General features: G+C 41.2%; 2 protein-coding genes across 2 annotated transcripts; one reads left to right on the top strand and one right to left on the bottom strand.

The window, feature by feature from the left end:
• Nucleotides 1–4,186: 4,186 nt before the first annotated feature.
• Nucleotides 4,187–16,278, top strand: MTRF1 (mitochondrial translation release factor 1; the record flags this gene model as incomplete). The annotated part of the gene is given in 10 exon segments (XM_082014488.1): nt 4,187–4,622; nt 8,524–8,589; nt 8,592–8,626; nt 9,457–9,538; nt 9,770–9,877; nt 9,965–10,137; nt 11,312–11,429; nt 12,637–12,773; nt 14,233–14,331; nt 15,574–16,278. Coding segments are annotated over 10 exon segments (1,377 nt in total). The 3' UTR covers nt 15,697–16,278.
• A 7,963-nt stretch (nt 16,279–24,241) lies between these two features.
• On the bottom strand, nt 24,242–44,054 carry WBP4 (WW domain binding protein 4). The gene is made up of 10 exons (XM_082010315.1): nt 43,979–44,054; nt 37,580–37,652; nt 36,022–36,084; nt 35,800–35,923; nt 34,710–34,931; nt 33,768–33,823; nt 30,618–30,684; nt 28,482–28,642; nt 27,210–27,451; nt 24,242–24,684 (listed from the first exon to the last, which is right to left on the bottom strand). Coding segments are annotated over exons 1-10 (1,218 nt in total). The 5' UTR covers nt 43,981–44,054; the 3' UTR covers nt 24,242–24,476.
• Between the last annotated feature and the right edge of the window lie 16,894 nt (nt 44,055–60,948).

The raw sequence follows: 60,948 nt of genomic DNA, 5'->3' as shown, positions 1-60,948 counted from the left end.
CTATGCTTTTAAAATCAATTTTTGAGTGAGTGAGCTACTTTCAGTTTTCATGTTGTTGTTAGCTTCTTGGTTGTCCTCCCATAGATGACCTTCCCAAGATTTTTAAGTATCAAATTACATATTTAGAGTCCCAGTGCAAGGATAATTCTATTACTTCATTTCACTGAGGTCTTAAGTATTAGTGGAAGAAGAGTGAGGGGTGGTGGGGACGAAGTCTGGACGATGGCACCTCTCATGGCACAGTGCTGCAGGCTCAGGCCTGGGGAAGCGCCTTTGAGGTTTCAGGGTGCTGTTCACTGTGGCCCTTCTGTAGACTGGATCCCCTCTGGGGTGGGTCCTATTCTCTGGGAGAGCCTTTTAATCTGTCTGCCTGCCTTCTGTCCCAGGGGATGGAACAGAGCCAGGATCAGTCCTTGGATCTAAACAAGCGGTTGATGAGGTTTGATCCAAATCCTCCCTATCAGTCTCATTTTCAGTCTTTTGCAATATTTACATCACCAAACCCTGCTGGTGTTATATGTGCCAAGTACCAAACGTTTACCTTTTTTTAGTCCTGTTGAATGACAGTAGCTGGGAAGAAAGAACCTCAGAACCCAGTGGGTTTTAAAGCAGTTGCAGCAGAGTTAGATTTGCTCAAATATAAAAGAGGTGGGGAAAGTTACTGGAATAAAGCAAACTTCAGAAGAAAGAATGACATTTCAGTCCAAGTGGTGCACCTAAGGGAAACGTAAAGCAGTCTCAAGCAGTAGAATTTTTCATCTTAGATGTTTGAATACATTTCCCTCCTATAGCATATATAGTAAAGAGTAAATAAATTGAATCTTTGGGTGATTCTAGGTATAAAAAACCCAGTGTTACTTAAGTCTTTTAAAAATGCAAATATAATCCATTTAATATTATCTATTAAAATGTGCATATACATAGTATGTTTTAAAGCATACTGTATTAGGAAGCTGCAGCCTATTAGCGTAATGGTAATCTGAATTGTTATATTTAGTCCTATTTTATAACTGATGTTTGTCCTTAGTAGCACAGTAATAATTCATTTTAAATATAATTGAATAGGGAGCTTTGACATAAAGTGGAACGTAACGTTGTTTTATGCAAACTTCTCTGAAATTAACCTTTGAATAACCAGATTTGAAATGATGTGTATTTTCAACCCATGCTTTGGGAAAACACATGGAGAAGTGCATGTAACCTAACAGCTTACAACTCGGAAACAGAAGTGAGCATTCCCATTTGCTGCGACCCTTGCCGTTTCTCCCAAAGCGTTTGCTGAAGTCAGAGCGCGTTATTGTGCAGCTGTGAGGAAGACGCTGAAAACAATGACCTATTTTTAAGGTCGCGTTCCCCTTTTTTTTTATTTCGAGGCTTGCGTTTCACAAAGTAAAGCAAGGTTGACTGATGGCGTTGCTCAAGCGATGCTGGCAGAGTTCTGGCGGCGGTACCCCCGCGGCTCCGCGGGCTGGCCGTGCTGCGGGAGAGCTGCCGGCCACGCAGGCCTGAGCCGAGGCACGCCGGGAGTCGTGTTTTTCGGCAGGCATGCTGGGACTGGGAGTTCTTCCGCTGTACTTCCTGTCTGCCATGGCCCTGTGTTTCGAGGTAGGATCCGTCCGGCGTCGATGTGTGCGGGCGGTGAGTGCCAAAGCTCCTCGATGGGTGCTGGGGAGCGGGACCACCCCCCGCGCCCCTCGCAGCCGCCCTCCGCCGCCGCGCGACCTCCGGCTGCTCCTGCCCGCTCCGCAGCCCTGCCTTCCCCGTCCACCCGTAACCCCCGCAGTGGGGGAGGGCTGCCAGCGGGGCTTCGTGCACGGCTTTCCGGGGGTTTGCTCGGGGTAGAGGTGGGGGGCAGAGGTGTACGGAAGGTGGCCGCCGAGGCACGGCCGTGAGCTGTTCCTGCGCATTGAAACACATCCCCCTTCCGTGTACCTGCATGTTGTGCGTCTGAATTCACGGGCGCGGAGTTAATGGCAGCTTTGATTGTTAGAAATTACTTTTAAAACCTCTCACTGTGTTCACAATATTGATAACTCTTTCCTGTCTGGAAATTACAATGTTGTTGTTGTTTTAATAAGACAATTACAGTTGTCGCTTTGGCTTATTGGTTTTGATTTGTGATGTGCACGGGGTAATTCTGTCACATTAAAAAGTTCTTAGAATCTGGTTTGGAAAGCAGTTAATAGGTCATCTACAGCTCGTAGCTCTGTAGAAGTTTTATGTGTGCTTATTTCTGCACAAATGTAATGCGGCAACGTCTCTCTGAAAAGGAGATACCTTTTTTATTTAACATGGCAAAGTTATTTTGAAATTTCTGACTTCCTTGCAGGTCTGTGTCATACCATTACTTAGGTTTTTAGGCATTTTAAACTGATAATTTTATTTCTGAGAGCTCAGGCGGAACAATACTACAAATCTGTTACTATTTGACCACATAATTTCTTAATGACACCAGTAAAAAATTCATTATGTGTTTATAATTAACATATTTAATTAAGTAATTAATTAAAATATTAATTTTTAAAATGAGTTAATGATGATTAGAACTTGACTAAGTGACAGTGGGCCGTGCTGATCTGGGGCAATTCCAGTATCACCAGCAGATTTAGGTTTTTTGGAATTGAGCCTACCTGTACCCCTAAGCAACTAAGTCCGGGGTTGTAGATGATGAGCCAGATTTGTGCCTTTTGCTGTGTTCCTGGTGAAGGGAACATGATCCTGGCTGGTTTTAGTCACTAGAGCAATCCATGAGGGGTATCGCTGGCTTTCTGTACATTAAAGCAGTCCTGAGGTTGCTGCTGTGAGTTCGATAGCACCTGCTGGCTGGGGGATCTGGGGAAGGTGCAGAAGCAGAATTAAGGTCCTTCCCTCCTCCTGTGGGCAGTAAAACAGACATCCAGCCAAGCAAGACACAACACAGTACTTCTGGTTTTACTGCATATTGCTGTTTCTTCAGTTTGAACAAATGGATGAAAGTAAATAGGTGAGGCTAATCGGTGAGTTGAGTGGTTAGAATGTCATAGTAATTTGTTAATAAAATGCCTGAAGGTGCACGGAAGGTCTTGTCACTGATGAGTAAAAAATAATCGCGTCAGAAAACTGAAGTGTATGTTTCAAGGGGATCCTGTTGCAAAAGTTTCATGCTCTCATTTTCTCTGAATCCACTTTTTTGTAAAAATCAGTAGACAGATGGGATTGTGGCACTGGCAGAGATACTAAGGAGTGCTTCTTTATTTGTTAGATCTTCTCTGTGTGAGTAGTCCTAGAATAGGAATTATTTCAATTTAGTCCTCTTGGTAGACCCTTGCACTCCAATATAAATTTTTAGAGCACACTAAGGATTCATAACATAGTTTGCAATGTAGATGATACAAAATGGAGAGGAAAAGGTGTTTCCTAGAGTGACAGTGATGCTAAGGGGAGCCTGTGTCCTGCAAAACTGTAGGCCAAGTGTCTCAGAAAAATACGGGGGTTGTATTTCAGAGTACCAACTTCTTTCTTACTTTTTGGAGGGAAAATATTTATGTCACTTATATGTAAATATATCATGGGAAGGAGTACACAGGGGACGTAAAGCACTGTTCCTGTGTCTTCCACAGTACGTATATGGGTGAGTAATTCCTTGCGAATTGCAAGTCCTATTGACTAACCTGTTGCAAGGTCAGGTTGATGTTACTAATGTCTTCCTGCCAAAGTATGGTAGTGGGTATAGTTTTGCAGATAATTCTGGACATTTCATACATTCTCTATATAGAATTCTGTACCTCTAGATCTGTCTTCTCTCAGCAACATTTTTCTTTTGCCAGTAAGGCATGAAATGGATGGATTTTTCCAGTGAGACATACGGCAAAATGAAGCTGTTGTCTGTAAAGCTGCATCTACAGTAGCTTTTCCACAGCATAAATAAATTGTTTGAGAAGGTGAGGGAAGACGCCTTTTCTAACCCGCAGTACAAAGTGCTGATAAGAATTTCTGGTTCAAACTAGGGCTAAAACAGGAATAGTTTTGTCCATGACGGTTGCATTTGTGGTGGTATAATCAAGAACAGGATTTGGGCTTGATACGGTTATTGTGCTTGTTTGTTTTGTTTTGTTTTTTAACAAAATGCTCTCATTTTCTTAGATAATAACACTGGTCCATGTGCTATCTACTTTTAATTTCAGGTGGTGGAAAAATAAGAAACAAAATGAAACCTTTCCAAAGTGCTTGTCTTTTCAAGAGTCTGCTTGCCAGTTGCTATTGTCACGGTCAGCTTCAGAGCTGTCTTCTCCCTCCTGTTGTAAAGAAGATAGGTTATGTGGTGGGACTGCACAACTGTGGATTTTGGAGGCCAAAATCTTTATTGGACACAGCTAGATTCACTCCGTCTTTTAACAGTCAGCATAGGAAAAAACATCAGGATTCTCAAGCATTGTGGAAGCATGAGGCTGTGCAGAAGTATCTGGAGACTCTAAGCAAGGAATACCAGCAGGTTAGTCGTCTGTTAAGTGCTGACTCAATAAATGACTTTGAGGAAAGAACCCTGAGGCGGAGATATGCCGACCTGTCCCCCATTGCAGCTGCATTTCAGGAAATCAAGGAGGCTGAGAGAGAAGTTCAGGAGTTAGAAGCTATGTGCAGAGGTAAGAACTCATCTGCTTGCTTCTTTGAAAACAGTAGCTTTGCTTGCGATAAACTTCATTGCCCAGCCTTTGAGGAAACCTTCTAAGTAAGTTAAACCAGCCCTGGAACACCCCCTGGTCCCATGCTCCTGGGAGCATGCACACTGTTAGGCCTTTCTGCACCCAGCCACATCCTTCCATTTTTCATCTCACCTCACTTCAGTTTGAGGTCTTAATACAGCCAACTGGGGAGAGTGGGGCTCGTCTGGAACCTCAGGGCTATCCATCTAGCAGAAACAGTTTGGAAATGTTTGGTTTAAGGTTGTATTTTGGTAGAACCGAGAGCAGTGTGATCTGAAGAAAAGAAAATCAGCAAGCCTAATGCATTTGATAGATGCAGGCTTCACCCATGTTATTTAAAATGTGATTCCATCTAGTCAGTTCATGGATACTTACTGAGCAAAGTGTATAAACTTTCCTTAGGCTCTGAATTGTCAGCATCCAATTTAAATGGCAAAAGCTTTCTTCGAAAATATTTGAGGAGTGCTCTAAGGAATCAAAACTGATGGTTGTCTAAGAAGCTGTTGCTTTTCAATACTCTGCTACAGTAGAAGTTGTGGTAAAAAAGAATGAAAAATTGTCGCTGTTTCTGATACCATTCAGGAATAAGAAGGTATACAGGGAGTAAAAGAATTTACAAAATAAGTAACAGTGCAATATTTTGAGAAAAAAAAAATGTTAGAAGTCTGAGAAGAGGTCCACACAGTAGGAAAGAAAAAAATGTCATCCACTGGGCTACACAGATAGATATTAAGCCAAGAGAGGGAAACATTGCCCTGGAGAGAATGAGGCTTACATTAAAGAAGGGAAGCAAGGGAAAAGCAAAGAACAGGAGAAATGGGTAGCCAGCGGTGTAAATGGAGGAGGGTGCAAGTTCATGGTACCTTTCAGAGAGAACCAAGGGGTGTTGACAAAACAGTAAAAGCCATATTGAAATAAAGCTGGTAAAAATGTATCTTGTTTACAAGGGTGGAAAACATTTGTATTCTTTCATTTTAGCAATAAATAGATGTTTGCTTTTGGAAAAAATGGTGGTTATTGAAAAAGTTTTAATCCCCAACCCTCTCAAGTCTCTTCACTGGAGAACGAGGAAAAGGAATGAAGGTGAGGAGGGACAAAAATTTAACACTGAAAAAGAAATGTTCTTGGAAGAATTAGAAAGTAATAAGAAAACACTGGAAAATTCATACTTCAACTTAAAAAGGCTATGTTTGGATCAAGTAAATATAATGAAAAATTTTTCTAATTCCGTAAATTATTATGTGGATGAATGGAGTGGCTTCTAGTTGAAAGAAGGGAAAAGAAAAGAATGACAGAAAATTGCAGCCAAGAAGTTAATTAAATGGAGCCACATTATTTTATCTGTACTGTTTGTTGTGTGGCCAAGTTAAAACACAGATGTTCCCTTCATTTGACTGCTCTTTGTTTTCTGTTTAGCTCCCTAACTGGTCCTCTTCACTGTAGTACCTGAATTCCTCACAATTGCTACAGGATTTTATATTTGCAACACTCAGTGAAAGCAGAAAAAATACTAATTCCCGGTTTGCCACTGGTGATGTGAGTCACGGGGTAGATTAAGTGAATTCTTAAAGGTCAGGTTTGCAGAGAGGTTGGAATGGGACATCAATCCTTTGAACTTTAAGCTTGGTGGTCACCAGCAGACCATTCTTTTACCTCTGCTGACAGTAGTTAATTTGATACTGTTTATTTAACTAGTCCATAATGGTGCTTTTTGGAGCAGCTAGAAGCCTTTGATCAGTGTCCAGTTTGGGTTGGAGACGTGACATACTGGTAGGGAAATTTATACAGTTCTTGCCTTATGTACAGGAGATGCCAGGTTCAAGTGTTGATCTTTCAACTTTTATTTAAAGAAAAAAAAACCCAGAGCGTAAACTAAAAACTGTGATATGGAGGACCTGCTGCTGTCCTTGCCCAGTATACAAAGCTGATTCAACATCTCAGCCCATTTAGTTCTTAAGACTCGCTGCTGGGGCCACCAGTCAATGTGCGTGTGTGTTGGCTGCTGTGAACGGGAACCAGATGCCCAGAGGTGTGGAACCCGCAGTCCTTGCGCCTGCCTTTGGGATACCCAGTTCCTGCTGAAGAATCCAGAGCTCAGGCAACTGGTCATGCAAGGCGAGGAGATGCATTCAGTTGTTGTGTCCAGTTTTATGCTGCATCTGAGGCAAACGTATGGTTTCTGTGCTGGCCACAAGGCATAAGACTTTCTCCTCCTCTTTATTGCTTTCTTCCCTCACTCTTGATCCCAGCTGTTCAAAGCTGTCTTCCGCCATTTGTGCTGGTAATTGTCCAAGTGTAAATTAAATCTGGTTCAATTTGGCATGATAAAATACATGTGTTCATTTAACCAGACTTGGGTGGGTTTTTTCTTTCAGTGGGTTGAACTGGTTTACTTTCTGATGAGATGAGTTACAGAGCCACTCCTCAGCTGGTAGAACAGTAGGAAGAAAGATGAAAAGGAAAGGGTGCTTCCTGTTTTGGCAGTGGCAGGTTTTCCACTTGACTCCAGCTGTCTTCCAAGTTTCTACTTAGTGTGTAATCTAATGCTAACTGATCAGCATCTTTAATTATTGTAAACTGGAGCCTCCACAGCAGAAAAGGTTTGGACCTTCTGCTAGCTTTACCAGACAGTGTTTCCTAGTTTAGCAGAAAGCTCTAAAATGTGGGAAGGGGCAATCTGATTACAGAGTCATTGAGTAATTTAGTTTGAAGAGGATCTCTGAAGGTCATTTGGTCTGATGTCCTGCTCAAGGCAGGACCAGTTAGAGCAGGTTGCCCAGGGCCTTGTCCAGTTGAGTTTGGAACATATCCAAAGATAGAGATCCTACAACCTCTCTGAGCCCCTGTTTCAGTGTCTGACCACCCTTAGGGTGGAAACAGTTTTCCTAGTATCTAATCAGAATTTCTCGTATTCCAGTTTATGTCTCCTTTTATATCACTATATGCAGAGACTGTTTCCATCTTTTTGATGCCTCTCTGTTAGGCAGTTGTACAGGACAATAAAACCTCCCCTCCCCCTGCTTTTCTTAAGGAACACAGTTTTCTCAGCCTCTTTTCATACATCCTTTGCTCCAGCCCTTGACCATCTTGGTGGTTCTCAACTAGACTCACTCCAGTATTTCCATGCCTTTCTTGTGCTGAGGAGCTCAAAACTGGACACAATTCTCTAGGTTGTGGTCTCACATGCACAAGAGAGGGGAAGGGAATCTCCTTAAGCAAAGCGTTGAAGGCTCTCCCACATCTGGTGACTTGCATCCATAACTCCCACATCTCAGTGATCTATTGACTAGAAGGAGACAGAAGGTTAGAAACCTCATTATTATCATCATACAATTATTTGTAGTGCTCACCATAATGAGTTGCCTACACGTTGTTGAATATATGGGTGTTTCCGGGCAAGTCAAGAAACAAAAAATTCTGCTGCATGAAAAAGTGGAATAAGGGAAACTGAGGCACTTCTCTGCAAGCACGTTTTTGATGTATTTTTCCTATCTGTGGATTTGCCCCTGGACTGTGGATCTGTGTGACATAAACACCAGTATAAGTGAGAGTGAGTAACTGCCAGGTGGGACTGGCATCCATTTGATGCAGACTTTGAGCCATAATGTAGAGATTGAGAGGTAAGATATCTGCTACTCCTTCCAGCACAGCTGAAAAATATAATCATTTTAGTTAGCAATATGAATCCTGGCTTGGGCTGCTTTTATTTGATATTTTCATGCTGGCAAAATGCAACTGCAAGCTTTTATGTGCTACAATGCATGTCTTTGGACGGCTGTATTCTAATTTGCTCTAAGCTAGGTGAGATTGCCTAACATCTATTCCTGTTGTTGGAATTTAGAGCTAGACAGCAGAGATGAGAAACAACTTCTAGAGCTTGCCTTAGAAGAGAAGGAAACCCTGGATAAGAAAATCAGCATGTTGTGCAGAAAGGTGAGCCTGAGGTAAAATTATACAGCTTTGTAAATAAAGATGTCAGAAAAATGTTCCTTTGTGATCTTACCAATAGACTCTTGACACTTGGGTTTGAAACTGAAGTCCAGCTTCTGTATTCTCCCTGAAAAGAAGTGGTAGCATTAATTGTTAGTAAGCTTCTTACTGATAATTTTGTTCTAGAAGCTTGTTATTTTAATTATTTTTGTGTGCTTGCTTGTCTGTCTGCAGATGCTGAAGGTGATTAAAAAATGGTGAGTCTGTGCTATTGAGACCTGACTTGACATCCTAGTAACTGTTTGTGGCAGCACAGCATGCATTCTTGAAAGATTTCTGATTGGAACTTGCAGTCTTTCATTTTCTTTTCAGATGACATCATCCCATGAGTGAGGAAATTAATTATAAGCAGAGAAGCTGAAATGATTCAGTGGAGAGCTCTATGTTTGGGCTCATTTCTATGTTCAGATTGAAATAATACGAAATGGGACTTTCTGAAAACTAAGTTTAATGTGAAGATTGGCTGGGTTATAGCTAATAACGTTGTGTTCATAGGTAGTTGGGGCTGGAGTGGATGATTTGGCACTTGACTTCACAGGATTGAATTTTCAGCTAGCTTTCCTCTGGATGCACCAGCATATCCCGTTTCCACACTGACTGCACTGAGTTGCAATGGCCATTGGACAGTTTTTAGTCATACTTACTAGTTTTCCAAAAGAAATCAGTGATTATGTGCGCTCAGGCTGTGGCAATTGTGACAGATGGCTATAAATTTGATTAAGAGGAGATACAGAGTCATGAAGGAGATAATGACATTCTTTTTTTTTTTTTTTTCCCTTTTCAGCTTTTCCAGCTTCTTGTGCCAAAGGAAAAATATGATAGAAGTCATGTCATATTAGAAGTGACAGCTGGCAGAACAACTGGAGGTCAGCAAAGTCCCCACTGTAAAGATTACTTCAAACCTCCATCCAAGTTTATTAAACCTCTTATGGATTATTCTTAATGCCTTTTTATACTTTAATGGTATAAAGTAATACTTTCTAAAGAAGAGTATTAATCTGTCTAATGACTGTGGCTAGAGTTGCAGCTAAATCTAAAAACTGTTGCCTGCCATTTTGTGAACTGCTATTTATGTCATAGCGCCTTTATATTTTTAGGAGACATCTGCCAACAGTTCACTAAAGAAATGTTTGAGATGTACCAAAACTATGCAGAATATAAACGTTGGACCTTTGACATTGTGAACTATACGCCGGCTGAGATAGGTACAGTAGTTCTTCAGACATTCCATCAAGACAATGACATTAAAAGCAGTGTTTCTGTGCTGTATTTGTCACACACTGTCTCTCTAGGTGGGCTGCATCATGCCGCTGCTCATATTTCGGGAGATGATGTCTACAGGCATCTGAAATATGAAGGAGGGACTCATCGAGTCCAGCGAATCCCTGAGATGGGCCTATCATCAAGAATGCAGCGTATTCACACTGGGACAATGTCAGTTATTGTCCTCCCTCAGCCAGAGGAGGTAAACTAATGTTAATCAGGGTGGTAAGTCAGAGTATTCCTGCTCGCCCGTTTTGGCATTGGAGTAGGTGCTATTTAAAACCATGTTACTGTTCTGGGATCTTATTGATACCCAAGTGCTTTCTGCAATTCCCAGCAAGTGAACCACAAGTTCTCTGACTCTGGAAGGCGATAGTCCTTGGCTCTTGTACCGTACATGTTTAAGTGGGTCATCAGAAGCAACTTTGCAGAGATCTGCTATTGCCTGAAATGTTGTGTAAATTCAATGAGTATTCCAGCCCCAACACGCACAAAGGTGGCTGCTGTGAGTAAGCCAATCTTAAATTGCATCATGTATTAAGACAGGGAATATATCCAAGAAGATATTCAGTGTTGCATAGTAATGTGATTCTGCAGGCCCTTTTGATTTTTTTTTTTTTTGTTTCCTTTAAATTATTGCTGTCCTTCTCTTAACAGGGACAGACTGCTTTCAGTTTGAATGAGTGTGTTGCCTAGTCTGAGATCTCACTGATGTGGACAGTTCTCACTTAAACCAGAAATTTACACACAAAATAAACAAAACCAGATCCCGTATGCTTTCCCTGCACATTCTCCTGTTTCCTTGTAATGCTTTCCTTGCAACATTGATCAGATCTGAATGTTCCTTTCCCATTCACTGAGCTCAGACTATGGTCCAGGTCATCGTGGACTTGTATTTCCAATGCTGCAATCCTTACTTGGATCTGGGTACACCCATTTTTTCCTCAGTTACATGTTTTTAAGCACTGTTGCAAGAATTGTTTAGGCTTGACTCATGAACAAGATCCTTGTGCTGCTGTTTAGAAGTAGTTTTTTATCGTTTGCTTATTTCTTAGTCTCACTGCAAAAGATAGTGGTTTTACAAAAAGTTGTTGATTATGTTTTCTTGCACACACACACATCCCCCCTGTTTTGTGAAGGATCTGAAGCGAGAGTTTCAAAAAATAAGTGAAATATTTAAAGCATCACTTGCTTTGCAGAGATATTTGACACTGCATTTTTTTAAAGTATAGTAATAATAGCTGTTACTCAGGAACAGTTGTAAGGGAGCAATTTTTTGAGAAGTGATTTTTCTTTTTTTTTTTTTTACACTCAGTATCGTTGACATTCAGATATTTTTAGAATGAGCAGAAAGTAGTGATTTTCTTTGATTCTAGGTTGATGTTAAAGTGGATCCCAAAGATTTGCGTATAGATACGTTCAGGGCCAAAGGAGCAGGAGGGCAACATGTTAACAAAACTGATAGCGCTGTGAGAATTGTACACCTTCCCACAGGTGAGTCTGTATTTCGTGTTTCTAACCACCCATCATTTCATCCCTATCCTGAAGAGAAAGCTTGTGGTCCTGCAAGTTGTCTTTTAGAGTGAGTTTGCAGTGTTGGGCCTTATACCAAAAGAAGGAAGTAGCCACTTCTGGTTCTGCCCCTATTCTACCAAGGTAACGTGAGAAAAGGCATATGTACCAGTGGCACAATGGTCAGCGAGTTGCTGTTTTGCCAGTTGTGTTTTCAGGGGGAGTGTTTAACGAATACAGTGTCTTTGAAGGATGAAAGAACAAATGGAGGGTGACAGGGATGGGATGGAAGAGGTAAATAATTAGTGCTGTGTGCTCTGTACCTTCAGGAATAATGACCATTGGCAACCAAGGATGCGCTTTGCCTAGCTGGAACCTGTGTAGTTACATGACTGAGAAAAAAGGAGGCTTGAAGATCTTCATTCAGTACTAGATAATGCTATCGTATGTTGAATAGGAAGGAAAATATATACTGATGGAAAGGTAGTGTATAGACAGGTCCACTCTGTCTTTCTTGGGATTTGTTTTTATTGAAATTCAGTAAGCTGCTGTCTGTCTGTCCAGATGCAGAATCTCTTTAGGCACAGGAAATTCCAGTAGTAACCTGAAAACAGCTGTTTCCGATATGCCTTTTTATTTCAGAAATCAAATGAGAAGTAAAAATAAGTACTAAATTTCTTTTAAAGACCTTTGGTTTACATTATTTCATTATTCATAGTTAAGTTCAACACTCACCAGTATTGTTTAGATACCCTTCTTTGCTTGAATAATGAATTTTCCAGCCTCCAAGAGCTTATCTAGACTGAGACTCTGAAAACTTGTGTTAGACTGTTTTAAACGTGCTTCCATAGAGTGTGCAAATTGCATTTTTAACATGTGATAGCTAATTGGAGTGAACCCATTTTCTGGAGGCAATGTCAGAAACTTGTTTGCTTCATGACATTTTAGAATAGCCCTGACTTCTCTGTAGCACTGAACAAATCCCCTGGTACAGCTGTGAAGAGTTTAAAAACATACTAATGGTTCCAGCCGGTGTGTTAAAATGACTTTTTACCCTACAGCTGAAAGGCCCTACAAAGCAGCACTCTAGAAGGTTTCATTTGCCTAATGTGTTAGAATTAATTTAGCTTGTTTGTTCTTTGTTATAAATGGGCTTTTGATCTGAGCTCTCTTGACTCCCTCTGTAAAGGACTAGCAGTTGAGTGCCAGCAGGAGCGATCACAGCAGATGAACAAGGAAATAGCTCTGCAGACGCTGCGAGCTAAGCTGTACCAGCAGATCATTGAAAAACAACTAAGTCAAGAGCAGAGTGCCAGAAAACTGCAGGTGAGAAGATGTGATTGCTGAAATTTGGAGAGGGTGCTATGTTGTAGATTTGTTTCTGATCTTTTTGAGTGACGGTGACAGGGCAAGTGAGTGCGTGCGTCTAACCCGCTGTGCCTACAAAGGAGAATCTAGTATTGTAAAATGGTAAGTCTGGTTTTTACTTATCCCAGTTGAATGCTGTTGTACACTTGTCAGGCAATGAAAAAAAGACATCAAGTGCACCTGGCAAGAAAAATGTCAAAAGACTAGCTGGAATTATCCAAAAGGCAACACTCAACATCATGCACTGAATCCCCCTATTAAGGCCAGGGTTACACAAATAAAGCATCAGTAAAAAGTTATTTTCCATGAAAACTAGGCTCAGAAGTTCTCAAAGTTGTATTTTAACCTGTTTCTAAAACAGAGTATTTGATAAGACCATACAGAGCTTTTGAAAGAAACAAGTATATAAACAGTCCTGCCACTGTGCAGTTAGGTAGAAGGCTATTTGATACTGGTTTAGGTAACCTTTTAAGGAAGAAATAGCTTCCATAAAAGAGTTACCTCAAGTTATGCTGCAGAGTGTGCTTTTCTCTTAAAATGTGTTATCCTTCTTTTCCCATTCGTTGAGTATTTTCCCATTTGTGGTGCAAACTTCAACAGTGATTGACAGGAATAAAAATACATCAGAATTACGGAATTATTCAGTACTCCAAAGTTTCCAGTTTAACTATTTAATAAATAATTTCAAGTTACATTTAAGTGTATCATTCAATAAATTCCTCATTTTGAAATATACATGTTGGGTGCAGATGAAATGTTAAAAAAAGCCCATTGAAGCAGACACACATTTCTCTAAGCAGTTTTTAGCATTTAATACTCCATTTTATTGAAGTGTTTAACCACACAAGAACGCTACATTTGGTTTTCTGTTTTAAAACTTATAGAATTGCTTGCATTCTTGCACTTTACCACTAGAGGACTACTATTCATATTCTTAATTTACTCCTCTTCCAGTGCTAGTTTCTGACAGCCAAGTGTTAGTGGAACTCCTTTGCCACACGTCGATTGTGCTGCTTCTGTTATTAACGATGCCTACTTTCATTATTTTTTGTAGGAGCTACAGTCCTCGAAAAAAGAAAAACACTCTTACATTTGTGGACTAAGGACTCATATAGACATATCTCTTGCCTTACGTGACTTTTGAGAGTTTACGTAATTCAGCTACAGACCTGGAACAGAAGTGTACTGGAGGATGTAAAAACTTGATCTGTGATACAGAATCACAAATAATACAATTTAGTAATGCCCCAATATTTAAAAAAAACCCATATGCTAAACCAGTGCCCACTAGGTTTGTAGTTGGAACAGGCTGATCCATTAAAATTTATTCTAGGTATGCTGTTTTAAAGTAGTATTTGATTATTTTTTTAAACACAGTATAATGGAATTTTTTTTTTTTTTTTCTGCTTTGCTACAGTTGGGAACAAGAGCCCAGTCAGAGAGAATTCGTACTTATAACTTCACCCAGGACAGAGTCACTGACCACAGGATCTCGTATGATGCGCGCAATATCAAGGTAATGGTTGCTTGTGAGAGTATTTAAAATAAGATACTTATGTGTACTAGTACTTAGTGAAAACCATTTAATATATATGAGGAAATCAGATAGCCAGTTGTGCTCTGACAGAATGCCGTAGATGTAGAAAGCTTAAAACTTTCTTTCCTGCCTTGTTGTGGACTAGCATTAAAGATGACTGGCACAGGATATAACTCGCTGGCCTATTCTCTGTGCATTTTTCTCCTACTATATGAGTGAAAAATGATCAAGCATGTAGTCCTCAGCGTACTCTGTGAGTTCCTCACCCAAACTAGGCGAGTGACATTTGAGATTCTTGAAGCTTGGTAAAAACTTTTCCTTTATATTTGCCTTGCAGGCCACAGCTAAAAGAAATGGAAACCGATTGCTATCATTTTAAGATTACTTGAGGTCTTATTTCTGAGTAAATCTCTTCATATGGCTCGAATCTTATTTATTGTTTTTACGGGGAAACAAATACCTAATAATGCATTTTTGTGTATTAAATTTACGAAAATGTTTTGAAATTTAGGACAAAGTTTAGAGTGACCCTTCAGTATTTTGGCTTAGGTATCCAGTTTACTCTAAGTGCTGTTACGTAAGGAGCAATGCTTTTCGAACTGTACCCACAGGTGTCCTGGCAACTTCAGAGAACACAGGGCGTGCTGAATATGGCATGGTTCATATTCAGTGGTGTGGGGAGTAGGTACACAAATACCATGGTGGAGCAGAATGCGAAGAAGTTCCACGATTGCATAAAAATGACTTCTGTTAGTTGAGCTTTTCAGTTACTTAGCACTGGGAACTAGTTAACTTTTCTGGAGTGAAACTGGAACTATAAACTGCCTAACAGAAGTTAGTTGGACTTTGCTTGCAAAATGAACTAGTTCTTGGCACGAAAAAGAGCATTTCAATGAGGTTCTTCAATCCTGGATTGTTTTTGCTAGAGGATTTTCACGTAAACACATGGGTTACGTGAAAGCACAGCAGGAAGGCACCGGTAGCTCCTCTTGTTGCTGGAATCAATGTGCTTTTCAGCAGCAGCCAGCCGAAGTCCCGCTGCTGTGCACCATGCCATGTTGCTTTCACACAGGGGAGCCGCAAAGATAAGCAAGTGGCTTCACCAAGATAAGACTCCAGGCAAAGTGCATTCCAGGAGCATCCCGTTTGAGTAGTCGGTGTTTCAGAATAATACTGATACACAGTCACTAATGCTTTTGTCTGTTTTTATTTTTTTCATAGGAAATTCTAAATGGGAAAGAAGCACTGGATAAGCTAATCAGCAGACTACTGGAGTTTGCAGAGATAGAGGCTGTCACCGAATATCTAGAAAATTTGCAGGCTTTGGAAGGAGGAGGCAGCTGAAGACCTTGTGTAGAGTTAAAGCAGAAGTGTTGTGTCCAGTAGCAAAATAAAACATGCATTCGTTAGGTGATGGATTAAAATCTATGCCTCTGTTTTTCAGTGTGTGATACTACTCTTTTTTTTTTTTTATATATTTTGGTGCAAATGGGTCGAGTTTATTACAGCAGGCCTAGCAGAAAAGAACAAGTTTGGAGTACTGTGTGCACATACCTTCCACCATGGCAGCGTGGCAGTACTCCTCTTTACTGTATAGCAGCTGGAAGGATAGGGAATCGTGGTGATGGGGCAGAAGAAATACACATAGTGCATGTTTTGTTTTAGGGGTGAAAGATGTTCCTCTCCAGGTGGAAGAACCTAAGCTCCCCAAACATAGTCTAGAGTCTGTGCTCATGGATACTACTTATTTTTATTCATTGATTGGGTGAGCTTCCTAAATGTAGTCCCTTTAAAAATAACTCTGTACTATGATGCTTTACTTTTTAGAGCGAATATAGAAAAGCAAAGGGAATGATCTCGGGCAAGGGGCCAGAATCTTGAGAGCGAACCCTGTCAGCTTCCTTCCAGCCGTTCTCGGGTCAGCTTAGGGTGGGTCGGGACCGTGTGCTGCAGCGGCGTGTGAAGGTACGTGTTCCAGTTTCAAATTAAGTTGATGAGATTCTGGAAGATGTTCAGCAGGATAACAGGCAGCTTCCTGCTTCTCAGCGGAGAAAACGTATTCATAGCGTAGATGCACTTTAGCAAATCGGGTAGCTCTGGAATTCAGTTTCTGCCTTGATGTCTTTGGGAATGTGTGCCTGTCCCTGAGGGCGATCCGAGTATCCGTAGAGCATGCTCGGCTTTCATAGGACTTGTGCTCGTGTTTTCCCCTAAGCACACGTTGTGCAGTGTGCTGAGGGGCACGTGTGCGTAGGCAGGCAGCAGTCGGTGCGCAGCGTTTCAGGAATACCAACGTGTTTCACCTTGCACAAAAATAAGGCAAGTGCTCTGCTGAACTGGGTCGACTTGCTAGATCAAGGTGTTCTCTCTTTATCCTGCTCTTCCCAGGTTATGCTATAAAGCTGCTCTGTACAATCTTTTGCAGGTGAATAATCAGTTCATTGTTAACGATTTAAATTGCGCCTTTATTTGGTTGATTTGTATTTGCATATTTATTTTGTAATTATCGATGATACCCGGCATTTTCTCAGTTCTGTATTTTAAGAAAAATAATTATTTCAATACTGAGTTCTTCTAATTGTGCAGTTTTTACTACTGTATGTATAACAAACAACAGTTTTAACTTTATTCAGCTATATTAAGACAGACAGAATTTGTACCAGGAAGAAAGCAGGAAACCTATACTCAGTTTCTCAATTCTGGAATTATTTTTCAGTTCTTTTGCATGTTTGCACACATTCTTTTGCATATTCTTATCAGCAAGCTTTGTCTTGACAACTTTTGACTTGCTTCCAACACTTTTAATTATGAAAACTTTAAGTTTGGTGTGGGGTTTTTTTTGTTTCCCTTTTTTTTTTTTAATTTATAGTTCTATAAGTCAATCAGGAAACATATTACCATGCTATTTAAGAGTCATTTGCACACTTGAACTTTGACTTCTTGCAGTAAGCAGTTCAGAAAAAAGACCCCTCCAGGAAGACAGGCAACGCAGCTTGTCCTTAGGCAGTGCTGACAGACTGGCAATAACTACTGTGATCAGCTGTAGGAGGAGAGTATCCAGTTAACGTGCTTCTCCAGTTACCATGTTCACTTTCGTGATGCAACCCAATTTATTTTATTAATTACATATCTTGAACAAACTTAGGAACAAAGTACACATTTTAAATAATCGGATTCTACTTCTAGGATTAGTTAATGCCTGTGAGGTTCTTTATGATGCAAAACTATTGAAACACTTTTTAAAAAATGAGCCTCATTTATTTTACTGGAAGAAAGATGGTCACGTTTTGACTGCAGGACCTTAGGGATATTTGCAATTAATTAATTTTCTGTGGCCCTTCTTTGTTGCTGGTTTTGTGCAGAGTGATGAGAAAGGGGAAAGCAGAAAGCAGCTCCCCTCTACTACTAAATTTTGGGTGTCCCCAATGCAGGCATTGAAATTTAGCAGCTAAAGCCCTTCTGCCAACCTGGTCCAGTGTGTTCTGAAGGATCTTTGATTAATCTTACCCTGCAATTGCTCGTATCTGTGTATGACAGCAGAATATGGCTATGCTCATGGAGAATTTGATAGAGCAGACCCACTTCTACAGGAGGCCATTGCCTGCAACGCTCTGCTTTACTAAAACCAGATATGTTTGCTTCTCCTCATTGAGGAAACATCATCTGAAGCTGTGTTTTCTCCTAACTTACGAGATTATTTGAAGCCATATTTTATTCTAAGTTCTTCCACCCCAGTCCTTCTGTGGGATGTAAGAGCTGAGAGGTTGTGATGGGGTTTGGCTGTGGGCTGGCGTGCCTCGAAGGAGGGATGTGGGGTATAACGATGTCATCTCCGAGGCATTTTCAGGATGGAATACTCTGAACTTGGGCTTTTCGCTGCCTACTGGCTTTCAGCAGTGAAACCACTAGCAGGAAAAATGACAGTAACAAAGTACGGGGAGGAAAAGAAAAGGGAAAGTGGCTCCTTGGAAGGCAGCGCACAGCCCCTGGGGACAGCACTGCTGGTCATGGGAGAGGAGAGCAAGAACAGGTTCCTCTGGTAGGGACGGCCTTCTGCAGCCTCCTACTCCGTTGTCAAACAGCGTTACAACAATCAGAACAAAATACCACCTGGCTTCCCCCGACGATCATCGCTGTATGTAACTGAGACCTTACGTGTGGATGCGACGTCGCAGCTGGCGCAAGGCACCAGCTTCATCTCTCTTCAGCTCCTGGTGATTGACATGAAACATAGTTCCTGGATCTCCTTCATTTCCCTGCCAAGGTCTCGAGTGGCAGCGCCTCTCCCAGCAAAGAAGGAAGCCAGACAGAGCCTGGAAGTGGCCCTTTTTACGACAGCTTGTCCCCTGCGTAAGAACAGCAGCCCTGGTACCCGACCCCAATTACTTTCATTGAATCATCAACAGAACGCACAAGGGAATGTCTCAGAAATATGGGAACTACAAACGAATTTATTCACTCGAAGCAGCAAGCTGCTTGTTCTCATTTAGCTAAAAGGAAGAAATAACCAAATGCCATCAGCACTGAAACGTATTTCCTAGTCTGGCAGAACTGTTTGCCTGGATCATAACATTTTTTTTCTAGCTTCTTAGTACAGCCGAATAGTTTTTTCATCTTCTGTGAAAAAAAGTTGCCAAAAGATCACATTGACAAAAATATTTTTTTCAGTAAAAGGAATGTTATGAAATAATTTACATGCATTCCCCAACTGTCAAAAGTGTGTATCTTTAACTCTCAGGGCACTGCTCATCATTCTTAAGGCCAGTAAATATGAATACTACTGAGTCACCATCTGTTACCATCAGAAAATTTATACATTCAGCTATATTCTGAATGTTACTAAATAGTAACTATAGGAAACCTTACTTGAACTCTGTTCAGAACTTAAAAATTAAGAATTTTAACCCAGGTCATTTCTTACTCCTAACTGATGTACAGAATAAAACAATTTCCAGTAACTGCTTAATGCGCTACTAGAAGGCACCCAGACACTGTGCTGGTGACCACAAAATAAAAGTACTTCTTTTAAGAAGCATTTCCATATTTACATACCTATTTTGGTTTATATTTACCCTGGGCCCCATTTTTAACAGAACATGCACCCATAAATCTCTCAGGTTGTCCCAAAACCCTTGAATAGATGAACAACGGTAATACAGATCGTTCAAATGAAAGCTTTATTTGGTATTTTCATATAAACTCCAAGAGCTTGCAGTATTTTCTAATTTACAACTGAGAAGCTGTTAAAAAGAAACCAGCTGTTTGTTTAACTTTACAGACAATACTTATAAACTAAAAAAGCGCTTTTCAATCACCTCACTGTTCTTCACTGTATCTCCAGTTAAGCACATCATGAAAATCTGCCGTCTTGAGCCCAGGGCCTGTACAAAGCTTTCTGATGGTTTTTAACACAGACTATTTCTGCTTTTACAAGGAAAATGAAATCTGCATTTGCTGACATTCTCTGGGAATCCTCTTGGGCAAATTTTCAGCTTATTATTTGCAACACTTTTTGCTTTGTACAGGAATTTTTATTCAAGCTCTATCCTGAAACATTTCACAAAGCTAGACTTGTTAATCACACAAACGGTTAACATGATTTCTAAGTTAAGTAGTTTAGCAGGTAGAGGGTAAGAGGACTTAAGAGGTAGACTCGAGAGACTGAGGAGATATGGCCGACAAAACAACCCAAGGGTTGCTGCAGCAGATAGCAGGAGGTACACAGACAGCTTTTGTACCAACAAGCGGAAGGATTTAAGGGCTGCAAACCCCATCGGAGGAATAGAATGAAATCTGTCTCGGGGAAAAAGAATTACCAAGAAAATCAAAACAGCACATGTAATTGGTCTTGAAATAGCTTGCGTGTTGTTTGAAAAGAGGTACGGTTGTACTTCTTCAGGGCATGAGGCAAACAGGCAGCAGAAGAGCTACAATGAGCTGTGATCTGGAGATATGGTGGCCTACGTAAGACCAGGTGAAGCTTTCCGCAGAGCTCAGTAGAGCAGGGGATAAGCCGAAGGGGGACGCTAGGGACGCGGCACAGCGGTGATAGAGATATTTGCATATATAGGAATGCTGGAGGAAGACACCAATAATAAGAAAAGTACTAAACAGAGGAGGCACAACTCAAAAAGCAAATCAAAGAAACCAAGCAGCATGAAATATTTTTTTACTCCCTTTCTGAGATGCCAAAATATGCACTGAAATAACATCTTTGGGGGGTGGGGAAAATGTTTTTATACATGCACAGGTTAGTGAAGTTAACTCAAATTCATGTAATGACCAGCCCTCCCATCTTCTAAATCTGAATATTGGGCTTGGATGATGCTGCAGCACAGATCTGGTCTACACGGGTCAAACAAAAACCCCGAACTTTATCCTATTGGGAAAGTCTGGAAATTCCCAAGCGAAGGCTTAAAATTTGCTTTCACCTCAATAGGAAAATGGATTATTCTATAACCTGGGTCAAATTAAGCAGGTCTCTGCACAGCTCCTGGCATAACAAATGCCCAGTAAAATAATCTTTTTTAATATATGCAATGTTTGCTTCTAAAAGCATCACCAACTTCAGGCAGGCCCTACCACACACACCAAAGACCTGTACTGCAAAGCTCTTTCTAAATAGACAAGACCAGGTGAAAGATGAGGCAAGGAAACAGAAATACAGAGCCCTGAATTGATTTGCTCAAAATCCCACACAAGAAATTGTCATCAGACATTTCAGTGACTCCCCCTTTCTCTCCAACTCTCCTTCTCGTATTGCTAATAATGTCTACGACAGCCTCTAAAACCAAGGATGTAGTCCTTGCTCAAGGAGCTTGCGATAAAAGCAGGAGAGCAGATAAAAACATGCTGCATGACAGAAAATGGATTAGTCAGAAAACAAAACACTCTTCTTCTGAAACAGTAGAAGGAACATTCCTTTGTCAAAAGCCAGCGCAGCCCAAGGAAGGATTAGCAAATGAGGAGCCTAACTGTGGTAATACCTAGAGGATTCCTATGGTGAATTCCAAAGGCAGAAGATTTTGCAGGGAGACGTACATACGGGTGAGAGATCTGTGCAGAACCGATGTCCTGGAAAAGCAGTGTCTGCCTTAAATCTCACACAAGACAAGATTTTTGTACTGAAGATAAAATATTTGGTTTAGAGACACAATTAAGGAAATCGAATGACAGCACGGTGCGAAATTAAACAGTGGCTTTGGATATATCAAGTTTGATTCGACTGGCTCTTATTATAATCTACACTTAAGGACAAAGAATAAACTGATCTCAAACTGACTTTCAGAGGTAGTGAGGAGTAAAGCGTTGTACTTCTTTGTGAAATGTGGGCTTTAGAAGTCACATCAGGAAAAGCAAGCGTATGGTATTTAAACCAACTTCACGAGCAGTGAACAAAGACGACATTTCATCTTTTTTCCTAATGTAAATACTCGTTTTGGTTTGTCTGTTTAACACGGTACTTGACAAAGATCTTTGGTTCATATTACAACTAACAGCAGCTCCTGAAGGAAACAAGTTTTGAATGCTTTTATTTTCAGATGTTTTTAAACATCCGCTCAAGCAATTTAGTTACAGGTATCTTAAATCACTGCCTATGACCACTTCAATGTGACAAAACCTTTCTAAGGAAAGACACACTCACTGAAAGAGGAAAGATGTCCTCTTCAGAGGATAGTAGAAGTGGAGCCTACCAAAAAAACTATACTACTGTATAAAACTGTACTAATAAACAATAATTTTACAGAGATCATAAAGAAATTAATATACTTTAGGCTTAGAGTAACAGAAGCAGGATGAGTCCAGCAGCACAAAACAAATTTTGAAGAAAAAAAAATTGTGCTTTAAAGGAAAGCACGGTCAGCTGTTAACTCAGCAGTTGGAAATGGCAAAGGAATAGAAAGGACTAGTTGTACTGGTAAATCACAGGGCACCCATGTCAGGCAGCATGATGTAGTCATGTGAAAGGCAAATGTGGTTTAAGGACGTATCAAAGAGTTATTTCCAATACGCTAAGGAGGTATTAGTGACATCACACGTGGCCTTAATCTTGCTTTAACATAGAATCTAGGCAAACTCAGGCTGGAATGGATGAAGAGAAGTGCCGGTGGAGCACTGAAGGTTCTGTCACACAGGGATGCTTTATGTGATTCTGAAGAGAAAAGACACGATGGATTCAAGAGGAAGAAAAAATACTTAGATGAAAGGCAATACTGGCGTAAATTGGGAGGAAATGAGTGAGATACACTGGTCACAAACACACACAGGCTTCAAGTTAGAGCAGACTCCTAGCTGCTGGAGAAGTGTTCAAATATGAGTAAGAACAAAACCTGAAAAATCTGTTTTTTTAACAAACCTGACAATCTCTCCTGGGCAGAAAGGATATTTCTGTTTCTAGCCTTGCATGTGAGGTCTTTCATGAGGAGTACATGTTGTACATTCCTGCATCTATGACTGTGAGAGCATCCAGCACACATCCTGTGCCTCTAAATGACAATCCAGGGCTAGATATTACAGGAGACTTTCACATTTCTCAAAACAAACATCAGAAGAAATACAACCACCCTGATGAAGCCAAAGAAACACATGGGATTAAGTACAGCACTTAATTCTCTTCTATGCGCAAAGAAGACATCACAGAATAGAAGAAAGCACTTCACCTTCCTCTGTAATACATGATAAACCAGGTCCCCTGTCTTGCACTCCTTTCTCTGCTGACCTAGCAGGTTAACAGTCATTTTCTCAATGAAGTTCAAGTTCAGCAGTTACCAACTCAATTTTGCTGTAGCTGGACTCTGACAACTGTCTTAACTGCACCCTCTGTTTTTGTCTGGGACTCTCCTGAACAAAACACTGTAAGCTTTAGGAACAGAGACATATTTTTAATGGATTCATGATTTGAACCTTTATGGTCCACTGTTTAATACCTAGAGAAGCAATGAGCGTAGCTGTATTCTTATGCAGACAATGAATCTTGATGATGCTAAATGCAGACCAATCCCACCAAGTGAAGAAATCAAATCTACAATCCTTAAGAATTGCCATCTTGGACAGTATAGCCATCGGCTCTACTTATCCATTGGCTCTACTTATCCATCTTTTGTCTTCCTCTCCTATGGTACTGAGAACAATGAAGCTTCAATACACTTAGCCCCTCTCAGCTTAATGAACATTGCAACTATTCAATGCACTCCTCTTATCAACAGACAAAACCTGTCAACCTCAGAAAGGGTGCTGCATGCTGTAGCAGGGCCAGGTCTTTGGAATCTTTTTTCAGGAAAATATCAGGCAATTGTTTTTTTACAGGGAAAGAGACAGAAAGAAAACAAGACCAAAGAAAGAAAACTTGATGTGTAAAAAGAAGGAAAAATTCAGGTAGAGACAAAACCAAAGCAAAATACAACAGGAAGACACCACAGAAATATCTACTCCAACAGAGGTGCCCCTCATGCTGTTATTAAAAGTTAAGATTCATCAGGTTTAAATCTTCTGCAGAGGTTTAATACATTTATCATGCATGTATGCAAATAATTTTTCAGAACGTCATTTGGGATGAGTGGCACTGATGTGACTAACTCCTCTAAAAATAGCTTTCAGATGATCTCTTTGAAATGTTGGCAGTCTCACCACCTACTCTTTTGCAAGTGATTAGCCAAAGGTTAGTAAGCCCAGTATTTCTACTCATTAGTTGGGAAACTACTCCCCACAAACAATCTTAGATTTTACTCTCTAGTACATGCCACTGATCCAGTGACTCTGTAAAAGTAAATGGTCTGCATCATTTTTGCCAGATGAAGGATTACTACATTCTCCCATACTTAGAAAAGGAGTAAAAAATCTTATGCAATGTATTTAAAACAGCATACACGGAGCAAATCGAACTTTGATGTCATGGCTAAAATAAAAAATAAATGTATTTACAATATTGCGTAAGTAATATAACACAAACTTCCATTCCAAAATCAATCACATCAAAATAAAATAAAAAAATATTACAACTCACATGTTTTAATACCTATAAATCCTTAATTTCTATCCAACATTTTATTTATAAAAGCCTGTTTAAAATATTAAACTTTTGATTCACTCTACCTTAAACAGAATCTAAAATGATTTCTTAAGTATTACTGATCACTTAGTCTTTGTCTTAAGTTTCTAGATTTTCCATTTTCAAATTTCCTTTTTTTAAATGTTGGCACCCCTTCTGTCAGGTCTCCAAGGGAGGTGACTGTCTTCTCTTTAAATATCACTGTTGCATCTTCTGGAACCTCTAGCACTGGAGGTGAAAGATTGTCACTCTCTGTACTAGGAAGCTCCAGGTCCACTTTTTCACTGGGATAAAAGAGGAAAACATAAAAGGGTTAATCTACATGGAGAGAACATGGCTTACTGCAGACACTAACATCCATATTTAATTGTCAAAGCAGCTTTGAGCTAGATGCAGTCTTCTAGTGAAGATCATCATCATGACAGGGATCAAGAAAAAAACCCCCACATTCTTTGTTTCTTCTCTGTGGGCTGCCATAAAAAGTAAAAAAAGTGACCTCATTCTGTACAGAGCTTATAGCACGGCCCAAGCACTCATCATGTAAGTAGCCCTGCAAAAGACAACAGGTCTGCATGTGTGCAAATTTAAGACGGTTGAAAGACAGTTGTCAGTCAGTAATTAGCAATCGTTCACCAACAAAATGCTATTGAGTAATTTTCTGCAAGTGTCCCTCCTTGAGGGCCTGCATGACAGAACAGAGAACACGCTTACCAAATCAGCCAGTGACCCCAAGTTGGGAGAAGCAGCTTTGGAGAACAGGATCACAGCTACTACTGATCTGAACAAATCAAAGACATTGTCTAAAAATGACCAATCGGTTTTAAGGGGTCAACAGCAAAACACTGCGTTTTACAAGAATAATCTGTGGCACAAACATACAATGGAGAACAACTGGACAGTTTGCAGAAAATTGGCTAAATCACAAGTCCATCAGGAATCACACCAGTGTTAACACTGCTGCACAGAGGTACAGATTGTATTCCTGGCTGATCCATAGAAGAAATCTTTCAGTACTACTGAGTGTTAGTCTGATGTCAACTCATGTACTACACCTAGTTTCAGGTCCTGTGCTTCAAGGAAGACATGCATCAGCTCAAGCACCCACACAAGAGCCATGAGAATGACTGCAAGTCAAGCAAGTCAAGAAACTGTGACTGTTACAGTATCTTGAAAATGTAAATCTCCTGAAAGTGGCTGGCGCTGGACCTAGTCTCAATTCAAAGTAAATCATGACCAACTGCATTTGTCTCATTTACATGTATGTCTCTCTCAGGCCTGTGTGTTAACCTATAGACTAGTATATAATGTTCAGCAGCTAAAAGCACCTTTCATTGGACAGCGCTTTCTAAAAACCTGAAATAATTTATCAGCTCTGGAGTCAAGGAGCGGTTAGCTGGTCCAATACAGGAGGTGTTATGTGAACATCACCATCACCAAGGAAGTGTATCAGTGCTTAATTTAGAATTTTGACACTGTTCAAAATATCTGCTGAATAATTTAGAACTAAAATGCTGGAGAATGCTGTGAGTATGAGGGAGAAGACTCTTTTCATTCTTTGAAACATAATTTCTCCAGACTGCTAGACGGCTCCACAGGAAACTGGCCACAAAAGACAGCATGTTTCACAAAAAAAACAAAACAAAAAAACAAAAACAACCCCACCACAACCAAACAACCATCTCAGGCATTATGCAGTAAAACAAACCAAACCAAGCATCCTGATCAGATGCATGTCATGAAAACATCTGTGGTACATTGGCTGGACATGAGAGGGACAGCTTCCAGATTTAAAATTGGCATAACTAGGTTACACGTTTTATCTTTCATCTCCTTACTTAAATCATTACAGAAAGTATCTCCCACCACATTGTAAGAGCCTCTCCAGGACTTACCCATAGTGACAGCAGAAAAGGTTGTAGTGGATTTTGTTTTGTTTTTGCTTAACTTTGTTTTGAAATGAGGGAAATTAGGGAACAAGAAAAACAGTTGAACCAGAATTCTTTTACTGCAATACTGGGTGAAAAGACAAAAATTTGAAGAGTCTTTTAGGCTATGTCCTTCAGCTGAACAGTCAGAGTTAGTACAACACCACAAAGAGAGAAATAATTCACTGCTTGTGGAAGTAACTCAGCCAGACATACCAGGCTTACACAGAAATTGCTTGTAGTCTAAAAAAGCATACTCATGATGTCAGCAACTACTGATGCCACAGGGAAGGAATTCAAAGCAATGCTAACCCAGTACAATCAAGATAATGTTGCTGGTGGTCCTAGAAGATGAAGACAGATCTTGAACTCCAGGCAGAGTTAGCCCAACTAACTACTCATCAGAAAGAAACAGAATTTAGCCTGGAAGCTGGAGGCCCTGAGAAAGCTGCCTATGCTGTTCCGAGGCTGGAAGCAGTTGAAAAAACAGACACAAGAGCTTGAGGCAGCTGAACCAAACTGTTGAAGGAGACGATGTTGAGGAACATGAGCTTAGAGCAACTACATTTAAATAGCTGATACTCAGCCTCTGAGAAAAATGATGGATGACAATGATCCTTTAAATCACTTCAGTTTACGCTGTATTCATGGTGAACTTCTACCCTAAAACCAAAATATCACCACCATCCCCCATGGAGAGCTATTACTTAAAATAATCGCTGCAGGAAGAATTGTATTTGGGCTATGTTCCCAATCAATCACTGCCGTGTTAACTCTGTCAGAATTCAGAAGAAAAAGCTTCAGCTTTTTTCCAGTATTCTGGAAACAAATATTAAGAAAATATTAAAATAGTTTAAAAAAAACTATGGTAAAAAGATCCTCACCTGGGTTCTTCTTCTTCTTCTTCTTCTTCTTCTTCTTTTTCTTCTGTAATTGGTTTCCATTTTCCATAAGGGTTGGTCTTGTTAGGTGCATCACTAGAGGTTTCTTGGGAAGCTGATGTACTCTCCTCTTTATCAACAGTTTCTTGTGGCTTAACTTCTCGCCATTTCCCATAAGGACTTAACTTTTTAGCTTTGGGAGATTTTTTCCCTTCCTCTGATCCTTCACGATTATCTCCTTTCCTCTAAAGAGGAAAAAACCCACCTTAAGCAAAAATGCCTAAATAAAAACACAATGTAGCTTTATTTTATATCTTTTATTTACTATTATCTACTATTCATATTTTTCAACCGAGAGTTACTTGAAACAATAAACTCATATTGTAATAAAATCTTTACATTTTTTCCTTGAGCTTTCATCACATCCAGAGTTGAAATAAAATTTTAAATGTTACAAAAAGTTAAAGTTGGAAAATCCCATCTATCAAGGCTGAAATTAGCAAGGAATAGCCAACACAAACTTACTTAAAACAAACCTTAGCATGTCTTAAAAAAAAAAAAAGCAAAAATTCACATACAGCTTTCTGTGCATGCAGATACACTCTCTTTACCGCCAGTACCTGGTAGTAGTTTATAACGGTGCACAGTAATACAAAAATATGTATTTCAGAATTAACATCTGTCTATGAATACATTTTCCATTTAAACTGTCTCTGCCTGCTCTGAACTACCAGTTCCAGAAAAAATATCTGACCCAGCCAGAGCCATAATCACACCCTTTATATTGTTTTAAATCTGAAGACAAAAATATAGAATTGATACAGATTTTGTACTATATGCTGCCAATGTTGATCTCAATTAATAAGGAAACAACCACGTCATTTTCAGTCAAAAGCATTCCCTGAAGGTCTCTTGGCAGTCACATTTACCAATGAAAGTTTGAAGTCATCCTCACACTGAAATCCAAACCATTCTGTAAATTATTTCAGAGAGATGACACTGACCTTTCTCAGAGAAGATCACATTTCTTGCAGAATTCAAGCTACCCCTGGTAGGCTAGAGGAAAGATCATGCTTTTGATTCTGGAACCATGCCTCTAATGGGCCAAATAATTGAATAAAGACTCATTTTACTATTCAAAGAAGTGCAAACTTCTACTTTCAGTCGTACGGTTGAACCTCATTAGAACGAGTACAGCCTACCACAAGGGATAAAAGAGAAATCATCTTATGCTAGAAGATTAATACTGTATATAAAATAAATCTGAAAACGTACCTTGAAATTTTTTTCTGAACTCTGTGCTTCATTTTCACTATCTTCTGAGTCTGATTCAGATGCTTTGGAATCTGTTTCTGCAAGCTCTTCAGAACGCTTGTCACGCTGACTCTTCTCATTTGAAGATGAAACAAAACCATCCGGTTTCTCCCATGTGGATACTGCCCAAGATGTTTGAACAACCACATTATTTATGTTTCTGACCTGTTATTGCTTTGACAACATTACCTTTCAGAAGCAGTGCTGCCTTATGCAAAAATACAGCAAACAATTCAGCACAAGGCTTTTGCCTTTGTTCAGTATGTTTGTTTTAATAAACATAAGCAGAAAGATAACATTCCACTTCCCAGCAGAGATACAGTCATGACAGCTGAGCTCACTGTTGACAAAGCTTGTTTTAATTAGTGCTTAAGAAAAATATCACGCACAGCAAACTGCAGTTCGCAAGACTGTGGTCCCTCTCATCCTTACACAGGACAGACAAATTGCCCTCTAGAGGTGCCTATTTGATTTGAGTTGTCCATTGATTACAAAGACAGTATAAGGTAAAGAACAGTAACTACGAGCCTCAGCTCTCTGGGCAGGTAAACCCCTTCCCTGTGCTACTTGGTAACATTGGGTCTCTAATTAAGTAGCTGTCAAGCAAACAAGAAAATACAAACATCAATCTGAAAAGACATCAAAGTCTGCACAGGATACGACCTCATTTTCAATTAAAAGGTAGTATTGCAGCAAATGTACTGAGGAGAAATATTTAAATAAAGGTTGACTCAATGGTCTTAAAACTGGTTTTAGTAACAATAAGGCAAAAGTACACCAACTTTCAATCTGTATTTTTGTATAAGCTTTCAAATGTAATAAAACTACTATTTTTCCAATTATTGTATCTATTCCCAAAGAAATCCCTAACTGAAAACAACACCTAACAGGTATGCAACTAGATGCATCTTAAAGAAGTAAAGGTGTAAGAAACTGGCAATGAGTGACTTTGCATGAACAGAACAGTCTCTTGGGGTACTGCTGTCATCTAGCTTTAGACTAGTAACTGAGAAAGTTCACTTCCTAGGTGCCACATAAGGTGCAGCCTTCCAAAGCACGACTTGTAGCGCTAAGCCTAGAGATACCAGTCTCCTAAGTTACATGCCTGAGATGAGATACTACAACTATTTCCCTCTTACAAATCTGTCTTGTCTTCAGAGGATGGGATTAGCGTTAACAGAACTGACAAGTAATTTTCAAGCATTTCCAAGACACTTATAGCTATATAAAAGTAAGAGATCACTTTAAAATCTCACAGGCCAAAACTTTACCAAATACGATGATTACAAAGACATTCTTCACGAGTGTCATGTGTCCATGAAGAACTTTAAAAAACAACACAACCAAAGGCATAAAATGTATCTGAACTTAGAAGGCAATGTTTAAAAATAACCAGCATCTCCTTTCCCCTTCAAAAGAAGAAATCACAAATCATTTGGGAAGGGAGTGGCATGTTGAAAACCTGAAAGGTTTTGGTGTTTTTTTCTATTCTTGGCATTGTTATGAACACCACTTCATAGTGAACAGCAGAAGGAAAACTCATAGCCAGCATAAAATCACTTGCTCTCCAGAGAAGCATCACTGACCTTAAAATGATTCAAACAGATTTAGAAAACAGATGCCTGTTCCCAGGGAATTACCACACAGTTCCCCATGTAGGGGAAAAAAACAGGGAAAAGAAGTAGGTGGTAAGATTCCGGACTGCTATGTCTTATCAATGCTATGTCAGCAAGAGGAGAAGTTTAGGAGATTCTTATTCAGTCCTACATACCTGTCAAAACAAAATCCTGCCACTTTCTGCCTTCCAAACTATAATTTCAATATATATGTAGAAAAGAAGAACTCATACTTTAGAGTTACAAGTTGGATGCCTAAAAAAACCCTTTGAAGCACAAATGTGCTGACAATACACACTGACAATAGAGCTGTAAAAGCCAGTACTGACTTAAGCAACAAGTATATTTCAACTAAGGTAGCAGCTTAAAAAACACAAAACTTAGCAATGGCCTTAAAATGCAGTTATTTGCAAAATAAAATGCTTCTCTGAAAACCTTCCCTTCTGAAACAGAGCTTAACTGGAAAACAAGCTCTCCTTACCTCCTGTTTGTGTGTTATAGTAATAGGTATGACCATCTTCAGTGACACCTTCTACCCACTCTGCTGCCTAAGAAAAAGATACAGGAACTAATTAAAAAAGTTTTAAGGATCAGCCAAAGCATCACTTGTAAGACTATTCAACCCTTGAGTATTTTTGGTTTGTGGTAATTTTATTGTTTTAAAGCTTGAACCCCTAAAGGCGTTAGAAAGTATTGACTCAAATGAGATTGACTTGCTTAACTTAAAATACTGAAAATGCACATACACAATTTTTTTCAAACAGTGTAGAATTAGTATGAGGCAGTACAGTAAATGTTGCCATGGAGTTCAAATTATTATATAGGCCATTATTTTACATGTTTTTTATTTTCCAAAGCATTCACCCCTGAGGTTGTAATTTCCTGTTTATGTCATTGCCTGTAGTAATTTCACTGTAAGGCTCAGAGTTTTGTGAAAGTTACAGAAAACCAATACCAATAAATACTACCACAAATTGAGCATAAACAAAAAACCCTTTCTAAAATTTATCCCAAAATAAATCTTCACCAAAAATAATTGAAGAATCAAACTTTGTATGGAGGAATGTATGCCAATGTATTTACTACTTTAGTAAAGCACCAATTTCAGCAAAGCACTGTTTTCCCCTACTGATTAATAAATACGTATGAAACGTGGCAGAAGTCACTGGTGTGTCTTTGTGGATGTGTAATTAAAATACAGATGTTTTGCAGAATCAGCCACAGCTAGATAACCAGTCATTACACATGACTTAATATCTTCCTTAAAAACTGGCTTTTGACCAACACTTACACATACAACTACTTCACAGTTCCTTAGGTATTAATACTGCCCACTCCCCTGTATTGGGCAGGACATCTACGCAGCTTCACCATACACTGTTTTTGCATTAATAAATGTCTATGTGTGCGTGTATACAGACACACACACATCTAAATAGGCTTTTGCACACACATACCTATACATTTGTTTAATAGTCTATTAAAACTTTGTTGCTTTTTAAAAAACACAACAAAATCAGAAGTTAAGAGTTCTCACACATGCTCTGTAAACAGGAAAAATTGTACCAGCAGGTTCAGAGAAGGCAAAGGCAAGAAAAACCTTCAGTGAGCAAGTCTCCTCAAGGTTTTGTTCTCAAAAGTTCAGTGTGCTAGTTTCAAAAAAAGAAGCAAGAGGAAAATTCATTTTATGTAAGTAGAAAGAGGACAAAAACCTAGTCTTAAGTGCAACCTATCCTTTTTGTTAGAGTTAGATCCTGAGCATTTTAGACCTGGTTCTTAGCAGATATTTGACACTAGGCACACTGAGTATCCTACTACATAAATGCTAACAAGCATGATGTAAATCTAACTGATGCTATAGGTAGTCTTCAATATGCCTTTTCATTACTCTGTTCTCTCCACCTCTTACGAAGGTGCTATAAAACAAGGAGGGTCTGTGAATCTCACTTTCACTACATATTTCAAGCATGCCCTTTCATTTCTGGGCAGTGAGTCCTCATTAGAGTTCTGGAATGTTCCAAATATCTTTAGCTCGGACTAAATAAGGGAGCAATCAAATGCTTGTTTTTAGCAATAGCGAAAATAACTCAAGACACCACAAAGTCACCGAGCAGGGTGAGGAAGGAATGGCAAAATACAGTCGTGTGGCATTAGAGAGATAGCCGAGGCTGAAGGTGTGTGTTTATGATATAGCCGAGATGAGCTTAACTTCAAATTGTTGCCAAGAAGGGAGCTCCTTCTCTCCTCCATCTGCTCTGCCTGCACCGGCATTTCTCCTAATGGGGAAACAAGAGGGCTAATGGCAAGGAACTAAGCCTGCAAAGCACTAACCTAAGCTCTGATGTCTTCACACCCTGAACTAGTTCACTGTCGGGGCAAATATGCACCAAGGACCATACAAGATTTGTCACAGGACCACCTCTTTCAGTGGAAGGCTACAGTAAGACTGGCTTATAAATATTGCAAAGCTATGCCTTGACTGAAAAGATAAAAGCTGAAGTGCTGGTTAACAAGTCGTGCAAAACCACAGGATAAAGGAATCAGAAAGCCAGAGACGCATGTGACGGGCAGCTCCAACATGAAGTGTGCAGTCTCTTGGGAATGAACACTGGATTGAAAAAGCCTGCATTTTTGAGATAAAACACTGTCTTAACAAGAGATGGAATACATACAAGACTTCATGTACACTTTGTGAATTGATTCAACTGCCTAAAAATATACACAATGATAACCATTTTCTCCTCTGACTGTAAGTAAACCAGTACCAAGCATAGGCTACCTTCTGAGATGCAGCAACGTAGAGCTACAGAATGTGAAGCACTCTGAAAAAGCCAGGCTTTTTTGGTCTCCAACATTAGCAAACAAAACTGACTTTACATCATACTGTACATATGACACCTATCTTGAAAATGAGGAAACGTAACATCACTTCACAGGAGCATTGTAAAAATCCCATTTTTAATGTTCTGTAGCACAAAAATCCTCAACTGATAAGTATCGGGGAAAGCCCATTAATAAGAAATCTTTCTGTCTTTGGACTATTCTGCAAGTTTTCCTGTGCTTTAAATAAGGAAAATAGAGTAACATGCTAAAAGGTTGCTTGCATATAGGTTCCATGACTGTAAGAAACCCAGGAAAAAGACAAGTTATCACATAACTGCATGCTAAAGCAAACACAAAAAATTAGGCACTCTCTTTTTTTAACTATCTGACAACACAATCTCAACGTTTCCTGAGATGAAGGAGTCTTAACTATCTAAAATGTGTAAGATTTAATTTTTTAAACTACATTTCATTCACAAAATGTTGAACAGAATTTATTCAGGATTTCCCAAAAGCTTTCTATTTTATCGGCTGAAGCACCAAAAAAGCATATTCTGTAAAAACACAACCACCACTATCATTTCTCTTCCCTTGATAAACAAATTAGCCAAAAGAGATTTCTATAGTAAAATTTCAGTTTTCATCAAGTATATCATAAAACATTCTATATACTCAAATTATGTTTTCCTTAGTTTATTAAGAGCAAACAATTTATCTTCTACAATCAGAAGACTTGCACATTACTTGGCTTATTTCTGGTAAGTGTTTACAGGGACAAAGAAAAGTATGAATAACAGTATTTGATTACCATTCGCGACTTTTGAGAGTTGCCTTGGAATCCTTTAGGTTTCTCCCACTGTGATTCTTAAAAAACAAAAACATATTTCACCCATCATTCAATCCTGTTTATGTTTAATAATCTTTAGAAAAAACAGATGCTATGACACTGGTGTGTATGCACTAACAATATAGATACACCTTCCTGGAATATAAATTATCCTTGATTAAACTATGGTACGAACAATAAACCAAAGTATCATAATTACAGTTGGCTTTACTGGGACTAACCACCTTGCAGACTCTATTAAACTATGGCTGATACATAGATACTGGAATTTTGGTACAAAAAGGGGTTTGTGTTTTTTTTAAATGTCAGCATAGGCCAGAAGAACCCAAACACACAAGGTTTTTACCATTTGGAAGTTATCTTGTATGAGGAAAGACTACAGCAAACACTAATGTCAATCCTTAGATTTATAAGAAACAGTTTGTAATATTCTCATTAATCATGAAAGAGGGTTGCTTTTATGCTCTGAAGTAGATCCTAACACATAGCTCCTCAACAGAAGTCAGACAGTTAGATAAATTCTGTAAATGTGGAAAGAAACAATCAGACAGCAATCCATAACCACTCTCATTTACTGAGGTGCATTAAAGTTAGTCCACATTCATGATCAAAAAGCTTCTTTAGGAAGACTAGAGCTGCCTTTTGTGTACTTAACTTATGAAAGGCTAAGCATTTCCACAAACTGTGGAATTACTGTATTTTCCCATTATTAACAAACAGCAAAACCAGTCTGAAGTTCTGGATGCCTAAGTCTTGAATGTTAAATATCAAAACTCCATCTAATTATTCACTTTTTAATAATCAGCTTACTACTGAGAGAGCAGACTAGTAAAGACATGCAGGTAGTCTTTTCTTATTTATATCCAATAACTATATCTGCATTTGCTCCTCACTAGTTTTTACCTCCTGTTCTGGTGTTGTAGTAGTATGTATAGCCTTCAGGAGAAAATCCTTGCACCCAGTCCTTCGTTTCAATTTTTGGTGGCATTGAGGTGTCCTGAGACGTCTTTTTTTTCTTTTCTTTCTTTTCCTTCTTTTCCTTCTTCTCTTTCTTTTCTTTTTTTCCTTTAGTTTCCACTGTGTTACTCTGTGTTTTACTCTGTGTCGAACTGGGACCTACATCATCTTAAAGAAAATAATACTGCCTTTTATAAAAAGAGTAATAATCTGAGCTTAAATATTAGTCACTCTTGAGCAACAGCAAATAGGAAATTTTCTTATGAGTATTTTCACTCATTTCTATTACATGCATAGCAGGTAAAATTAAAAGATTACATTAAAAAAATCTTGCATTGTAGCAATACTATAGTGTCATTGCAGGGGGGTTGGACTAGATGACCTTTAAAGGTCCCCTCCAACCCAAACTATTCTATGATTCTATAAGAAAGTTCAAATATCAAAAAATGAGTAACATAAAGAGAAAAAATGTAAGGACCAATGAGCTCTAACTAAACAACAATAAAAAAGAAACTAAAAGAGTTATGAAAATTTTCTACAGGAGCTTGAAACTACAAACTTCTTAAAAAAGGATAATATGTCTTCACATGGACAGAACAAAGGTACTTGCTGAACCGCAAGCTGAGTAGGAGATTCTCATCTCCGCTGCTTGACATCAGTGGGAACCCAACCTCTCCTACTCGGTAAGCACTTTTGTCTCCAACTGGCAAAAGTGAAACATAAAATTAACTAAGGGAGGCTGCACTGCTGATTCAAAGCACCAACTACAGCCTATTTTTTGTTATCCCATTGTTTAGTTTTGCTCCTTCAAATCGGATTGTTCCACAGAACAGAGGATACTGTAGCTAAAACAATTCTGTACTGTAATTTCCATTACTGGCAATTTGCAGACTCCTCTTTTTTTTTTTTTTTTAAATGAGCAAACACAGTCCTGAAGGCCTCCTCTCATGTTCCTAAAACCTAATTTAAGAAAAAACTTTCCTTTTCAATATTCTTTCAATTCTGTCTTTAGCCCTTTGGCAGCTATATGAACTACCTGGCTTAATTCCAAGCCTTTTCAAATCCTCTTGATATGCTTTCATTGCAGCCTCCTCCATTGCTGCAAATTCTTTTGACATGTTTTCTTCTTCTTTTGCTTTTTCCAAGCTTTTCTTTTTAATCTAAAACAAAACAAAAAAATCAAGAGAATAAATTAAACAAGTCTGATAATGAAAGAGATTAAAAATAAGCATTCATGCAAATAAGGTATTTGGGTTACCTCACTAATTCTTTTTGCCACATTTTCTTTATGATTCTTTCCTCTTTCATGAAACTCAATGCTCTTCAAAGCGAGAAAAAACAAGAAAATTAACACATATTATATAATATTAATTTAGTTAATTTTAGTTAGTTAAAATTTAGTTACACTAAACTTAGCTGAACAAGCCTAAATGTAACCTGTTATGAAAACACAGCAAATAGTACAGCTATAAAATGGCTATAGGAATCCAGGGATATTGAGAAACACTCAACATAGAAATTATGAAAAATCAGTAATGCTCCAAAATGGTATCACAAAATGTCATAGTCTGTATTTATAGGATTTAAAATTTTCCAAATAATAGTGTTAAGCACACGTGTTAAGAGACAAGTAACAGGGAATCTGGACTCCCTCTCCATGCTATCCTTCCAAGCATCATCCCTTGATTTTTTTTTTTACCCTCTCTGTTTTCATGCAAACTTTTAAAAACCATATGGCTTATTTAGTGTTCCAAATATTAGCTACAGTCCTTAATTAGATTATGCTACGCTCCACAAATACACCATGAACTTAAACTAGTCTGCAGGTCCACAAATCTGAGAGAGAGAAAGAGGAAAAGGCAAAGTGGGAGAGTTGGGTAACTAAGGTCAACAGAACAGTCTGCAAGCCGAAAAGCTGCCAGAAAGACCGAAGCCAGTAGGAACTAGAAGTTCAGCAGCTCTACAGGTACAACTGCAGAAGTCCTCATGTGGTTCTCACAAAAAACATCTGAGCTCATTTAGGTGTTCAGATGTTAGGTGCCTAAGCCTGACCTAGTAACCCTAGAATTTCTTTGCATGAACCGATGTGCAGAGGATGCACATCCAGGGGATGATTCATCTCTATTTAAAGACAGACTTTGTAAGTTATTCAAATCCCCTCCTTTAACGTGTATTTGTCTTCACTGACTACAAGAAGAAACCTAAACCAATTAGCTCACACTTGTCATTCTGAATTCCAGGTATCTAACTGTAAGCTAGATGAAGCTCAGCTCCAAGAGTACCCCTGGTATCGAGTTAGGAATGCAAAACAATTTCTAAGTATGAAACCAATGGGTCCAGTGGTCTGCAAAAGGCATCTGCAAGTCAGAAACACTTTTCTGTAACCCAGTAACATTTCTGTGGGCTGTGTGAAATGGAAGAAACCTGCTTTAAATGCTTAGAGCACTGGCTGTACCAGGCCTACCATATATAAACAGTACGTATGCCAGGTTTTGCTTTCTGCTTGCATATGAAGGCTAGAACAGGCACAGACGAAGTTTCAGGACAGATCAAACATTAAGTTACAGAACTTGAAGAAAAAGCAGGGTCAGATATTTCAGTTCTTATCTGTGCTGTCAAGTAGAACAGCACACACTCTCTTGTATGCTGGTATCTGGCTCTCATGTAATACATTTTAAATCACAAGTATTACAAAGGCATTTTTAAAAAACTAATTTCATGCATCAATAGATTAGTATCAGAAGTAATGTTAAAAGCCTGTAATTCAAATTCCTAGTATTTCAAAATCATTGACATAGTATAGTAGACCATCATACAGGTCTGTTGTCTGCTATCCAGCACTTGCAGTAATCGCAGAATTTTTTTGGCTGAGATTTCCAGTAATCGGCCCTGGGGAGAGGAAAAAAAAAAAAAAAAGATGTATAATGTGAAACAATAATCAAAGCCACAGGTCTTTATATATATAAGTATAGCTTCAGAAACAAAATTTAGTCTTCTCTGGGTAATTGAGTGCTAAGAGTTTGGTTTTCTTTCTTTTTTTATTTTAATTTAAACAAAGTATGGGGAGCAAACAAGAGTAGCTATACTGACTACTGTGTCCCATAACGCACAGTTCAGTATTCTTCATCTGACCCCTGAAGAATGTAAAATTTTTACAATGAAGGTGATGCTGCAAGAATGAGAAATGTAAGTCAAAGCAAGACAGAGATAAACAATCAGCTCTAGATACCCTAATTAAACACAGAACTGTCAGAAAAGCGTAACTTGCACTATTTTTCATAAAAATGCATACAATAAATGTTTCTAAGGGTAAAACTTTAGATTTAATGTCAAAGTCTCCTTTGGATACTGTACACAGTAAGGTTAGCAACACAAAGGTGCAGTTCTGGACAACGTGAGCTACTGTGGAGAATCCTAGAACAGATTCTGACCTTTGGGGTCACAGACACAGCAGTAAATTGTTTGGATGTTTCAGTGTAAAAATGTGAGTATTTCAGAACCATGCAATTTACGTAAATTGCAAATGATGTGAGGAAACTTGGGGAAAACTCAGAGCTCAAAAGTTAGTACATAAAAGTATTTAACAATAAAACAAACAATCCCTCCAATAGCTGTTTCTTCATCAAAAAGTGCTTTCTAATGCCAGATGAGTCTTGTGCAGAAATAATTCCATTTCTCGTTGGCTTGCAGCAATAGATGCAATACTTTGGTTCAACAGAACACATTCCAGCAACAGACTTCTATGTTTTTCAGTTAAAATGAAAAAGAATGAGGGGCAAAACCAAAACCAATTCAAGATTACAGTGAGAACATTTAAAAAGATGAGTCCAAAAAATGAATCTTTGCCTTCCATCTGAAGATCAACGTACAGAGTTCAACGAAAATACCCCATGATATTTTTATTCAATAAAAACAAAACTTCTTCCATGCACAACAATAGCACCCTCAAACCCTGATACATGCAAGCAGATCTTTTGCAACAGAAACAGACCTGATCAACTCTTAGAATGTAAGCAGATATCAAAACACACTCTCCCTCCTGTGCTCAATGTAAAAATACAATTTCTAAGAGGCTACGATTATTTAAAAGTGCAAGTATGGAGAATATGCTCTGCAAAAATACATCGACCTGCGTGCAATACTGTGTTAGCAATGCGTAGGTTTTCAAGCAATTTTCTGGAAAGCTAGAAAGAAGCAGCTGAGCTTCCCCCTCTTTAAACAGAAATGTACTCATCCCTAAATGGTGTACTTTAGAACTGGGTTATTACTTAGTTACCCATTTAATTAAAAGGCTTTTGAGATTTATATATCAAAATGTACTAGGACCAAAGCCTGGGAAATCAAACATTCTGGCTGGAAAACCATCTGAGTGGGAGTGACAAATTCAGAGCTCAGAAATACCCTGAGGCCCTCTTTCCTATTTGAGCTATAACTCCAAAATTGTCTCAAAATCCTTTGACACCATCCAAGATAAATTTCCAGCTAAAAGCTGGGTTACCCTTCCTAAGGCAATAAACCAAGCCTGACAGAAAACATATAAATTGTAGAAGAGCCTCACTGCATGTTTCAGAGGTGCAAGAACATCTGCGTATTTCCAAGTTTAACCTAACTGGGCTGGCTCGCTCTCTTCAACAGAATCAAGTGTAAGTACTAAAATTAAGACTGTACAGCTGCACCCACCAAAAGTCAAGACCTGAGAGTGTGATGAGTTGTATTTTCACAGCTATATTTTCTATTGGTTTCTTTCCTAAACGCTACTGGACATCACATCTGTCACAAACCACTGTAGCTACACAGAACGTAATCGTGCTGGAGAACCTGAGGGCACACCCAGGGCTCAACCACAAATGCAGCTCTTGACGACAGAAGCCTTTTGTCTTCATCTCCTATTGGTTTTGATAAAGATTGGAGCTGGTTCTCTGTTGTTACATATAAAGTACACATAAATGATACTCTGTGCAGAAGACCTGATATCCTGGGAACCTTAAATCCTGCGCTTCATAATTAACAGAGTTAATTGTGTAAATTATGATCCCTATTCTGTGATTTATGAGTATGAGGAGTGTTAGACACTGAATAATTCTCTCAAAGATTTTCCACTTGAGTTCATACCACGCAAAAAAAGAGCAAGCTCAGATGAAATATCCACCGAAACACATCTGCCATTGTAACAATGATGGAGCCTGCAAAGCACCAGTGTGCTGCAATGAGAGCAAACCAAAGAGGAGTGTTTGGAAAGGAGCAGCAACTGAAGTGAGACCCTGCTTCAGTGAGATGCTGCAAGTGCTTCACAGGCTCCAGCCTGAAAGTCAGTCCAGATCGATGACAATGTTTAAGTATGTGATTATTTTATTAATCTGTCAAATACAGGTGTGAGAGGAGATGCTGTTAAAGTGGTACAGAGGTCTTTTATACTTGAGTAGTACAAATCAAGGGAAACAGTTATTTTTAATAGTCACTGCAGTCAAAACAGTACAGCTTTTAAGACTCTTCTGCATGCACCTATATCAGTAAAGTTAAGGTTGGTTCTTGTTTTCAGCTTTACAGCTGTGCCAGCCTTCTAAGGACCAGAAAGCTGACCAACTAGCCATCACCACCACAACCATCTTTCTTCCCTTCGCTAAAACAAAGAGACAGTCCAGAGTGCATAGTCTGCCTTGTCCAGGTTGGCAGGGTTGAGACTTCAGGACTGTACACATTTAGCCAGGCGTGGCTATCCAAACAGGAGCTTGGTGACACTGACCCCGAGGGGCATGCAAGTTTTACTGCGAAGGGTTTTACTTACTCCTGGGAAGGGTTCCGACAATGTCTGCTTGGAGCCAGATTTTCCAGAGCTAGCTGAGCAAGTCAGCTTGGCAAATGGCTACTGGACACACAGGCAACAGAGCGGCGCCGATACAGATGGGTACTGGGCAACTTCTGAACACACTGCTGTAAACTTTCAGCCAGAGCTGGAAATCCTATACTAACTTGCAAGAAACGTGTGCCTCCTGAAAAACATGACTTTCTTTCAATTTTTACTGGTCAAATCACCCAGGACAGAATGTGCAACAGTTCAGAGGGCTAAAAGGAAAGAGGGGAGAAAGAGGGAGTGAACCTCAAGCCATTTTCTTGAAGCCTTAATGAGATTACAAACTCTGCTGCAAACAGCTGTAGAACGCTAATAGCATCAATATAAAAACCATTTTCAGATATCTGAAATTCATTTAAAACTTCAGAGGGAGTGAGAAGATCGGGAAGAACAAACAGCAACTCTGCATTAACAGTGCCCACCACATTTGTATTCTCAAAAGATATGAAAACTCTGAGAAGACACCCAAACTTGGGTATTTTTACTTTGTGTAATTTCTTGATCCATAAGAACCATGCAGCCTGCACTGCAAGGTCTGGGTTACGTACTCCTACTGCATGGGAACTACGCGTTTGGGAGCACAGAAGAGGGACAGGTTCCATCAACAACGTTCAGAAAGCAACCGGCAGAGTAACTCCAGCAGTACTGGGGTCCAGGGCCCTGATCCGTCAACCTGTGAGCTCCTTCTCCTCACAACTTACAGTGTTATTAATGTTTTAACAGGTGGTGCCATCAGCCTTCCTTACACAGGGATATTTAAGAAACCATCATAAAGAAGGCTGAGACAGCTTTGCCAAACTTCACTTTGAGACTGGGCTGGAGGTTTTGGTTCCTACCACATACAGGCTGAAATTGAAAGGGAGGAGGGAGGGGGAACAACTGTTTTCAGGTGGTTCTGAACAGGAGGAAACAAAAAATTTGGCCATGTAAACAAAATCTGGAAGCATTTGCTTAGAATAGCTCTGTTCTAAAACACCAGACTTGAAATTTGGCAGGGATGCAGGGGGGTTTATATCAGCGATATACCTGTCCAAATTATAAGCTTTAAGTGGGGAAAAATCATCACACACATGCTCAGCTGTCATGTTTGCTTTTAATACCTACAACTACTGAAGACTTTACACAAAGTTAGTATCTTCCAGCTTTTTGCAGGTTTGAGCACTGAACAGCCTGTGCATGCATCATCTTCTTGAATACAGGTGTGTGAAGTAAGTAACACAAAGATTCAAGTTCCTGACTACAGAAGGGAAGAAGTTCAATTAGCTATTGTGGCTGTTGTATAACAGCCACTCAACAGGACAGTATTCAGAAATATTAATGAATTCTATTTGGGAATGCTGTGTACTTCTAAAGAAAAATAATAGTTCTGTAATGGAAAGAAGTAGAAAGAACGAAAGAAAAAAAGTCACCTATCTTTCACAATAGACCCTCCTCCACATGGAAAGCCATTCCAGAACAGCCATATCCAATTCAAATATTCCAGTAAGACCTAAGAATGCAACGCTAAAATTGGCAGGGAAGGAGACCAAAAAGAAAAAGGTTTTATTGTACTGTCAAGTAGGTCCCAGTGCCACAGCCCTAACAACCCACATTCCCAAATAATTCACAGCAACTCCATTCATTCACAGTGCACTAATCCTACCCTAAAAACTCTTATAGATGCATAACCTCAATTTTTACTTTTTAAAAAATGGTATTTAAAAATAAGGACTCAAGAAAACAGCATCCCTGACACACTGAGTATATGAGGCTGTCCTTCTACCTAACCTTAGCTGGTTGGCCTTCTAACATACATCGATATGTGGGCTCCTGCAGAGTGGTACCAGATGGGAATTTTCATCCATGTGAAGTGAGGCAGTTCTGTGAAGAGTTTAGTTCTTCTGGCCTTCAAGTTGACTATATTTTTTGCAATCTTTCTGTAAATTCTAATTTACAACCCAAGTGGCTGCTTCTTTTTATTACTATATTAACCCCCTCTGAACAACATAAAAACCATGATATCCCATAAGACAATCTGAGTGGAGAGCAGAAGCTGCAGAAGCTGCTCAGTCTGGCCGGTATTGGTGCTGAAGATCATTTGCATGGATCTACCCTGCCAGATCCCTTTTCTAAATTGTAAATTATGTAACTTGAAAGGAAATGCTACAAATATTTTTAAAAATATACAAGAACGCACATGAATATCAGGGCAGGCAGCCTTCTGCATGCATGGAGCTCCAATGGAACTCATCTCCCCTAGCTTCAGTTGTCTAAAAAGTGATATACCGAGTTGTTCAAGTTCTCCATGTCAACAGATGAAGATTGTCATCTCTAAAATGCCACTCTTTCCATCCTAAATAGACATCTGAGAAGCAAACTCTATTCCATAGATGCATGTTTCTTCCTTATACAGGGAACCCAAAGCGAACTGCCCGAGTCAGCCTTCAAAAGTTAAGCATCAGAAGTCAGGGATATCTGCTCTGCGCAGAAGTCTGCTGCTGGAGATGCAGAAGAAGGATATGGGCTATGTCAGGAAGAATATGATAAGAATTAGGAAAGGAAAAAAACAGCAACATAAATTGGGTCAAGAAACTGTTCAGGTATAATTTTAGAAATAACTGAAATTAAGAACACTGCTGTATGTAGAACCAGTCTGCAAGACAGGCTGACACAACCTAACTATCAAATACTTCCCCACAAAAAGATCCCTAAAGATATTTTTGACCAAGTTCAGATTTTCTTTTTCAGCAGGAAAGTTAGGGATCCTGAAAAAGTAACAGAAACGAGCCAATGCCATTCATGTGACATTCTCCCTTAATAATAGCCAAAGCTTGGATTTTTACTGCCCCTAATGCTATCAGGTATTAGCACGAGTTTTCTAATTAAGCACTTAAAAGAAGTGGGAGATGACCAACAAAACCAAGGCACAGCAACCCTCTCTCGCATGCTTCACCCAGAACCAGAGGGGCCAAAGGAGGCCTCGGTCTGAGAGGGCGGAGGGACAGATGCCCTCCCCCGCAGGCGAAGCTGCCCGGCGTGTCTGGGAGAGATAAGGGGCCGAAAGCGCAGCAGAAACAAACAACCGGGAGCGGGGGGGGGAGGGAGAGGGGAAGGAAAGCCGCAGGGCCGGCAGAGCAGGGAGACGGGAGCGAGAGAGAAATAACTCGATCCGCGAGGCGAGGGTCGCTGCCCGCAGCCGGGGCAAGGCCGCAGCCCGCCTGCCCAAGGCCTCCCCACGGCCCGCGGGGCCCGGGCCCGGGCCCTGCCCTGCCGCCCCCACCTCCGCGTTGCCGGCCCTGCCCGACCCCAGCCCTCAGCGGCGGGGGGCTGCGCGCGGACCGCGGCCGGTGCTGCCCACTCCCCCCCGCCCCCCCGGCTCACTCACATCGCCGCCGATCCGCGCCGCTCCCCTCCGCTCCCCGCCAGCCGCGCCGCGCCACGGGGGCGGGCCGGGGCGGGCAGCGCGGCGACGGCGGCCGGGAGGGCTCAATCCGCGCTCCCCGCCCCCGCCCTTCCCCACCTCCTGCCTTCGCCCGCTCCTCTTCCCCCGCCCCCGGGAGAGGCGAGCGCTCTGCGGGGAGCCGCTCGGCGAGGGAGCCGCCGCAGATCGGTGAGTGCCGCCCGCCCGCCACAGGTTACAGCGAGCCCCGCGCCCAGGAAGGCTCTCCCCGCTCCTCCCGCGGGGGGGATGGGGGCGGGGGGTGCGTTGAACCTCCGAGATCCAAGGGTTCGAGCCTCGCCGCCGGCAGCACCCCGTACTGGGCTGTTCCTGCCCCGCCGCGGCTGTGGGAGACGGGAGGGGTGGGAGAAGGGGCTGGGGAGGCGGCAGCAGGCTCCGGGCGTGAGGGCGGCGGGTGCGCGCCCTCGGGCCGCAGCGAGCGGCGCCCCGTCCCGGCGGACGCCCCTGCCAACTTTCTGAGGAGTTCAGGCAGCGCGTGTGCCGGGGGGTGCTGCGTGCCGACGTCGCCTCCGCCTCCTCTTCCTCCTCCTCCTCTCCCTGCCCGCCCTGCCGGCTGCCTCTCTCCGCCGTCGTGGGGGAGCGGCGGCACCGCGGTGCCAGGGCGAGCGGGGTGGGGGCGGAGGCGCGCGCGCTGGGCGGTTAGCGGCCGCGCGCCCCTGCGCGGACAGGCCGCGGTGCGTGCGCGCGCTCCTGAGGCGGCGGGGAAGAGAGCCGAGGCCAAGGGCCGGCACCGCCCCGGGACGGGACAGGGACGAGGAGGGCGGGCGTGGGGAACGGACATGACACGGGCACCCACGACACGTCGTCCCCGGACGGACCGCGTTGCCGCTCGGGGATGTTGGTCCCTCCCGTGCCTCCGGGTGGCCGGGGCTGATGAACCGGAGAAGCCCCTCCCTCAGCTGCTTCCCACCCCCCAAATAAAAGTCATACCGAGTTTGTGTCCTACGGCGACCCCCCCGCAACTCCCAACGCTGTGTGACTTATTTCCCGACGGTGCTGCGAAAAAAAAAAAAGTTTAATTCACTTTTTACCACGGTCGTGCACGAGGGTGGAGGGAAAGCCTGCGGGGTGAGTCATGGATTTAGGAGGCCCTCTGGCTGTTTATGGCAAAAACGGGGTGGCTCATTCAACGTGTGGGAAATAAGTGGAATGAGAGTTGCTTAAATTCGTAATAAAAGTATAAGACGGAGGTACCCCTGCATACCGCACACCCCCTGCCCCAGCTTGCTGTTGTGCAGCCTTAAAAAGGAGGGGGAGAAGTAAAATTGCTTTTTCCTGAAGGAGGACTTGTGGTCAGACTGTCGTAGCTAACTGCAGGAGTTATGCATTTGTCAGCATTTCCATTGTAAGTGTAGTTTTTATGTAGTTTACAACTTGGTTATAAAAATATGCACTGGGTTGAAACTTGGTTGACGGCCTCTTCTCCAGAAACATCTTTTAAGCAAATTTTGAAATTACTCTGCTTAGATGCTAAGTGGAAACCCATGGGAAATACTGGTTTTTCATGTTTCTCTGAACTTTAAAACTTAGCTGCTTACGCACATGGACACATTGACAGCTGTTAGTCCAAAAAAAAATTTCCCTCCCCCTTAAATTTGTTAAATTGGGGAAGAGTTTAAAGGCTTGGCGTCTGCAGGCATTGGTCTTTACGCATTAGTTGGCGCAGCAGAGACTCTGTGAAGACTCCGGCAAGGCCCCTGAACCTCGTGTCGGGGCACCCACCTACAGAAGTGACGTGGGGCACCGCGTATCCGCCTGGCTCTGACTGTCAGCTGCCAGGGCGGTTTGGACGCCCCAGCACAGCGGACAAGAAGCTGGTGTTAAAATGACGGTGGAATGCGTCAATTTTTGCTGTCTGGGATATTTATTTGTTTTTTAACTGTGTCTGTTCAGTTGCTGCTTTCGAGATGGGGAACAAGCACAGTATTTAAGTTTGTATACCTCCGTATGTACGCGTATCTGGATCCTGTGAAACATGCCTGCCACCCAGTGGATGTAGCTGATCTCTATATACTCTATATTCTATACATTTACTACCTCTCCGCCCCGACCAGCCCTACCCCCTCGGAAAGTTTGCAAAGTAAAGTGCTCAGGAGTTGTAAAAATGCCAGGCTTGTCTGGCTGCGCTGGACCCGTGTGCGATGATGGTGTCCGTCGTGACGTGATCCGCCATCGTCCTGCCCGGCCAGCTCGGGTGGTGAACCGGAGGTGTATCCACTGAGGTGCAGCAGTGAGAAGAGGTGAGATGAACGAGGCAGACGATTATACGCAGAGGGAGAAGCGGTTTCACGCCTGAGGCGGCTGGAGAATTGGATTTTGCAGCCCCTGCCTTTCCCGTAGGATTTCCATATAAATGTCAAGGTTTTCACATGTGGGCTGTTGTTTTTTCTGGGTGCCTGGCATGAGTCCCTGGGATCTGCTGTGCAGTTATGCTGAACTTGTCCATCTGGGACTAAAGTCAACAGCTGTTCGCTCTCAATGTACAGAAGATGCTTTGAGGTCTAAGCGTGTTAGAAATACAAGTCTTGAGTGTCAGAATTGCGCACTCAATGTCCGGAGCTTTTTGCTCTCATCTTTTCATGTCTTGGTTTCCCATCATTAAAAAAAACGTGGGTAGCAGTATCCTTTATTTTACGGATTATGGTAGTGATGGGAACTATAAAAGAACTTGGGAGAAAATAAAGTATTCCCTCTGTGGTTTGAAAGTGTGTAGTGATGCCCTAGAGAAAACAAGGGCAAAAAGAGGAATTTGTGTGTTAATCACAGCAAAGCTTCTATGGGCAAAAAGGTATGACCAGCTCAGTTGCAGTTAGAGATTGACCTCCATGCATATAAGCACTAGGAGACGGTTTTAATTACCGTAGGCCACTTAGTTCTAATAATTCCTAAATTTTGCTGTGTTAATCACAGTTTTGATACCGCTTTTTGTGTGTAATTTCCTAGGTTTTCTTTCCCTTAGGAAAAGAGCTGAAAAGCAGGTAGGCAGCCTAGGGTAGCGTACTTGTGTCGCCATCCTTCATCATCTGGATTCCTGATGTAACGCCTGGGACTCTGCTGTTGGAGGTCTCTGCTAAGGATAACTGGTGGTGGTAGGTCGTGGCTGTGGTCTGTGTTGCTGTGAAGACCCGTGGGACGGGGCAGGGAAGGGGCAAGGAGAAGCAGGACTCTGGCTCATGTCCCATGTACCTGGTGCCATCATGGCCTTCACCAGCTCCTACGTGGAAAGCCTGGAGCCTGCCACCATTCCCTGGCTTGGAGCATGGTTATTTGACCTGCAGTCTTGTCCTGCATGGGTGCTGGGGGAGAAGTTGCTTATGGCGTGTGTCATCTGATCGGCATGAGGAGTTGAGAAGAATGTGGCCGTGGCCTAGCAAATACCTGCTGAAAATGCAAAAAGTGCAATTTGGTTTTGGATGTTTGATGGAATGCGGGTGGATTTTTCACGGGAACACCACAAAGGACACCTCCAATATAGTGGCTCCAGCCCTCATGTCAGATTTCAGATCTGTCGCCCAGAGCTGGAAGGGTGCTTGAACCTTCCAAGTTTGCCAGAGATTTCTATTAACATTGAAAGACTGCATTTTCCCTGGTCTTGTTCTGAAAACAGCTGAAGTATTTTGGCTGAGTCCTTCTAATCGCAGTCTACCTCCGTCTGTGCCCCTCCCTCAGAGGCAACCTCTGCAACACATGGAACAAAATTTAGCCTGAGGCAGACATTCAACTTGGAAAATTTCAACCCAAACAGTCAAAGTTTGGCCAAGTTACAAGCAGCTGGAAGCAGCATCTTGCATTGGAAGAGTTCAGCAACTGCCTAATCGGCGGTGCTACAGTCTTCATCAATACTGTGTGTATGTTTATGTACATGGAAATACCCTGCTGAATTATAATATTAATTAATAGGTTACCCACTTGACTAATTGGCACCCAGTTGTTTCTGAAGTTTTTTTAATAGACCATTGAACCTAAAACGCTTTGGTTAATTGTATTAATATTTTTCCTTACATCATTCATTGTTGTTTTCCTGGCTGAAAAACTGAAAACTTTAAAATGGAGCCTCTGAAATAAATGACGAGCCAGGGCTTACTCATTCTGAATCTTTCAGAATGACTTAACAATTATTAAAGACCAATTTACAGTAGAACTAGAGCAAATTGCTTCCCAGCGTTTTGAATTGTAAAAAACCACATCTCCCAAATTCCTAAGCTATTCATCAACTGTTCTGTTGTAGCAGACTTACTCTATATTGTGTCCCTGATATATCTATTAACTCTGCAGTGAAGTGTGAGTTTAAAACAATTGTGCCATGGAGTCACTGTGGAATAAATACCGCAAACATTGGCAAAGTTGTTTCATAAATCTTTCTTAGTTTAGAGAGGAACTTAGGCGTGCCTTTCTTCTATGGGAGCGCAGCTGTTTCTTACAGCGTCCCCCAGGGGCTGGATCTTGGTGTAAGACTTTAATATCATTATATTGGCAGTTTTTGTAATGATATCTCATCGTTACCAACAGATTACATGCAGTGTGGAATGAGTTACTAGTATGGCATACTCCAAATCACTTTTTTAAATGGCTAGCATCCAGCAGGAGGCATTTTTCATGCAGCCAGATACAAAGGACCTGGGAATGCAGTTGCACCAGCAGGATAGGAGACTGTCTTCAGACTGGTAATTTGAAAGAAGGCTTAAGAATTTGTGTGGAGAATCTTCTCAACAGGAGTTTTTGTTGTAGTGCTGCGACTGAAGTGTGGTCTTTGGCTGTATAGCAATATAAATATTGCACAGAAATAGGAAAGTACGTGGCATTAGTAAGATCGCGGGAATTCCGTGTCTGGTTTTGCTGCTGACACGTGAGGAAGGATGTGACATGTTAGTAAGAATGCAGTGACCAAAGTGATCCAGGGTTTGGAAACCACGCTCCACAATGCAGGATATACAGAGTTTATTCAGCTCAGAAGAGACTGAGAGGGGAAATGATGCCTGTATATATCCTACGTACATGTAAGGAAAATACATGGTATTTACTCGACCCTACTGAGATATCCAGTATCCAGGAGATGAAGTTGGGTATGTTGTCCCTTGAAATAATAAGTAGCAATGAGGGCAATAAAGCATTGTAACGGATTTGCTGTTGCTGGGAGCGTTTAAAGTGAGATGGGGTTTCTTTCTCACACAAAGATGTGCTTTGGCTTGGTTTGGTGGAGGACATTTTCAGTGCGTGTAGAAGGGGGAAGGACTCCGTTCACCTACAGTCTTCCCTGGATTGAGGAAGCAAGATTATTTGTAGTGCTTTCTGTGTATTGTAGCACATGTTACTACCTTGGACAAGATTATAATAAAATGCCATGCTTCAGAACTTGGCCGGTTTTATCTTGGGCCAGAAAGACCATTTTTTCTTAATTTCAATTCTGGGATTATGATTAATTATTGTATACTACTCACTTTCCTCCAGAGCATCAACATCTGGTGGCAGCTGGAGACAGGATATCGGGTACTCACCTTCCTTACTTATTTCTGTCAGTACAGGGTCCCCTTATATTTCCAGGCTGGTGTACCATCTTTCTTTGCTCAGGATGCTGACAGCTATATTCAGGCATGAAGAACTTTACCCAGCCATTAGATAGGCAAGGATGTCGCTCACCGTTGGCTGCTGAGGGCTTACGGTACCTTGCAAGCCCACTCTCCCCTTAACCACCTCTCTGTCCTTTGGGCATGCCTCTCCTGCCAACAGATTACATGCCAGCAGACACCAGGGATGGGGACGTGGGCACGGTGCGTATGGCTTGGCAGCGTAGGGCCCCCGACCGTCACTGAAACAACAGAAGCGATGGTGGTGAAATAATTTCGTAACCTGAAACACATGACTCACTGCTCGAATCAAGTTGAAGCATTACCTGCAGGGTTCCTTTTCAGGCAGCTTCACAATAAAGCTGAAGGTTTAATTTGGCCTGGGAATTGCACTTGAGCCTAGATAGTTACAACATGATGTTTTATAATTCCGTAGTTCATTCTTTTTAATATAACAAACGGACACCTTTTTTTCCTCTGGCATCTGAGCTAGAATAAATATACTTCAAGTGTTAAACTATTTCTTTCTGTAGAAAATTTATTTTATTTTACCTACTCTGGGGTGCATGGTATGTAAAAGCATGCCAGGATCTGATGTTCAGTATTTCACATGGTGGTCTTGATTTGGGCTTTTTCATTCACACTTCAAAATATCCTATGAATGTTTTAAGGTAACAGTTTGCATTTTCTATACAGGATGACATTACTGGAAGTTTTCCTGTTGAGAATTACTGAAACTTGAGGAGCCTAAGTTCTTGTAAATCAGTATCTCTAGACTTCTTGAAAATATGCATATATGTATTTCTGCTTACTTGGAAATACTTAAGTGCTGAAGTACTGCTCTCAAACATGATTTCTAAAAACACCTTCCCCAGCTGCCTTATTGAGATGTGCATGTTTGAGAAAATAATGAGAGCACAGGCTTCTAGGCTTTGGCCCACATCCCTATCGCTACGTTCATTGGAGTTAATGATAATGTTCTCTTGATTTCCAGGAGATACAGGATCCAACTTACTAATAAAGTACAAGTCAGGTTGGATGATGTTTTCAGTTTTTAAGAACTCTAGTCAGGTTTTTTAATAAATTGTCCATCTTGGGGGCATATCAACATAATACTATTAAATAGCCAAGCTATATAACTGACTGTTTGTATGCCTAAGAGCACAAACTGTATGCGTGTAGGATGATTATGCACCCAGACAACCAAATTAACAAAGGCTAGAAATAGTAGCTGAACCAAGTTCTCCACCAGGTTTGGCTTTCTCCCCTCACTGATGCCAAATGTAATTATAATCAAGTTAGGTGTTTTTATTGTATGAAGTATTCTGTATCTGCTGTGTGTGTGCAAACTTCCCACGCAGTCCCTAGTCCAGCCTGCTCCCCCGAATTAATTTCCTTTTATTTATGTGTGTATACAGAAATATCTTTTTTTTCTTGTTAAAACCTACTATATCAGATTCACCTGTGTGCTCTAGGCAGTGTGATATTCCTGTCTCTTTTCTCCTTTAATAAAATAGTGACATTAAGCAGTTGCAGTGTCTGAGGTACCTAGTCATAAAGGCGTCGATGACATTTAATGAGGTGTTTCAGCTTGCTTGACCTTGTTCTGTGACTCATTTATGCGTCATGTATTCAGGTAGGAAACCAAGCATGCTGCGAGCCCTGGCAGAAGGTCGCTCACATGGCATCTGCTGCTGCAGCTTCTGTTCCAACATCTGCTGCGGCTCGGAGAGACGCTGCTGCTGTGTCATTTCCAGGAGCTCGCACCTTAAGCGTGTATCGGATGCTTTTGGGGTGTGCTTGGGCTCCATGGGGTGGGGACACGAGCTGGTGGTTGAGAAGTGGAACCACTGGTGGGAAAGTTGTAGGATCTGCAGGTTGTTGCAGACCTTCAGAGACCTTTTTTGGGCAAGAGGGGTTTGAACAGCATTCTGGCATCCGTCCTCTGCTCTTTAATTTTGTTAAGAGGGGAAGTTCAATGAGAAATTGCAAAGTGTCTCAATGTTGGTCAAGAGAATGACAGCAGATAAGTTTGTTTTGAGGGAAACTGAAAGAGCCTGCTTTGTCACCGGTTTAAGCAATTGAAGAGGTGAGGAGGTTATGCTACCCTGCGGCACAGGATTTGCTATTTTTTTACGATAAGTAATGGGGGAAGTGGTATTGTGGGTAAAAGGATAGCAAGACTAGTCAGAAAACGGATGGTGACAGTACTTAGCGTTCATATACTGCTGTAGGAACACTGACGGATCCAACACATCATCATAATAGTGTCTTACCTAAGAAACAATAAATCTCTAGGAAAAGAGCATAGTCCAATGCAGTTTCAGAAACGTCAGTATTTTGGGGGAAATCAAGTGCTTTAAACACCAAAAATGTGCAAACTGAGTAACTAAGTACAGATGACTGAATTCATTCATGCATCAAAGTATGTTTCCCCTTGAGCCGAAGGAAGACTGTTCCTTGTCTTCACGCAGCCATTTGTACCGAGTGAAATGACAGTGGGAGACAGGGAGCTGCAGCACCTTCTGGGCCTGGACTCTGGGCCTCCTCCCGCCCCTTCTGCTTCCTGGGGTGCATATGGACGTGACAGAAACGAAGCCGCTACCAAGCTCCAGAAGAAAGTCCGGTGCTTGAAGATTTCTGGGAGTCATTTCTGCAAACAGATACGCTACCTCAGAAAAATAACTTTGATGCATTTGGCCTTGGGGCAACTCCTGCCCCGGTGCTTTTCCTTGCTCTCACCACACGTCCTCCCTCGCACGTGCGCAGGAGAGAAGTAGCTAAGGGCCAGACAGCACTGTCTAATGAAATGGCTGACCTTTAATTGGTAAGGATTCCAACTGCAGACAGTCATCTTCTAAGTAAAGTGCTGGGCCTGAGGGGCAGCTTTGCAGGCAAAGGCACCGGCTTTTTCGTGCCGTCACTGGTTTGCACGGGCACCCTGAGGAGGAACGGGGCCGCGGCACATGCAAGAAGTACCAGGTGCGCTGGGTCTCCATGCCCTTGGCTGCCGTGGCTGCGATGGCTACCGCTCTTCTCCGTCGGTCACCACCCCAGCAGCTTGTCACTCCTCTTCTGGCGACATTTGCTGCCGCACCCCGACCTGCCAGTGGAACACAGGAACCCTTCCGTTTCTGCCAAAATGGTTTTGCTGAACTTAGGTGGTTTAAACAGTAGATTTATTTCAGTTGAACCGGACTGGGGAGCCTAGGTGGCAAAGCTGAGGCAGGTTTTGGTAACTGAACTGAGAAGCTGCTGCGGGATGGGTTGAGGAAACGAGCGGTGTGTTAGCACGGGTAATGGCAATGAGGTGTGTCCGCAGCCTCCTCTCCAGCCTTGTGCCGGCAGACTTGGGCCAGCATTTTACTTTTATGTGTCCTCCTGGGAGCAGGGACTATACCCACGTGTAATTGTGCACAGAGAATGCGTGCCCCAGCACCTGCCTCCCTACACTGAAATAGCACTGAGCTTTTTTCTTGTGTATTTGGGTATCTGTCTGCTCTCTGCAGCTGTCTTTCACGGCATACCTTTTACAAGTGAAACCTTCATCTTGAGCCACCCAAACCAAACCTTTAGGGCTTTTTTTTTTTTAGGTTTTCCTAGTTGAACAAATTTTATGGGTTAACAGATTTAGTCTTTAGGGTTTGTAAAAAATTTTACTAAGGCTTTTTCAAATTCAGTTTTCAAAAATGTTAGTATTACAGCATAGTAAAACCTTTCAACCATTACAGGTGTAATATTTTAAGGAATGAATGAACTGGCTTCTGACCATAAATATATTGCAGCCAAGATGGTGAGAGCCAGAAATACACTTTTATATTTTTGGCAAACGACCGTTTTTGAAAATTTTCCAGGACACATCTACTGATGTTAAATAATTTTATTTTCTTTGTGATTAAATTTACTGGTATACTTTTATCATTTTTGTACTCTTTCAGGAGAAGAGGGGGTGAGTGTCTCATTAGGTACCTCATTCAAAGTGAATTATTGCAAATATATTACCTAAAGTCTGATCTAGCTACTTGCTTTACCTCTGGACGCAGTTTCTGGGGCAGCCTGAAACAGAGGTCAGACAGCTGAACAGTTGCAGCACATTTTTCAGGATGTTGTTTGCTTCAGAGGTCTCCATATTTTTTTCTGTGAGAAAACCAGTATATTGACTTTTGTAGCTGTTGTGTTTTGTCCCTCTGAAATAAAAGCTGCATCAGAAATGGGGGTTCGTAGTCACTGTTTTATCATTGTTGTGTGACAAGCAGCTGCAAGGTCAAGTCATACACGAGGCCATTACTGTATGAGCCTCGCTCATCGTCTTTACTAGCTAAGTGTGGAGGTTTTGTCTTTTCCCAAATCTGAACACATTTGTGAAAGACAATGACTTGTTTCATGTTTTCCTGAAGAAAAAAGGTAGTTATACATGGAATTGCCTTTATTGTAGAGAATTAATGATAAACACTGTGTACTTCTTCACATACTTTGAGTCAGACTGGTCTTACGTCTTTGCTTCAATACCTGTCAAGAATATTGCTTACTTTTCTGAATTCTGTCATCCTCTTCTTGTTTCAGATTGATGTCAAGATGTGTAGTGACATTAAATATAGTTAGAGACTGCATCGGAGCCTTTGGTCTAAGACATGTGTTGGACAACCATATAAAAAACCCCTTTTTTTTTCTCTGTGTTTTTGAAGTGGAGAAGGATCAATTATGTACATGTTCAGATTTAGATTCCCTATATGTATATATTATTATCAGACTGAGGAGTTTGTTTTCAGGGCTCCCTAAAACCACAGTCAAGAGAGATGATTCCTGGCAGGCTTTTGGAAAACACCTTGTAGTAGCAGCAGTTCTCTCTGGAACCAGGCCTCTGCGTGTGCACAATGGTACCTTCTAGGATACGTCAATCTGCCATACGTCGTTTTTATGGGCAGGTGACAATAGTAGAGTTGACGGTTTGGTTTCTTGGAGTGATCCACAGGACTGTAATCTTACAGGATTTGCTGATAGGACTGCTCACCTGGCCAAAGACCAGCATAGAGATGCAAGGCTGCTGTTTGTGCAACTTAAGATGTAGCTGAGAAATCAAAATGTTTGCCTTCCAGTGGCCAGTTCTCCCTCTCTGCAGCCCCAGGCTCCCCAACACTCCTCCTTTGTGTGTCCTGCAGTCTTTATTTTTTTCCTCTCCTTTCTTCTCCATGATTTATGTATTCACCAATTGGTTAATGTAGCATGTATTTGGATAGGTAAGCCTGCTACTAAAAGTATTGATTGTTTCCTGAACAAGCAAGTAATCGGGTCGTGTTTCTAGCTAACTGTCCTTTAATAGCCAGTTCTCTGTCTGAATGAGTTGTGATGGAAAATGGATTCATTCACATGAGCTTGCTTTTTTGCACAACTTATTTTTTTTCTCCTGCCTCTCCAAGATAGCACTCTCTTTTTCCTTTAATTAGAGCAGCTGGAAGAGCAGTAATAAACAGACTTTCCTTTCTTTTGTGTTCACATCCTGAGCGGTGCAGAAATACCGTTTCATTCTCATAAGCATCTCAAATATTTGTGGAACTCTAGCTCAACATTTTTCTAAAAATGATGTTTATCTGGATTTCCTTTAATTCCATAAATTTGGCCTGCATCCGTACAGGGAGTTGGCACAAGCGTGCGAGGTAGCCAATATGGCCTGCCCGGGGTGGTGGGATTGAACGGACAACAAAAATTGGAAGAGAAGCAAACAGTTTTTCATCTGACTGGAGCAGTGGAAAACCTTGCAGCAACCACCCCGAGCTGTGCATATGCTAGATGCTCTTTGTTATTGTCTAAAACAGAAACGTGAATAAATAATTCCCTGGTACTTCTTCAAGTTATCAACAATAATTTCCTGTAGCATGGCTGACTTTCTGGGGCTGCGCAGTTTCCGCAACCTAACTCCCTAGCCTTTAAAAAAAAAATTTAATAATAATTAAAAAAAAAAGCGGCTGCAGAAGTACAGCGTTGGGTCCAGAATTGTCTAGCTAAGGGCGGTGCCTGGCTGTTCTCCCTTAGGAGAGGGTTTGATGGGGAACATTATGATCCCTCCCCCTATCCTCTCGCTCTGTACAAAGGCCAAATAATAATAGTAATACTAACATTGCTGTGCTGTTAACTTCTGAGCATATCTGTACGCTTGTCTCCGGCTATACCAAATACTTTGTCTGTGATTAATAGCATTCCTTGCATAGAAACTTTTACAAATCTCAGCTTCATTCTTGATTTGATTTTTAGACTGATAAATATAGAAATAAAAAAAATCCAGTGTGAACACTGTGGTTTTGTGTTTTGTTGGTTTTTTTTCTTTTTCCCAGTATGTGTTTGTTATTCACGAATGTGTTGCAACATACAAAAACATAATGAGTGACTCATAGAACAAGAAGAGGAAAAATATAGTTATAGCTTTTTAATGAGGGTTCATCAGTGGACTACAGAGTGTCCCAGTTAAGAAACCAGTGTTTGACTATGTAAAACCTTGCTTTTATGTTCCTTCTGTGTGTATTTGAAGCATAGTTTCACTTGGTATATGTTTCTGTTCATTCATTTGCCTGATTTTTTTTTCCTTGTATTATATGAGGGATGACAAAACTCCAACATTAAAAACAAAACAAAAACCACAGAACAACATGTTCACAAATAGTTCTGGATTATTTTTTTGTGTCTGTATGTGTAAGAAAGGAAAAGAGCAAAGGCTAAGTTTACCACTACTGGCATAGTAACGTCTCTAATGGTTTTAGATTGAGTTTGTATTATTAAAAATTATCTTTGCAGCAACTCCTGAGCAAACATAACCATCCTATTAAAGCAACAGAGCTCTGAAGGAATATAATAGTGGGGGATCTGAAGCTCTCCTTGTGGGATGGTGTCCAGTGCTGATCTACTGCAAGAGTCAATATTGATTTTCTTTCTGAAAGATCATTTCTTATTCTTGGAAAATCTAGCCTTTTCTTTCATACATACTTTTTTTAATTTTAACAGTATTTATCAATTTGACTTCATGCCTAGTATCCCCTCACCTTTTTGTCTTTCTTGCATGGTAGCATGAAACCCATATTTGCTTAAAAGCTTTGTTTTGAGTGCAAATCCACAGAAATAGGTAGGCGACCTAAAACTTGTCTTTCAAACCAGCTGTACGCCCACTTGATCATTTCCTTTGGAAAGCTAAGGATCTAATGTGATCTTACTGCAGTCAGGATTGTATAGCCTTCTATGATACTAAGGTATATTTTTTAAGAATTTTCAGGGCTGGTACGCATGCCATGTGAGAATTTGGGATAAAAACATCATATTGCTGGTTCTCTTGGGATATCCAGTAATTATTACCGTATAAAAATGAGGTCATTTTGGCATTGTTTGTTGCAAATATGTTTTAGTGAGGTGTTCTCTACGTAAAATAGCATTACCGTTACAGTGCATAACTATATTTGGGCATTACTTAAAACTATGCTGTCTTCTGCCTTGATTCAGAAGCTGTTTCTGTCTTTTCGAGCAGTAAGCTCTTGTAGATGGAAAAAAAAAAAACCCCTGATAAGAGTTACCCATTTGTTGGTATCATATACATTTCTCTGCCCTTTTACTTCCCATTAGTTGCCTTATTTGTTGTAGGGCCCATGTTGGAACAGGGTCTAGAGATGATATTTAAAGATGTGAGGGATGTTGGCCTTTCCAGATCAGTTTAGTGCTCCCGAATGAAGCACTGGGAAGCAGCTGTTTCTAAGTGTTTGTAAGGTTTCAGGAGGCAGGAGCCTTAACTGTCTGTCTGAATGTGGTTAGTGGTAACGTAAGATAAGGCATGATGATTTTCCCTGTCACCTGAGAAAAACAGGTAATGTTGCATGTGATTTACAAACATTTGCAGATCGTGGTTTAATTCTTTCTGTTTTGTGATTTGGGGGGGGTCTAAAGCCTGCTGAGAGAAGTAATACCGGCTATAATTTTGTCCTGTCCTCTTTTTGATTTCTTTGTGCAACTGCCTCAGAGCTGTGGGTTTACAAGTGTGGCTTCTGTTGCACCTACTGACATTTATAGGATGTTAAATGACTTTCAGTGCACTTTCCAAAACAAACGGGCAAGTAGCGTGGGGCGGGAGGGTGGAACAGAGCTCGCTCAGGTCTAAGAGCTAAGCGGCATCTTTGTCCCTTCTGTCTGCCTGCAGCATCCCCCAGGCAACAAGCCTCGAGATCTTTGAGGATTTTTTCAGCTATTGTGCAATCATGTGAGTCTTAAGAGTGAAAATTTACCTTAGTGCTGGCCCGGTCTGGTAGTTGATTGCCACCTTCAGAGGGAGGTTGTATGTCCTTTGCTGGCAGTGCTCATCACACTCTTCCTGAGCCGATTCCAGAGCAGCCAGCGCTCTCTACCAACTCCAGTCCGCTTTCTGCCACAGTAATGTGTTTAATGGGATCAGTGGAAGGTTTAACAGGTACCGCACAGACCAGAACCAGTGCAAGGAGAGGATGGGGAGAGAAAAGTGCGGTTCAGGTTGGTAGAGAGGTGCCAGAAAGAAGCTGGAGCCTGCAGCTTCTGGCTCAGAGTGGATCAGAGATTATCCTGTGTTTGAGCTGTATTTACTACCTGGATTTTTGCAATTCTTTTCCTCTGAAGCTCACTTGTCAGTAGCAAGGAGGATATAACCACATTTTAAACCATTCTCAGAAATACTGAGAAGCATTACTTCTCAGCAGAGGCAAACCCGTAACAAAAGGAGGAAGGAAGGAACTTAAAAAAGTGAGGAAAAGTGACTATATAAGTAGATTTTCCTAGAGGCTTGTCATCTCTGGGATGTGACCTAAGAATACCTTAGAGATGATCCAAGAAGAGTTTGTACAAGGCTGTACAAGGTCAGGGGTTTGTAGCTGTGTGGGATGTTGCTGTGCTGCTGGCAAAGGCAGCCACCTTGCCAAATCTGCCTTCACTAGGAAACACTGGAGGCAAACTTGGAAGCGTAAAATGGATGAGGTTAAAGCTGCCTGGTGCTCGGTTGTTAATCCATTTCATTTCAAACACCTCTCTCGCCCCTTCTGCTACCAAGACATAATTTCTGGAGGCTTGGGAGTTTCCTGAGCGCAGGCTTGCCAAAGATTCTCCTGTGTATTTTGAAATAAGATAACATTTATTATCTGAAGGATTCCGATTAAACGCAGGATGGCCAGGATACTTTCCCTCCCAGCCTTTGAAAAGAACAGTGGCCTGTTCATACGTGCTTTGTTTACTACCACCTTTCTCTTCCTACAGTTCATCTAAAGTTCAGAAGACCATCACAGTGGACTAGACTGTTTTCTCTCAAATTCGTTGTGCTGTACATTTAGCCTATACTCAGCGTGCACTGAAACATCACTGAACCGTACCTTTAAATTGCAAATTAAGAACTGATAGCTGCGTGGACTGCACTCCAGGTGTCTGAAACTCTGGGTTCCATGTTTCTCCTTTGAGATGCTTTTTTACTGACATCTTTGAAAATGCAAGAGGTTTGTCGATTGCAAACAATCGTCTTAAAAATATCAGAAGTATATGGCCTGAATTTGAGATTAAGTTGTTGAATAACACAGTGATGACAACTTTTCTACACCTAATGTGCTGTAGCAGAGACTTCCTTTGGGGATAGGAGTAAGTTAACTTTATACGATTTCTTCAATGTGTAAATGTTTACAGCATTATGCATTTGGCAGTGTTAGAAACCCACAATAGTTTCAGTCTGTGTTTTATGTGGTACCTACTACAGAGGGAGGTGCCAGTCCACAAATACAAAGTACCGGGCCAGTAACACCATGGTAGATCTATTAAAATGTAGGAGTATGACTGCTATATCTTGGTGTTACATACAAGGAGAAAGGAAGGTGCAGAAGTTTGGGTGCTAACTCAGGACTTGGGTGAAGCCTGGCTCAAGTGTTGTCCTCCCATACACACACAGTGTGGTCTTGGGCATATCCATTGCTCAGGTGTTCTTCCCTGCTGTGTTTGTGAATGGGATTATTAGGATTTCCTTCCTACAGGGATGCCTAAGATTAAATGTGTTGCAAACCTTGAGATACTGGGATCTTAAAAAAACAAAACAAACCTAAATAGAAGTTCCTTAAATCAGATTTTTATTGAATGTTGAGCCAGAGTTTGATGACGCCCTGAGCCTGTGCGAGTTGATGGTATGAGCCTGAATGAGAGCAGGGTGGTGGGATCTCCTCTTGCAATAGTGGAGAGGAGTTACAGCATCTTGAGCTGCTTTAGGAATGGCACCACGGGGTCCCACATAAATGGGGACTTGCTAGGTTTCTCATGTGGTGACCTTGTGTATAATACAGCAGGAAAATAAAAAACAAAGAGCTTTAGATTTAAAAGTTTCTGCTCCTTTTCTTTTGTGAAAATACTATTTTCTTCTCCCCAACCCCCATGCAAAACCAAAAGCTGAAAACAGTCACAAACCTCCCTTTAGGCCCATTTTTATGAGACTAAAATGTATTTGTCTTTCACGTGGGGCATCATACCTCCAGAATGCATCTCTCAGGTCTGTCCTCACATGGCTTCAGAGCCTCATGCCATCCCTTGTGCAGGCAGGCTGCCATGGTCCCCTCCTATGCTTCCCGGGGAAGCATCCCATCCCATCCCATCCCACTCTTGCAGACCTGTAGCTTTCAAAACCAGTTGAAAAGGAGGGACAGAGGTTACCAAACCAGGGCACAAAAAGAGAAGTGGCTTCCTTGGGGTCACACATTAGAAGGCCAGCAGAAGTGGGACCCACATCCAGGTCTCTGCCACCCCAGCCATTGTGCAGCCCGCTCGGCCGCGCTGCTCTCCTTGGGGAGTAATTTGGCACACATTTCTCTGGGAGCCGGGGCCAACGGCAATGTGAAAATTGTATAATGCATTATTTATTTGTGCAGCCTTAACTTTTCCGCTAGTGGGTTCCACCCTCTGCCGCACTGCGCGGCTGCACAAATATTTGCGCTGGGAAACAGCGGGGGGAGTAGCTTGGTGCGAGCACGATGCAGTCGGGATGGAGCGGAGGGCTAAAACTGTTTAAATTGGCTTAAGCCATGCTGTTGGTCAGTGTCTAGCTATGTCTTTTGGCCGAGTGATGATCTTAGTTTCATAGAGCTACTCATCCCAGCAATGGGCAAGGTCACTTCTTCTTCAAGCCGAAATTATAATTAGCAAGAAACCTGATGCAGTTCCAGGGATGAACATCCACTTGCATTCTCTCTTGCTAAATATGTTTACATTTTACGTATGCCTTTAAAAAAATACTGCTTCCAGATTTAGCTTAGAAATGGTGAAATGTTTGCATAGCTTGTGCTCACACATCACTACAAAATGATTTTTCAA

The sequence above is a fragment of the Phaethon aethereus genome (assembly GCF_964289735.1).
Source record: "Phaethon aethereus genome assembly, chromosome: 1".
Classification (NCBI taxonomy): domain Eukaryota; kingdom Metazoa; phylum Chordata; class Aves; order Phaethontiformes; family Phaethontidae; genus Phaethon; species Phaethon aethereus.
Note: the sequence above shows the minus strand (reverse complement) of the source record. Positions and strands in the feature narration are given on the sequence as shown.

Bases quoted from the DNA above. Each gene is read 5' to 3' on its own strand.
- WBP4 (XM_082010315.1), bottom strand. The intron at 36,085-37,579 runs GTATGATGGTCT...CTCGCTTTGAAG, and splicing joins GGATAGCAGACAACAGACCT to AGCATTGAGTTTCATGAAAG. The intron at 30,685-33,767 runs GTAATCAAATAC...TCTTTTTCTTAG, and splicing joins ACTCTCAAAAGTCGCGAATG to GCAGCAGAGTGGGTAGAAGG.